This window comes from Theropithecus gelada, chromosome 11 (assembly GCF_003255815.1).
Source record: "Theropithecus gelada isolate Dixy chromosome 11, Tgel_1.0, whole genome shotgun sequence".
NCBI classification, from domain to species: Eukaryota; Metazoa; Chordata; class Mammalia; order Primates; family Cercopithecidae; genus Theropithecus; species Theropithecus gelada.
In genome coordinates, this window is record NC_037679.1 from 27,172,069 (window position 1) to 27,244,157 (window position 72,089).

The 72,089-nt window shown below is 39.1% G+C and overlaps 1 protein-coding gene across 1 annotated transcript; it reads right to left on the reverse strand.

Annotated features, from left to right (window-relative positions):
• Positions 1 to 27,075: 27,075 nt before the first annotated feature.
• IL26 (interleukin 26) lies at positions 27,076 to 54,635 on the reverse strand. The gene is made up of 5 exons (XM_025403468.1): positions 54,430 to 54,635; positions 54,288 to 54,344; positions 53,998 to 54,132; positions 27,745 to 27,810; positions 27,076 to 27,658 (listed from the first exon to the last, which is right to left on the reverse strand). Exons 1-5 carry the CDS (start codon positions 54,598 to 54,600, stop codon positions 27,572 to 27,574), a joined length of 516 nt encoding a protein of 171 aa, XP_025259253.1. The 5' UTR covers positions 54,601 to 54,635; the 3' UTR covers positions 27,076 to 27,571.
• Positions 54,636 to 72,089: the final 17,454 nt, after the last annotated feature.

The following is a 72,089-nucleotide window of genomic DNA, read 5'->3' on the forward strand; positions in this document are numbered from 1 at the left end:
TAATTTGGGTTTTTGGTTTTGTTTTGTTTTGGTTGCATTCTGATGTTGTTCTTTTTTTCTTTTTTCTTTTTGTTTTAATTTATGTGCTTGCCTGATTATTTTAGCTATAATTTTAGCTATCATTTCCCTAATTCCACAAAGAATTTGTGGTAACTGGCATTTAAAGGTTTTTTTTCTAATCTTTTAACTTAGAAAGGCAATGGGTATCATAAAGCTAAGTAAGAAAGCTAAAGTTCTTATCTCTTTTCTTCTTCAAAGAGGGAAGCTTCTTTTAGATTGCAACACAGAATTTTTTTTTTTTTTTTTTTTTTTTACTTCAGGCAACTCTAAACATGTGTCGGTTTCTTTAATTAAGATTTGGCATCCCCAACCATTTCATCTGACAAGAACAAGCAAGGGGGAACATATTCCCTATTTAATAAATGCTGCTGGAAGAACAGGCTAGACATATGCAGAAAATTGAAACTGGACCCCTTCCTTCCACCTTATACAAAAATTAACTCAAGATGGATAAAAGACTTAAATGTGAAACCCAAAACTATAAAAACCCTAGAATAAAATCTAGGCAATGCCATTCAGAAGATAGGCATGGACAAAGATTTTATGACAAAAACACCAAAAGCAATTGCAACATAAGCAAAAATTGACAAATGGGATCTAATTAAAGTAAAGAGCTTCTGCACAGCAAAAGAAACTATCATCAGAGTGAACAGACATCCTATAGAATGGGAGAAAATGTTTGCAATCTAGCCACCTGATAAAGGTCTGATATTCAGAGTCTACAAAGAAGTTAAACAAATTTACAAAAAAAAAAAAAAATCTCAATCCCCTTAAAAACTGGGCAAAGGATATGAACAGACACTTCTCAAAAGAGGACATGCATGCAGTCAACAAACATGAAAAAAATCTCAACATTACTGGTCATTAGAGAAATGCAAATCAAAACAACAATGAGATACCATCTCACACCGGTCAGAATGGTGATTATTAAAAAGTCAAGAAATAATGACGCTGGCGAGGTTGCAGAGAAAAAGGAATGCTTTTAGATGGTTAAGGGGAATATAAATTAGTTCAACTATTGTGTAAGACCATGTGGCAATTCCTCAAAGATCTAGAAACAGAAATACCATTTGAACCAACAATTCCATTATTAAGTGTATACCCAAAGGAATATAAATCATTCTGTTACAAAAATACATGCACACATATGTTCATTATAGCACTATTCAAAATAGCAAAGACATGGAATCAATCCACATGCCCGTAAATGATTGACTGGATAAAGAAAATGTAGTACAAATATATACCATGGAATACTATGCAGCCATAAAAAAGAATGAGATCACGTCCTTTGCAGGAGCATGGATGAAGCTGTAAGCTATTATCCTCAGCAAACTAACACAGGAACAGAAAACCAAACACCACATGTTCTCACTCACAAGTGGAAGCTGAACGATGAGATCACATGGACACATGGGGGGAACAACACACACTGAGGCCTGTTGGAGAAGTAGGGTGAGGGAGAGCATCAGGAAGAATAGCTAATGGATGCTGGGCTTAATATCTAGGTGATGGGTTGATCTGTGCAGCAAATCACCATAGCACACATTTACCTATGTAACAAACCTGTACATCCTGCGCATGCACCCCAGAACTTAAAATAAAAATTGATGGAATAAAAAAGATTTGTCATCCCAAAACTTAATGATATATAACTTGTACTATTTGAAAATTAGAAACATCATTTGCTAATTAGAATCATAGATCATGACTTATATGCTGGTCATATTTATGGTTGCATTAGGAATCCTATTAACCACAAAAAAGTATGCCCTGCACTCTTTCTTTCCTAAAAAGAAAAAATAAAGCCAATCACAAGGGGGAAAATCTAAATGACATATCACCAAGTGTTCAATCTATGCTTCCATTAGGAAAGTGAAAGAACCCAAGAGTGGGAAATATTTCTTGTCACCCCAGGTGAATTTGAAGAAGTATTTTTCTGGTTGGCTTTTTCAGCAAAACTAACAACATTCTGTTCTATTGGCCTGTGGTCAGGGGTTTCCCCCAAGGTGCCTTCCATCTCTCGGCAAAGAACAGCAACTTGGTGGGTTATGTTTTCTCCTTAGTCACCTGATAGGATTTCCCAGGACAAAGGTGTCAAGCCAATTCTGACCTAACTTCCCATGTCCTTCCTGTGGGTCACCCTGAGAAAAAAGGAAATCGCTCTTCTCCCCCACCTGGCGCTGATGTCATTCTTCTCTTCAGCCCAGCGTCTCAATGCACTCAGGGACACGTCTGCCTCTGCAAAGAGCAAAGGCTTCAAATGACAGCTTTGCATGGTAGCATTTCTCTATACAGAGTCAGGAAGCTCTTAGACTTCCTTTTATTTGAAGAACTGCAAGGAAACCACCTGCAGAGTTCCCAGGGCCTAAAGAGTTTGTTTTGCACCTTCGCTCTTCTGAAGTAATCACACCTGCTGCCACAGCTTCAATAGCTGAAGCCAAGGAGTAAAAATCGCACCAACATCTGTAAATCCATATGAATCTGAGTGCTGTGAATAACCTTACCAGATGTTTTTCTCATAGAAGAAAAAAAGTCCAAGTTATCCTCATATGCTTGTCTTCCTCACTAGGTTTTAAGGTCCTAGAGAGAATATACTGCATCTTAGTTTTCTTCATCTATCTCAAAGTGCCTGGCTAAGTGCTTTGCATGAAATATCCAATAATTCTTGACTATTCAGGCCTGGGGGGTGGAACAAGCAGGGCTTCTTAGCCAGGGCTGCAAGCCCAAAGAGATCTCTATTCTTTACCTGCAAGTTAGTGCCCAAGCCACACAGGGAACAGGATGATACCTCATTACACACGCTGGTGATAGCTTTAAACTATGTCTGCCCTCTGTTTTCCTAAGAGCTGTGTTGCTGCCAATCGCAAAAGCTGTTGTTCATAGTCATTCACTGTTGGACATTAATGACAAATCACTCTCAAGAACTGACATCCATTTAAAGGGATTTTTAAAAAATGTGTTTATCTCATAACTGCTCCTGTTTATATAAGGATCCTCTCGTCCTTGAGATTATAATGACATCAAATGTTATTCGTTTTCTGCACTATTCGTATAAACAATGTAACTGTGCATAATACTTTCATGATATCATGCCATTACTAATAAATCACCTTTTTAAAACATCTCTATGATAGTATCATGGTTAACAAACAGCACAGACAAAGGAGCCAGACTGAGTTTGAGTCTGGGCTCCATCTTTTACCAGCTGTGTAAACTGTGTGAATCTAGGCAAGCTCCTTAAAGTCTCTGGACTCTACTTCACAGGGTTCTGTGGGATTCAAATGAGCTATATGTGCAGCTCTTGGAATAATACTTGGCATATAGCAAACATAATGTGTGCTCATCATTTTTATTTCCATTTCATGGGTTTTTTTTCCCTTGTAACTTGATTTACAAGAAGTTGTATTTGTACATTTCTTCATTTTTAATGTATTTGTTCAGGTTAAATTGAAATATTTTACATATAGAAACTGAGGTTGGGTTACCTCAGAAACAGAGCTTGAGACAAGGAATTTTTTTTTTTTTTTTTTTTTTTTTTTTTTTTTTTGGTGGTGATTCTAGGAAGCACCAGCAGGAAAGAGTCAAAGAGATTCAGGGAAGGGAAGGAAGTCGGTTCAGGGTGGTTCCCAAAGGGAGCTACTGTAGTCAACTGGGACTCAGCCCACTATAGACCTCTGGGTGATGGTGTAGCCTATACCTCAAAGTTATCCTGCCCAGGGGATGAAGAAGTTGGAATATCTATCTTGCAACTATCTTTAGCACTGCCTGAGCGCTGCTCCCAGGGCATTAAACCCCTAGCACTTCCAGTCTTCCTCATGTGCAAACAGAAAGAAGCCTTTAGGCCAAGAATAGTGAGCTGTTACAGTCACAGGCAGAGGGTAAGAAGAGAGAGGGAGGCTGCTGAGAGGATATTGGCAAGGCAGGTAATTTCTGCTATGAGAAGTTATTAATTATTCCCTCATTTTTTTTCAGTTTTTATTACATCCTTTATTTTTCAGTGTTAGTGTCACTATACCAACAAGTTGCATTTGCCAGGACTTTTGTGGTAACAAGTGATGAAAATTCCAGTCACTCTATTTTGATTAAAGAAAGGATCTCAGAGACAGGTACTCAAGTGTTGACAGGGTTTGTCTCCCTACCTGTCACTTCTGCTTCTCTTGGTTAGACAATGTCAATACTGCCTCCCACAGAGCAGCATTCACCAGCTGGAAGGTAAGTTAGCCATTAATATATTTAATTTGAAACACTGCACTAATTCATCAAATACTTGCTGAGCTACATATTTATATCGTCAGGGAAATGCAAATCAATACAACAAGATACCCCTACACATTATGAAATGGCAAAAATCTGGAACACTGACAACACCAAATGCTGGCTGAGATGTGGAGAAACAGGAACTCTGATTGAAGGTACAGCCACTTTGGAAGACAGTTTTGCGGTTTCTTATAAAACGAACCTTACTCTCACTATAGCAGCCACCAATCACAACGCTCCTTTGTATTTACCCAAACGAATTGAAGTCTTATGTCCACACAGAAATCTGCACACAAATGTTTATAGTAGTTTTATTCATAGTTACCAAAACTTTGAAGTAACCATGATGTCCTTCAGCAGATGAATGGATTCATAACTGTGGTGTATCCATACAATGGAATGTTTTTCAGCACTAAAAAGAAATGAGCTGTCAAGCAATAAAAAGACATGGAGGAACCTTCAACATATATCACTAAGTGAAAGAAACGAGTTTAAAGAAACTACACACTGCATGACTCAACCATATGACATTCTGAAAAAGAAAGATCAGTGGTTGCCAGAGGTTGGCAAGAGGAATGAAAAGGTGGCACACAGAGCATTCTTAGGATAATGTAAGCACTTTGTGTGGGACTCAGAATGAGAGATATGCGTTCTGCCTTTGTTGAAACCCATAAAAGTTTCAACACTGAGACATGGACTTTGGGTGATGATGATGCTATTGTAGGTTCATCAGTTATAACAAATGTACCTCTCTCGTGGGAGATGTTGATTATGGGGAGAGGCTGTATATGTGTATATGGGGCATATGGAAAATCTCTGCACCTGCCTTTTAATTTTGCTGTAAACCTAAAAGTGCTCAAAAAATAAAGCCTATTAAAAAAATACTTGTAGATGTGCAAGACATTCTTCTAGGCACTGAAGATACAGCGAGAATTAACAAAAAAGGGACAAAACTGCTGTCCCCGAGGCCCTTACATTCTAGCAAAAAGATTAACACAAACGAACACATAATTGTGTAATAGAATGTCAGGTTGTGATTATGATTTGAAAAAGGAAAGCAGGAGAATGGAATAGTGCTATTTTAGATGGGGGCTTGGGGAAGGCTTTTCTGAGGAAAGAACATTTGAGCTGACTGAAGGTGGGGAGGGAGTCATGGACACAACTGGGAACCAAGTCCCAGGCAGAGAAGAGCCAAATGGAAAAAGCCAAGACAGGCGCCCCTTCAGTGAGGCCTGAGTCATAGCAGGGGTCATGTGTCTGGACCTGAGGAGCAGGCAGTGGGGTCGGAAAGATAACCAGGGCCAGATCATGCCCCTGGAAAGCACTTTGGGTTTTATTCTAGAGGAAATGGGATACTCTCTACTGGGTTTTGAACAAGACAGTGACATGATCTGAGATATGTTTTAATGGGATCACTGTGGCCAGCAAATGGAAATTTGGCTCCAATGGGGCAAGGGTAGAAACTGAGAGGCCAATTAGGAAGCTTCTGTACTCATCCAGGAAAATCCAACTGAGGGGCTCTGACAGCTCATACGAATTCCCACCCAAAAGAGTCAGAAAAAATATGGCAACATGCCTCCTCACAAATCATGTGTACCGTATAAGCCAGCTTCTATAGGGGAAGGAAAGGTACTGGATGGACAAATAACAGGGCCCATCACATAGTTGTAATTTACAAATTACCTTACGAGAGTGGTTATTTAAAATTTAGACATACTCTGTAAGGATCATATTTCATCATTCATGTATAAATGAAACATGTCATTAGAGTTTTGAAATTTCTATTTTTAAAGATAGGAATGTAACTTTGTCCTAAAATAAAAATAAAATGAAAATATTTCTTTGATGAAAGCTTTATTATCATTTAAATGCACATGCTAAAATTTCATATAACCCAGTATATAAAAATGTATAGCAATTCTCAGGATCAAACAAACAAAAACTGAACTTACCATTTTTATTAGTCATACTGAAAAAGAAGCTCAAAATTAGAGTTTTTTCATTGATTACCAACTAGCATGCCAAAACTCAGAGTTGTAAAGCACTCCTGCAGGTAAATATACCTTACTATAGCCTTTATCAAATAAGATGTAATTGTCTGCATATTTGTCCATCTTATTCATCCTTCCAACTTCATTTTACACTCCAATTCTATTTGTTTGTAGAACACTAATTGTCTTTTTTTGTTGTTACCAGCCCTAACATATTGTAAAGATCAATTTGTAACTAATATCCACATTATCATGCATCTTTCAGTAAAATAAAAATTGTCCAAGTTTCTCGATTCTCACAGTTTTACTACTTCTGTATGCCGATGGCCTCTCCATCTCTACCTCTAGGACAGACCTCTCTCCAGAGCCTCTGACCCACGCAGCCCATTGCAGTGTAGACAGCTTAGAGCAGACGTTATCTTGCTTAAGACTCCTTTGTTTAGAAGAATTACAAGCCAACTTAAGCTATCTTAAGAAAAAAAAAGTATTTAAGAACACAGGTTTTGCTCAGATAATCCAGAGCAGGAAGTTCAGCCATGGTTCAAGACCTTTCCCTGACTGTCTCCGGTTGTGTGCTACATAGTTGATCATCTCCACTTTCTGTGCACATTTGCCTCATTCTTTCTCTTCCTGCATCTTCCTCTCACAGCTCTGGAGTTTTTACTTGTCCTGTGGTTTCAACTGTCTGAATCATAAATTAGAATTTCCAATAGGAGCTGATTGATTTATCTCGGTTGCCTGTTGTTAGCCTTAAAGAACTCACAAGCCATTTTAAGATCTTCCCTATGATGTGTGAAGCCAGAAACTACATTTCCCACAATCTTCTTCCTTGTATATTTCCTGGTTAGAGTTGGGCAATTAAGGCAATTGCAAGAGATTTGGAAGGTGAGGTCATTATTCTCTAGAGGCAGGAGCATGAACAGGTGTGAGGTTCAAAGCAGCTTCCTGGCAAACTTTTGAGAATTTCCCACCTCAGTGCTACAGACTGAGAGGGTGCATAGGAGCCTTGCACACAGCTCAGTGCTGTAGGCTGACACTGTTGGTGGTGGCTTGCCTGACCATAGCTCCCTACAATGGTTGAATCAAGCTCTAAATCCCTGCATTAAAACCTCACACAACCTTGCAAGTTAAATAAAATACCTAAAGCAGCTTCTGTTTTCCTGGTCAAACCTTGACTGTTACACCTGAAAAAAAAAAAAATAAACAAGGCTGCCAGGTGTGTGGTGGCTCTCAAAGCAGCTGTCTTACAGTCACCCTAAACATAATCCAGCCACCCTAAGCCTCCTCCTCTTGTGTTTTCTCTCCATGGTGGTGACATCAACTCTATCCAGTCCCCTGAGATGAAACCTCTCCCACATTAGCTCAGTCTCCTCAGTTCTGCCAATTTTATCTCCTAATCTGTCTATTATTTTTAGCTTTCTGTCCATACTTGGAAACAGCCTTATTATCTTTCCTGAACCCTCATAGCTGCCTAACCAACTCCTCATCTCTGCTTGTAGCTCCCTGAGCATCATTTTTCCAGGGATTCTTTCCAAAAAGAAAACCTGATTAGGGCATGCCTTCCCTCAAATAGGAGTCACTCATCCCTGCAAGTTATTTAACTTGTTGCAGAAGACCATCCCTGAGCTTCTGCCCACCCACCCATCCTCATCTCAGCATTCTCTGACTCCCATTTTAAACTCCAGCATTGCCAGCTGGATTTCAGCACCACGCTCATGCTGAACCCGCTGTCACCTGATGGACCTGATGATTTCTACTTTTTAAGACTCAGGTTGGACATCACTTGTTCCAGGAGGCTTTTTTTTTTTTTTTTAAGATGGAGTCTCTGTTGCCCAGGCTGGAGTGCAGTAGTGTGCAATGGCACAATCTTGGCTCACTGCAACCTCCACCTCTCAGGTTCAAGCAATTCTCCTGCCTCAGCCTCCTGAGTAGCTGGGATTACAGTCACACGCCACCACATAGGGCTAATTTTTCTATTTTAGTAGAGATGGGGTTTCACCATATTGGCCAGGCTGTTCTTGAACTCCTGACCTCACGTGATCCACCCGCCTCGGCCTCCCAACATGCTGGGATTCCAGGCGTGAGCCACCACGCCCGGCCTCGAGACGTTTTGATGATTTACTCAGGTTGAATGCAGTTCTCATCCCCTGTGCTCCCTTAATATATTATATATAGCCCTGTCACTGTACTGATCATGTTTTCTTATAATTTTATTTGTATGTTTGTTTTCTCCACTAAGCTAGGATGTTTTCCAGGACAAGGAATTTTGTTTTACTCATCTTTGTAATTCCAACATTTAGCACAGAGCCTAGCACATAACAGATGCAATTTATTATAAATGATTAATGAATAAAAATATGAGATTTTTAAGAGGATGAAAAGACAAGCCACAAACTGAAAGAAAATATCTGCAAAACATATATTTGATGAACAACTGGCATCCAAAATATACAAAAAACACATAAAGTTCAACAATAAGAAAATAAACAACTTGATTTAAAAACAGACAAAAGATCTGAGCACACACATCACCAAAGAAGATACACAGATCACAAATAAGCATATAAAAAGATGCTCAGAATCATATATCATCAGGGAATCACAAATTAAAACAACAATGAGATAACCACTAGACACCTATTAGAACGCCAAAAATCCAGAGCATTGACAACATCAAATGCTGGCCAGGATGTAGAGCAACAGAAATTCTCTTTCATTGCTAATGGGAATGCAAAATGGTACAGTCACTTTGGAAGACAGTTTGGTAGTCTCTTACAAAACTAAACATAGGTAGATAACAATGCAGCTATCACACTCATTAGTGTCTAAACAAATATGTTGAAAACATGACCACACAAAAACCTGCACAGGAATGTTTTATTTATAGCAGTTTTATTCATCATTGCCAAAACTTGAAAGCAACAAAGAAGTCCTTTAATAGGTGAGGGAATAAGTAAATTCTGGTATATCCAGACAATGGAATGTTATGTTGTGATAAAAAAGAAAAGAGCCATCAAGCCACAAAAAGACATAGAAGAAAATTAAATGCATATTACTAAGTGAAACAAGCCAATCTGGAAGGCTACTCAGGATGGCCTGAGCCCAGGAGGTGGAGACTGCAGTTAGCCATGATCGCACCCCTGAACTCCAGTCTTGGCAACATAATGAGATGTTGTCTCTACAATTAATTTATTATATCAGTAGTTGCCATGGAGCCCAAGGGAAGGGAGAGAGGGATGAATGGGTGGACCACAGGTGATTTTTAGGACATAAATTCTACTCTGTGTGATACTGTAATAGTGGATACATTTATCAAAATCCATAGAATGTATAACACAAAGAATGAACCCTGATGTAAATGATGAACTTTAGTTAATAACGTATCAAAATTGTCTCATCAAGTGTAACAAATGTTACACTGATGGAAGATGCTAATAACAGGGGAAAATAGGTAGGGGGGTATGAGAACACTACTCGGCTCAAATTTTCTATAAACCTAAAAGTGCTCAAAAAATAAAAAATAAAGCGCATCTAATATGATTTTACTAATGCTTCCATAAACCTCTGGCCCTTCCCATTTCTAGTCCCTGCCCTCTCAGGATCCCGCCCACTGGTAAATCTCTAGCCCATTTACTCTTGGCTGTTGCTTCTCCTTACACTTTTCGCCCACCTTTGAAGCACCCCATTTCCTCGTGTTTCTTTTGGCTGAGTTAGTCCACTTGTGGTACATTCCATGCCCTGGATGTTTCCCCATCTGGTATCTTTCCTTCTCCCAAGGGACACTGTTTTGGTGTGATCAGTAAAAGGATCAAAGCACATGGAACCCAAGCAGCTTATTCATTTTGGGGTGTGGACTTATCACAGATGACAAACCTACATGGTCCAGTCTAGATGAATGAGAATAATACATCTTTATTTTTTACCATCTCGCTTGCTTATTCCATAAGTAATTTCCTGAAGGTCTTAATTTTCTGGAAGCCATGCTGGAGGCAGGGGTCATTTAGAAATATGATTTTTATTATATTTGGCTTAAAGCAGAAGGATTTAAAAACATGACCTTTATGTTATTTTTCCAAACTGATAGTGGATGTGGTATTAGGGTAATACATCTATAGGTGAGATTCCAGGGCTGATTTAGTAAATATTAATTTCTAATGCATTGTCATTCCCACTGCATTATTCTCCTATAGCTGTCACAACAAATCAACACAAACCAGGTAGCTTAAAACGACAGAAATTTGTTCTCTCTCAGTTCTGGAAGCTAGAAGCCTGAAACCAAGGTGTCGGCAGCACCATACTCCCATGCTTCCTTCTAGGGAAGAATATTTCCTTACCGATTCTGGCTTCTGCCTATTCTTGGCACTCCTTGGCTTGTGGCAGCACAACCCCACTCTCTGCCTCCATCTTCACATGCCCGACTTCCTTCCATCTATGTGTATCTGTGCCAAATTTCCCCCTTCTTATAAGGACATCAGTCACTGGATTAGGGTTTACCCTAATGAATTTGGGGAGGACCCTATTCAATCCACTACAACCACCCTTCATGTACACAGAGCTTGTTCCTCTGTCAATTATATATTACAGAGTGAGGATGTTGCCTCTCCTCTAACAAGATATTATAATAACAATTATTGTCAAATTATTTAATGAACGCTTACTATATGACAGTTACATGCATTAACTCATTTAACCCTCTGACAATTCTATGAAATACGTGCTATTTTTATTTCTATTTTGCAGTTGAGCAGCCAGAGAGAGTTTACATAGGACAAATATCACCATTACCAAGAAAGAACAAAATAAGAGGAATAAGCAGTCCCCTTGTATTTTGGTTACTTAAAAGGGATGGATCTCAAGACAAAGGAAAATGGTTGGGTGCATGAGGGGACAGATGCTGGAACCAGTTCTGAAGAAGTATTCCTGGGACCAAGAGGATCTGAGAGGTGGCCAGGTGTGAAGACTGAATAAGCTGAGTGTTAAGAACAGCAAAGTTGGCCAGGCATGGTGGTGCACACCTGTAGTCTCAGCTACCTGGGAGGCTGAGGTGGGAGGAATATGAAGGCCCAGGAGTTCAAATCCAGCCTGGGCAACACAATGAGCCCCTGTCTAAAAAAATAAAAATCAGCCAGCTGGAAAATAAACTCGGGGCACATTGGGCACTTCGTCATGAGGAAACCAAAATCTCCTGCCTTCGCAAGCTTCAGGAGCCTGTATAAGGACTGAGCCAGCCTTACCCATCACACTGTGTAGGGCCACTCTTCAGCAACAACATCATGTGGCAGTAGAAAACATGGCCATAGAGGATTCCTTCATTGTGCAATTACCTATAAGAAGAAGAAAAGGAGGAAAAGAGGAAGAAGAAGAAGGAGAAGGAGGAGGAGGAGGAGAAGGAGGAGGAAGAGAAGGAGGAGGAAGAGAAGGAGGTCTAAAAAGGAAATGCTTAATTTCTTGCTGAAAGATGAGTGAATTTTGGAGTTCAATGTAACAACCAATAAATAATATCTCTCTTCTCGGTTCTGTGCCCACTGAAAAATAGGACAAAGAGTGAAACAAATGGAAAAGCAAAGTATTATCCTCTTTCTGACAAAGCAAATAACAGTGAATGTAGCTCGAATGTGTGGGCAAATGGGGGTTTTAAAACTGAACCTCAGAATTTAATTCTTACCCAACTTGTGGTGCTGGACAGCATGGACACCCTCTCCAAGACCCTGGGGGAGCGGGACAGAGCCAGTGCTCCCCACAGTTGGTCACTCCCAGGAGGAAAAGCAGAGAGAAATGGAAGGGGCTGGGTACGTGTGCCCTGTTTGTCCTCCCAAACACAGAAGGCAGAAGAGTCACTCCACCCGGGGCAGAGTGAACGAGAGGGTGGAGGGCGATCAGGAATGCTGTGCTCATAGATCTCTCCTGACAAGAATGGGGAGAGAAGTTCCACACCAACAAGGAGGTCAAAGCCAGAGAAATAGGGAAGACATCTCAGGATCTGCACAGTGAGTTTGTAGAGCATAAACTCCACATCAGTTTATGTGGCTACACATAAAGATAACTCCAAGAAGCCACCTTCAGGGAGCCTGCTTGAAGTACTTGGTGTGCTGGCTCCTTATATGGTTGCACTTAAAATAATATTGTTACATAAATACATCTACCTATCTTTTTTTTTTTTTTTTTTTTTGAGTGAATCCTAAGTTAGGAGGCAGTAGAAGGTAGCAATTAAAAGCCCAGACAAAAAACTCTGGTTCAAATCCTAGCTCCACCTTCACTGGGCAAGTTACTTAACTTTTTAAGATCTTACTTTTCTCAATTAAAAGTAGGGAAGATAATGGCACCCATTCCATAGAGTTGCTGTAAAGAATAAGTGTTGTTGGGTGGCTCATGCCTGTAATCCTAGCACTTTGGGAGACCAAGGCAGGTGGATCACTTGAGCTCAGGAGTTTGCGATGAGCCTAAGCAACGAGGCAAAACCCTGTCTCTACAAAAAATACAAAAATTAGCCAGATGTGGTGCCTCGCACCTGTAGTCCCAGCTACTTGTGGGGCTGAGGTGGGAGGATTGCTTGAGCCCAGGAGGTCGAGGCTGCAGTGAGCTGAGATCGCAAGGCTGCACTCCAGTCTGGGTAGCAAAGTGAGACCCTGTCTCAAAAAACAAACAAACAAACAAATAAATAAATAAATAAATAAATAAATAAATAAATAAAGTATTGTTGACGTTTATGAAACACTTAAAGCTCCACCAGGCATACAGTGAACTAGGATATTGCTGATGATGATAATCATCATTATTGGCACATGCCAGGACTTGATAACTCTAGTTTGTAACGTGAATCCTATTTAAAAGTGTTTCCACTACAACTTAAGAAACTGTCAGTGGCTGCAAAGCTCAGGGTAGACAGCAGAGAGTTGGATTTAGCCATGACTGGAGTTTTTCCAGGAGAATACGATGAAGGAAGACAAGAATAAATGACAGACCAGGAAACTGAGGTGCGATAATGAGGGAAGTTAAGACATAAAATGGAGAGTTATAGTGAAAAGATGCTAAGAATAATGGTTTTTTTCAATTCCATTGGAATTTAATGATAGCTAGAGTGGGTTATAGAAAGAGTAAGCTGAAAAGTCATAGAGTAGGAGTCATGTCATTGAGATAATGTGGGGAATGGGGGCTGTTGCTATTACCATGCAAGTTCTAGGATCTCAATGGGAAGAACTGGCTAAAGTAAGATAAAGGGCAATATCTGAGTGGAAGGGAGGTCAGGAACGGAGGGACCAGCATGTTTGAAGTACCATATGTACACATATTGAAGTGTATGATACCAGGTGGTGTTGGAGAGTGTGACAGTGAGCAATAGGTAAAATCTTTCTAGAATGAGGAGAAGCACCTGAGGGATCAGTACATGATGACTATGGGGATTAGTGGATAATGTAGTCTGATGATAGGATATTTAAAGCAGGAAGACACGAAAAAGTTTTAAGAAGAAGAGAGGGAGAATGGGGTGTGCTTTGATGAAACACAAGAATGGTACTTAAACTACCTCCGCCTACATGCCCAAGGTGCACACCTTTGATGAAACACAAGAATGGTACTTAAACTACCTCCGCCTACATGCCCAAGGTGCAACAGAAAAGGGAAAGAAAACAGCTGCATCTAGAGAAATCTTCAAAGGAACCAGGTCTCCAGGGGACAGTCAGGTCAGTTACAGTAAGAAAGCAAAGTTCAGAGAAAGTGTTAAAGATACAAGGGATCTTGCTGGTGACTGACAGTGAGTTCAGGGGACACAATGAAAAGATTTCAGAAGCTGGAGATAGGTGGAAGATGAGGTGAGGGAAAAGGAAGTGCAGTGCCATCATGGAAATGAAAGCCTTGGGATGGAGGGGTCACCTGGATGTCCTGGGCTTCTTGGGCCCTCCATCCTAAACAAGCATAAAGAGCATCATAGGATTATCGTTGGTAGTCTCAAAGCTGAGAGTGATGGGGAGACTGTGAACATTGAAGGTCCCACCAGGGACACAAAGTTACGGGTTCCTTCTTCAATCCTGCCAGTGGTCACCAGGAGACTGAGGAAGCAACGCTCTTTTTTCCCAGAGGAATAGGAGCTCTGGACTCCTTCAGGAACCCCTGGGGAAGAGGATGTCCAAGTCTGCATGAATACCAACAGATAAGACCATCGGAAGAAGGGCTCCTAAGAAAGAGAAACCACATACAGAAAGGAAGAAGTGAATATGACCCATGCTCACCCACCAACATGGCTACAACCAGTAGGAGATATGAGAGCTAGGAGGGAACTTAGGAGTCTCTGAATTGAAAGTATTCATTTCAGTGAGGAGGAAACTGTAGTTCAGAGACGTAGAGTAAACTTATTGTAAGAGAAACCTATGTAATATATCTCAGAAAGCTCTCCTTCAAAATCATTATCCAAAAAGAAAAGAATGGGCCACTTAAAGGAGTATTGGTTTATTAATCAGGAAATTTTTTTATGGAAAATAGGCAAAACTTGCTTTGAAATGCTTATCACAATCCACCTAAAATTTCTGTTGGCAGCATCATTATCTGTAGTTGCTTCAGCGGTGACACTAATAAATCCACACCACAGAATAGTAGCAAAGGATTTATTTTTCTTTTACATTTGATATTATGGTCACCAATTGTGAGCTCTGAAGTAAAATGTCCTATTACATGACAAATTTAAAACACTACATTTTAGAATTCACCTTGACAACACTCTCAGAGAAGATTGTTTTAAAAACTATTGAGAAATTAAAAATCTAAGTGAATCATACGCCTGAAAGCTTTCTTTTAAGTGATACTTGGGGGAAAAAATAGGTCATTCCAACATTTGTAGACGTTGAACTTTACAAGTGTAGAAATGGTCACAGAAAGCCTATATTATTCTGAAATATATTTTGTTTCAGCGATGTTTGTGAAAATTGACCAACTATTTGATAAATCTAGATTTTCTTAAAGGCACTCAACTAAATGCTATTATCTCCTAGGACTTGTCTTGGCCATTTTTATTATCATAACTCTCCAATGTAGGCTTTAGGATTTCCAAATTGATACTTTGAAGCCCAAAATTATTCCCACCATAATTTAGAGTAGCCTTTGAAATAGCTTATAGAAAGCATTAATTGATTCCATATCTAGGGGCCTTTTGAGTTGTTTATAACTTATATATATCTACATATATATTTATAAAATTATATTTTAATATAATTTATAACCAGATTTCTCTTACAAAAAAGATTCAAACTATTTTAAAGTATGATAATCAATTATATCATATAATTTGTGCCACAATTCGTACTGATCTATTGATTCAGAAACCACATTCAAGATAATCCTCTCTACCAAGAATTGGCCCCAGTGTAGCAGCAAAGCACCATTAACTATCATTTCCACCGACAGCTGAGGTTGTGGTTTTGCATTCAGCATTTTTTTCCTTGTGTGGAGTATAGAACAAAAGATGTTACTAATGTAATAATGTGAGTCATCATCCGGATCTGTGGTTACTACTACCATGAAAAGTTTTCTTTCTCAGTAGCAAAGTGTCATTGGTCATTCCCAAGATGTTACACATGAACAGAAAAAAAGTGAATATTGTTGGTGCTTCCATTTTATCTAGGAAATAAAACTGAGTTCCTCGTTTGTGGGTAAAGGCAAGTCACTGTGGTGACACGGAGCATTTTTTCAGTAGATGAGGTGAGCGGGAAGCAGCAATCTAAGATGTCTCTTCAGTGCATTTCACACTTAGGACATTCACTTTGTTTCAATAAGTACAAATAGCAAACATAAAAATTATTGTCTATATACTTATTAAAATCTTTTCTAATCTCCTGCAAACATACATATCAGCATGTTGCTTCCTTAAATGTTTTTCTTATTCTTTGAAGAGAAATCCAGTAGTTGTTGTTTTTCTTCTTCTTCATTAATGATACACTTTTCTAGCTCTGCTTCATCTCAAGATTGCCATTTGTATGAATTGGTGTTTTCCAAACTGTTTTCTAGGTAACAAAGACACTCGATTTGACTAAGTGCCTACAAGGCCAATGTATTCTTGGAACAAACAATCTTCTCGAAACTCATGTTAAAGAGTTGTTTTAATGAGGAACTTCTCCAACCTGTAACATTCTAATGGGCATTATAATTCCCCATACAGAAAATATAGTTAGCACCATTTTCTTAAATTTGTTTAATAAGAAAATACTTTTGTAACTTTAAAACAGGAAAACTAATAATATATGGAGGAAATACTATATATTCCGTGCAACAGTGTGAGAAAAGTTGATTTCAGTCACACGTTTGTATCTTTCTTAAGGGCAAGTACACCATTACTTTGTGGTTAGTGTTTGCTGTTATGTCCAAGGCATCTATATTTATGATGACCATATATTCATGGTTTGGTGCCATCTTCAATTATGTGGTCGCATTGTCCCTCTGAGCACTTCAGAACTTTTCAGAGTTTGTTGCCCAATTTTTCATTCAGAAAATATATTCACTACATATATGGATAAATAATTTGATAAATCAAAAGAACATAATCTTCCATAGTTAAGAAGTTGTTTCTGCCATTTGTTAAAAGTAACCAGATAACTAAGAAACCTACCTGAGAGAAAATAAGGCACAACAGGTGACTCAGAGAAGTGTAAAATCTTCTAGATTATGGCTTTGTTTCATGATAATTATGTGAGGTTACTAAAAATATTTAACATCCCCAAGCCTGTCTCTACATCCACATAAATGACAAAACCAAAATCAATAATCTTTTTACTTTCTACTCCTTTGTCATTGTAAGGATCCTTCAGGTCTGTGCAAAAATGTGACCTCATCGGTGAGCTTTTTCTGATCAGCCTTTTTTTTTTTTTTTTGGAAACGGAGTCTTGCTCTGTCATCCAGGCTGTAGTGCAGTGGCATGATCTCCGCTCACTGCAAGCTCTGCCTCCCAGGTTCAAGTGATTCTCCTGCCTCAGCCTCCCGAATAGCTGGGGCTACAGGCGCCCACCACCACGCCCGGCTAATTTTTTTGTATTTTTAGTAGAGATGGGGTTTCACAGTGTTAGCCAGGATGGTCTCGATCTCCTGACCTCATGATCCACCCACCTCGGCCTCCCAAAGTACTGGGATTACAGGCATGAGACACCACGCCCAGCCCTGACCAGCCTTTTTTTAAGAGCAAACCAGCCCCTGCCCTGAACGCCACCCCAACTCCTGCTTGTTTGTTCTTGTTGTTCTGACATCCTTTATGTTTACTTCTTTATTTGTTTATTTCTGCATCCCTCTATCGAGAATGGTATGTTCACCTGTTTAACGTTTAGGACAGAGCCTGACACTTAATAAGTAAAACAAATAAATCTTTGTTGGCTAAATGAGTAAAATATGCAGTGTAGTAAAATTTGAAGAAACACTTGGAAAGCTATATCAGAATAAAACAGCAGAACCGTAAATCGTTTCCACAAACTCAGGTACATAGAGAAAGTTCAGTATGCATTTATAGGCAATCTTTGATCACATTGGGAAATTAACCAAAAGGGAATATTCATTGTGGGCTACAGTGGCCATGCAAGACTTAGTAGAGCAGAGGAGATCATGAAGAAAATATATAATTTATCCTGAAATAAAAGAGTAGAGAAGACATAGCAGATGGACAATCTGGCACACAGAAGGACATGAAAGCAGAAATAAGCTTGTCTTGTGTTGGGGGCTTTTTAAAAAACAGACTGATCTTGAAGGAGGCATACGTGTCAAAGGGTAATGAGAGATGGATTTTTAAACTTATTCAGTCATTTATTTGACAAACTCTTGTTGAACACCTACTATATGCTGAATTTTGGGTTAGGACTGATGAAAGTAAAAGGCCAGATAAGGACTCCCTGAATGTCAGGCAAACAAGTTAGAAAATGCTCATGCTGCCTCATGGGATTATTTTAAGGATTAAGAAAACAGTGCACCCAAAGTGCCCCATGTGCCATTTTGCTCCATGATAATATAATCTGTATCATTACCCAGCTGGTGATTGGTCTGGTGAAAACAACATGTTAGGCCATGCATTTAACCAAATGGCCACAGTCAATATATTTCTGAGGATCATGTAACATGTCAGAATTTAGAAAGCACAGTTGTGGGGAAAGCAGAAGAGCAATAAAATAGATTAAGCACCATCAAGAAACAGAGCTATTTTATGTTTTAAGAACAGAAATTTCTAAAAATAAGTTATAAACTCAACCTTTCCAAGAATGGAGCCAGCCTCTTTAAAAAAAATCTGTTCTGAAACTAATAAAACATACTTCTACTACCTCCTTTAGAAGTTGTTGAGTGGAAAATTACAAGTGGTTAAAAGAAATAAATAGCTGTCTATAAGAGTTAACATCTGTTCAGAAATACAGAGAAAAAGCAAACATATGCCATATTCCTCAAAGCAGTCTTCTGCCACAGATTAATAGCAAGAATCGTCCTCAAAACATCTCTTAATATGAGAATTACTACCTTTATCCTCAAATAACTAATTATGCCTCTTTTCATTCTGACAAACTTGACAAAACTTTTGCTGCATGTAATAAATCATGCTTAATTAATTCATCCACTAGACTCTTTTGAGCCCTATTGTGTTCTAAGCTGGGCTTTAAATGTTGGCATTACAAAGATCAACAAGGTATAAAACCCTGCTCTCAAGGAGCCTTTGATTTGGTGGAAGTGTCAGACAAGGGAGTCAAAGGTTTCAATACAGTGTGATAAGTACTAACAGGTATCATGGCAGCAAGAAGAATCCAGAGAAGGAATCTCATTTGACTAGAGATGGGAGTGAGAATATGAGAGGTGGCAAAAATGAATAGATGGGTAGGGTCACAGACAATATGCATGAGGCCTCTCTTCTCATGAAGCTTACATTTTAGTAGAGTCAAAGAAAGGAAGATAATAAACAAGGAAATCAACAAACGACAATTTCATAGCATGAGGATAATATGAAGGAAATAACCAAGGTGATTTGGAGTTACTAGGAGTAGATGGAGATCCTTCCTCAGCTGGGTGGGGAACATCATGTCAAAGGAAGAGACACTTGAGCTGACACCTAAATGAAAGGAACTGACTGTGGGAAGGCCTGGGGGAGGGTATTCCACGGGGAGGAGCTAGCAAGTAAAAATGCCCAGGACAGAGCTGAACTTGCACCTTTCAGAAGCAGAAAGGTCAGCTAAGAGACAACGCAGGCCAGGAGACAAGACCAGAGAGAAAGGCTGGGCAATTAATGTAGGTCTTTCTTGCCAGATAATAACGTTTACTCTCAGTGCAAGAGAAGCCATTAAAAGGCATCAAACAGGAAGGGATATGCTTTGATTTACACTTCTTAAGTTCTTTCTAGAAGCTCAATGAAGCTGGATTCAGGGGCAAGGTATGAGTGGAAACAACAAGACCAGTTAGAAGGAGGACTTTTGCAGTGTCCAGGTGAGACATGGCAGTGACCTGGGCCAGGGTACACCAATGGGGATAGGAGAAGCAGAAGGATTTGAGATACATTGGGGAGGTAGAAGCGCAGGAATCTGCTGATGAATTTGGTTCAGGATATGAGGGAAAACAAGAAATCAAAGATGCTTGTAATTGCAAAAATGGCCCTAGCAATTGAGTAGGTGACAACTTATCATCTAATAATAACAACTTATGTGTATAAAGTGTTTATTATATACCAGTCATGGCTCTAACCACTTTACATATATGACCTCATTTAAACCTCACAACAACCCTACAAGATAGGTACTATTCTCATCATCCCTATTGTACAGATAAAGGAAGAGAGGGACGGACAGATTAACCCCATTGGTTGTTAAGTTACAGTCTCGAAGTGAACCCCAGCTTTATTGGCTTCAGAGTCTGTATGCTTAACCATGATATCTTTATGTTTTATATTACCAAGCTGTGGAATACTAGAGAATGAACTGATTTTGGAAGGAGAAACAAATTTTCTGGTTTTGACATACTGTTTTTGAGATGTCTTACATGGAAATACCAAGTACATAATCGGATGTGTGAGCATGGAATTCAGGGACTAGGCCAACCCTGGAGACGTTAGCATACTGACAGTATTTAAAGCCATGGGGTTGAATTAGCTGTATTGAGAGCAGCAGAGTACATGGAGGTTAGAAGAAGCCACGACCTAGTCCTGAGTCCTCCAATCTGTAGTGTTCTGATAGAGAAGAAACTCACTTGCAAGATCAAGAAGCAGCATCTAAGTGAGGTAGAAAGAATCCCAGAGAAGAGTGGATTTTCACAACTGAGTGATTAACATGTTGGCTTGATTCTCAGCCAGTCTCTGCGCTCATGGTGGCAAGATGGCTGCAGTAATTCCAACCAATACTCTTCCAAGCTTATAGTTCATAGAAAAGAGAAAGACTCTTTTTCCGGAACTCATTTACAAATCCTGGAATCCACTCTAATTGGGCCGTGTTGGGTCATAGGCCCATTCCTGAATCTGCACCAATCATTGTGACTAGAGGACCCTAGAGTAGGCTCCCAACCACAACATATGGATGAAAAGCTGGGACTCGACCATCCTCTATGCTGCCTTGCAGGAAATTATCACCAAATTTTGAAAATGACTAAAAAGTACCAGAAGGACCTAATTTCTTTGAAGAGAATGCTTTCTCACCAGTTCCAAAGAAAAAGTCTCAAAAGGTCATCTTATTATGCAAAAGTTAATGACACTCGTGGCTGTCCATGTCTAACCCCCAAATACACCTTCTCAGTCTAAGCCACTCTAAGCCTAATCTAAAAGGACTAAATCATAAATGATATGGGTAAATGGAAAATAGAAAACATTAGAGCCTCATTTGAACCAATCTCTTTGAAAATAGTTCTGTTTAAAGAATATATGACCACATGGTTGGGAGCCATTTTACCTACCACTTACAAGAGTTTCTATCCTGTCATAGAGGGTGAGATTAGGAATCAGCCACGGTTGGAATTTTTAACATCCTTGGCAATGGCGTTCTCTTGGTTCTTTCCCCTTATCTTTGAACACAGATTCCACTCATTTACTCATTCAAGAGAAGTGTATTGAGCACATACTTGTATAAGACACTGTTTAGATACTAGACATACAACAGTGAACAAAACATACGAAAATCCCTCCCCTCATGAAATTTAAACTCTAGTAGAAGAAGCCAGGCAATACTAAATGGAAATAATATGTAAGTAGTTTATATAGTATGTTACAACGTGATACATGTTATGGAGAGGGAAAAATGAGATGTGAAATGTCATGGTAAAAGGTTTGCAATTTTAACGAGGATAGCCACATCTCTTAGATACTTTTCTCTATCTTTAGGAAGAATTTATTTATACCAACTACCTTTACTTACGAAGCATTTTTTCCTAAGAAGTTAAAAACATAAAACCAGTGCTACACCAAGGTATTTAATGGAGGGGGAAGAGTGGGCTCCAGCAGACACCGGGGCAACATTCCTGGTCCTTAAAGGCCGCTGGGAGTTAATGGATTGAAGTTAATTCATGGGAAAGTAGCGCAAGTATTTCTCATCCCAAATCAGTAGGATGATCTGCCCTCTTGTTTTGCAGGAATGGGAAGCAGAGGGAGTTTGGAGAAGCTTTGAGCAGGTCCTGAATAGGTAAGTGAGGGGCTTGCCTTAACCCTACAGGATTCTCAGTCTCCACGTCTACCTCCCACAACAGGTGCAAATATTTACATTCATGATGGGTTTCTCCCTCTCCCTTGGATTCCCAAAGCAGCAAGAGCTGATGTGGAGCACTCCCCAGTCTAGGCTGGGGGCTGCAAGGAGAAGCCATCCTCACAGCAATCTCTTCCTGAGAGATGCTAAGGCGGTGGAGAGACTGCACAATGTGCCTTTCCAGGGGGTGTTTCTCTCTATTGATTATTTGAAATGTTAAACTTGATTACATTTTACTTTAATTGTACCATTTGAAATTAGATTCAGGTAAGATTTCAAACTCATTAAATAAATGGCCCATAGGACATTTGGAGGAATATCTCAAAAAAGAAAATGTAAATAGAATCTACGTATAAAAGAATGATCAATTTAACAAGCTTTAAGGGAAATGCAAACTAAAACAATGTGATATAATTTGCAGCCACCAGACTAGCAAAAAATATTCAAATATTGATAATATCCAGTTTTAGCAAGAAAGAATGTGGGGAAAAATTAGCAATGAAATAGTTATGAAAGTACTTTGGCAGTATTTGGCATATGTTCTAATCCCACAATCCTACTCCTAGAAAGCATTTCTGTAAAAATAAGAGCACGGATTAGGACACACATTTACAGCCTGTGCTATATGAACAAAACTGAAATTAGCTGGGACTATTGAGTAAATAAAATACATTATATATGCAAAATATAGAATTTGTAGATAATATATCATTTTTATTTTTATATAAAAATATATGTTTATATCTGCCCATATGCATATACATGCATGCATACCCAGACCTGTGTATACACACATTTACATACCTGGAAGAATGTTGCTGATGTGTTAAGTGGAAAGAGCTGGTTGAAGGGTAGAATACATGATATGATAACATTTTTGTTTCTAAAAAAGGGGAAGATACTCCATATGAACATATATTTATACTGTTGTTGGAAAAAGTTTAAAAATTATGGAAACATCCCCACAAACTGCCATCATTGGTTCACTTGGGAAAGTAGAGGTGGAAAGGCAGTGAGGTATGATTAGTTTATATACCTTGGTGTTATTTCAGTTTTACAACAAACATATTACTTTTTGTAATATAGGAAACTATAGGTTTGTAACTAGGAAAATGTATATAAATTTCAAGAGGACAGATTTCAGATTAATATGAATAATTTTCTGATAGGCAGGATTATTTGGAGTTAGCGAGGGCTCTTCAACAGGTCACTAGTCTTTCTTAATTGTAAGTGGTCAAGCATAAGTTAGATGGGGACAGTGTTAGGAAGGAGATTCTAGTATAAGATGCAAAGTTGGACAATGTAGCCTCATTGGTCTTTTTAAATTATGACATGCCAGGCTTCTATAGAGTCCACATTTCAAAGCATTTCTGTGTTTGGCCAAATGAGATGGTAGACTCTCATTTCAATGCATTTTTGCATCTTTATTTACTTCAAATTAGTAGGAAATGTTGAAATCTAGAGTCATACTAAACTATTTCTTTAGCTCTGATCCCCCCTCAAGCAGCAAATAAAATTATAATACAATGTGATAAGTGCTATTCTGAAAATGTGCTTTGCAAGGTGCATCTAAGCTATCCTAGGAGTGGAGGGATCAAGGAAGGGTTGCTGGAAGAAGTGACACCTGAGCTGAGTCTTAAAGGATGTTATCTCAAGGCTCACCTCCTCTGCAAAGTGCGAACCTCCACCTCACTGCACTTTGTACATATCTCCATGATCGCTTGCATTGCACTAATTGTCTTCATATGTATCTTCCTTCCTAGTTTCTAATTGCAAGGGAGAAACTATGAGTTTTATTTATCATTACACCTCAGCCATGACTGCGTGACTAGCAGAACATCCAATAAAATATTTATAGAATTGATTGGTTTTCATTTTAGTTCATAACTCACAGCCATAGTGAAGGACATCCATTCTTATGAATTCTCATGATGAATAGTAATTCACAGCACAGTTCTGCATCAGCTTTTGAGTTAGTTGTTGTTGTTGTCACCCAGGTTTGAGTGCCGTGGTGCAATCTCTGCTCACTGCAACCTCCACCTCCCGGGTTCAAGTGATTCTCCTGTCTCAGTCCCAAGTAGCTGGGATTACGGACACGCGCCACCAAGCTTAGCTGAGTTTTGTATTTTTAGTAGAGTCAGGGTTTCACTATGTTGGTCAGGCTGGTCTCAAACTCCTGACCTCAGGTGATCGGCCTGCCTCGGCCTCCCAAAGTGCTGGGATTAGAGGCATGAACCAATACACTCGTCCTATTTTTGAGATTTTCTGCTGCTACTCCAGCTCAACCTGACTGAGCTTTCACTTTTTGTTCCTACCGCTGTGTGTGCATCTGAACAATCCACAAGCCTCACACACTCCTGTAGCTTCCCTGCCTCCCTCGGAGCTGTATCCACCATGACCTCTTGACCGTGGCTGAGGGAGAAGGACAAGGGTCATGCCACTATCCTAGCACCCTCTATCAAGAGCCACAGTCATCAGAACCATGGAGTGACTGACGGGGTGAGTGTGCTTTCGTCCCTCCATCTCCGGAAAAAATGACGGGAGCTCTGAAACCATTTTGAAACCTGAACGTCGTGGCTTGACTTTTTCTAAACTGGTAGCTGTGGGCAGGTTAAAATGATCTGGTTCTAATTTCATACATTTCTAAGTTTGAGGCAGAATGAGGCAGTGGAAATTCATTATAATGCAGTGTTTCCCAATGTGTGAGACACGTTCTGCCCAGGGTTTGCAAAGTGATTCTGTGTGTACACATATAAACGTGTTTTGGTTAGGAATGTATTTGTGTAAGTTATCTATTTTTAGAGTCATATATTTATGCTTTATTTGGGCCAAATAAAATAATGTGTTAATTTAAATTCATTGTTACACAAATAAGAGTATAAGTGCATTTGGAGAATTAAAGTCAGGAAACACTGATACATTCCATTCCTCATAGTCCAGGGCCCGCTCTAGGTGCTGAGGACCCTAGAGAGAATAAAACAGATAAAATCCCAGCCCTCCAGAGCCAATATTCTGATACAGTGGAGACCATCAATGAACAAACACAGCATGCCAGCAGCAGAGGAGTGGTTTCGAGAAAAGCGAGGAGGGGTTGGTGGGGGGCTGGGGTGTCACTGTTTTGTGCAGGTGACCCACTGATGATGCCACAGAGACCTGAAGGAAATGGGGGCCGGCCTGGTCTCTCAACCCTGCCAAAGGGTTCTTTGCAACACTCCATGCTACCCGCTGGTACTCAAGCTCCTTCTGCTCTACCCTGAGCTAGACCTGATATAACGGCTGACAGACAAAAGTATCTTTTAAAAAATTTTTTTGTTTTTGTCTTTTCTCTGTGTCCTCACATGGCAAAGAGAAGAAACAAGAGACAGCCAGACAAAACATCTTAATGAGATATTTAGTCTCTTTGTTTCATCCAAGAGGGATCTACCAAAAGGGATCACCTCCTACAAATGTTAAACAGGTTTAGGGTTTATACAGCAGCTCATGTGGGTTCAGGGATGTGCAGTCATTTCCCAACGTGTCATCATCCCTGGTTCTGTTAAAATCTAGAGTGGGACCTGTAAATCAGAGGGCTTCACCCCTGAGCCCACAGCAACACCACCAAGGCACAGGCCCCACTGTGCACAAGAATACAGCTTCTCTCTTTTGCTGCCCTTTCAATATACCGCTCCTTACTAAAGCACGCGAAAACTGTGCTTTTGCCCCAGCATTTGAGAAGTTTGTGAATAGGCACCAGCACTTGGATATTGACTTTTCACACAGTGGTGACTTTTAAATTCCTCTATTGCTCCTGACTGAGTTTAGCAACCTCTTGACTGTTCTGGAAAACCAAAGAACTTGGGAAACAATCAAACAAACAAGTATTAAATTCAATCACCCAGAAACACTGGGGAGGCAAATGCAATTTTACTCCTAAGAATCTAAAACCCCCATAATAAATACTTCTTTGCTGACTGGCAAATGAATGTTTCTCAGCCCTTCTCATGCCTAGAGACACCAAGAAATGGGACAGCTTAAGAATGGTTTGTGACCAAGACTAGGGGCTACTCTGGCCTCAGTGGAAGTCCAGCACACTTCAACTCAGCTGCCAGTGGTGCTGAATCCTGGAAAATGCTAAGAACCCTAAAAGTGGATTAAGGAAAGGCTGTCAGTGCATCATCTCCCCCTATCCTTGGCAAAGCCAGGTAGCAGGTTCCTGATCCCCCAGATTCCAGCTCTTCCAAATGTTTCTCAGGAAAGAAGACTGCCCTGTTGCTGATGGCCCAGGAACCTGCCCAGGAAGCTCAGGGGAAATAGCAAGATGAAGACAGTCCTCCAGTCTCCCCTCACCAATGCCCTGCAGCTCACCACCCTTTCCTGTCCTGTATACTTGTCTAGGAATGAGATCCCCAGAAGAGATCAGACATGGGACCACAGTGTGTTGATGGGGAAAGGCAGAAAGGGATCACTTTGGAATATGAAATCAATCAAGAGAGGGTAGTTCCTAGTGAACAGCCTAATGATTCCATGACTGAAATGAAGAACTAGGTGCTGGGAAAGCAATGAAGAGAAAAGCTGCCAGAGACACAATCCATGAAGACCTTGGTGAAGTCCCACCTATTAACACAAAAGGTGCCAAGTCCCAGAATTGTCAGTGTGCAGGAGGGACACAGTGAAAGCCTTGTGGAATGAACTTGCTGGTGGCCCAGGATGTGCCATCAGAAACTACTCCTGTTTTCCATGCTGTATACCAGTAGCACTGAGCAGAGTCCCTTTAATGCAGAACAATGGTTAGGCCATATTACTCATTTAACTGAAGGGCTAGGTATGTAGATGGGGTTTTTAGACACTATGAAAAGTTGAGTGTGGTGGAATTTGAGCTGCATTTAGACTTATTTGGCTTTTATGAACTTTCCTAACTGTACGGCACCCTGAAGGTGTGTTAGCAAGATTCAGCATCATTTGATCTTGGTTCCTTGTGGTGTTAGTGGCTTGAGTTTCCTGTCGAAGGCATTCCTGGTAAATCATTCCAAGCAGTTAGTTACTTTGTATATCTTATTTGCTGTTATCTTGTAGTTACCCCTTGCACCCCATTAAATTCTAGCATGCTGTCATGAAAAGGACACCCAGGAGAAACACAATTTATTTAATTAAAATCAAAATTTGTTAAGCACTAAGTTCACACTGGGCATAATTAATAATTTTCAAACCCTTAAATAGACATTCATATACATAACATCTATTTAAATCTCAATAACATTATATTGCATTCCAGAAATCTGTCACTCCCCTTCACCTCCCACATCACCCACCCCCCGACACACATAAATATTACATGAGTTAATTCAGGGTATATACTTTAAATTAAGTTGACACAATGTACTTGTGAATAACAAAACATGTTCAGAATGGAAACATTATTTGAAAACACAGAAAATGTGCAAATTAGTGACAACTTATCTCCAAAACTTTATTACACTAAATCCTTCTTGTCTATTCTGAACCACCTAACATGCTGTCAGTAATATGTTAAAAAGTTTTTAAAAGAAACAGACTGTTATAAACATATTTCTAGCAGTTCTCATTGTATTTCAAAATAACTATAAAATCAATGCACTTGGCTGTGGTTTACTGACTGCTTTCCAAGAATTTTTTAATCCAGGAAAGAAGAATATCCAGTTCACTGATGGCTTTGTAGATTCCTTTGTTTCCAATCTGCAGATAAAGTACAGATACAAGAGAAGAAATTTTTCATATTTTGAAAAACAAAGTGTTTTAATATAAGGATTTAGAATTCTTACCCTATAAAATATTCTTTTCATCCTGGTAATGGATTTCATTTCTCTAGCTGATGAAGCACAGGAAATCTAAGAAATCAACAGTAAGTACAGATAATATTGTTGAAGAGGCATTAATGATACTGTTTCATTCATTCAAAAAATATTCATAGAGCAGGTATTATGTGCTGAGCAATAGATATGCACTGGCAAAATAAATAATGCATGATCTTTTCCCTCACAGAGCTTAAAGTTTCATAGGAAAGCAGATGATAAATAAAACAAAAAATAAAAATTTACAAATTACAATTAAAGCTATGTTAGCAACTCTCAAAGCTCTATGATAGGGATTTATAGGAACCACCTACCTTCGATTGGGTGGTCAAGGAGGGCTCCTTGGAAAAATAACATTTGTATTAGCCCATTTTCACACTGCTGTAAGTAACTACCTGAGACTGGGTAGTTTATAAAGAAAAGAAGTTTAATTGACTCACAGTTCTGCATGGCTAGGGAGGCCTCAGGAAACTTACAATCACGGCAGAAGGTGAAGGGAAACCAAAGTACATCTTACATGGCGGCAGGAGAGCAGCAAAGGGGGAAGTGCCACACTTTTAAACCATCAGATCTCGTGAGAATTCATTTACTGTCATGAGAACAGCACAAGGGAAACTTGCCCCATGATCCAATCGCCTCCCATCAGGTCCCTCCCTCCACATGTGAGGATCACAATTTGAGATGAGATTTGGGTGGGGACACAGAGCCAAACCATACCAACGTTTAAGTTGAGATATCAGAAATGGGAAGGCACAGGCTATATGAGAAACTGAGGAAAGGAGAGAGGAAGTTGGGGAGGAGACACAAGAGAGTAACTCAGGCAGAGGAAAATATACTCCTCTGAGGCAAGAGAGCTCAGTGCCTTCCAGAAACTGAAAGAAAGCAAGCAAGCATGGCTGGAGCAATTAAGCAAGAGAAATGTGGGAAGCATGAAAGACGTGAGAATGACAAGAAAAAAAATGTACCTTTTAAAAAATCACTCTGCCTGTCATGTACAAAGCACAGAACAATGTTCAGTGTAGACTACAAGGGGAAGGCACCCAGGACATTAATATTAGTTTCTAAATTAGGAGAAGCAGCAGGCTAGTATCTTGAGCAGCTGGCTTGTAGCCTGGCTGGCCAGGGGAAACTACCAGTCCGCTTTGTACAAGTGAATTCTCAAACCGTCTGAGCACAGGAATCACCTGGGCGTCAAACAGAAGAAAGTTAATATCCTACTCTATTCTCTCACAAATTTCTATAGGACTATTAAAAGAAAAGAAAGGAAACGTGAAAATGCCTAATTTATCTACTTAGTTTTTACTCGTAAAACTTTTAGTACTGGAATAGACCAACGAGATTGAATAGGCCGATTGTTTGCACTTTGCAGGAAGGGAGGTCAAGGCCCAGGTAGTTAAGTCACTCACCTAACATCCTACAGGAAGTCCTATGCTAGTGACAAAATAGTGTCACTATCTAACAGTTAAAGATAAGAGTTAAAACTCATGAAATGGAAGTGGCTAAATGATAACATTTAGTCTCTAAATGTCCTCCTGACAAAAGAATGTCATATCAATAAAGACAACACTTTGTTCAAATGCTTGAAATGAAAATGGCTAAATGATAACATCTGTTAAAATGAATAAAACATTGAATATTCATAAAATGAATAAGACCTGGTCAACGAACAGGTCTCTTCAGAGGTGTTAATGTTGGCAATGGTTTTATGGCTCTGCCCAAATGGGGATGCTACCTTCAGGTCAGACCCTGGTAGGAGGGAAGAGACTCTTCCTGTGAACGAGGCTTTCATGATTAGGAACAGCAGAATGCTGTGATCGAGGGGCTGCAGACACAGACACAGACTGCTCAGCTTAAGGCACAGTTTGCAGGATTCACGAACACAGGGTTAGACCTCACTGTGATAGGAGCCCTGACTTCAGAATGCTCTCTAGGTGTATTTCATGTTACATTTGCACTGAACTGTACAACATGGGGTTCTTTCTCTGGGGTGAGTGGAATGTTCTAATCTGTCATTAGGGTGTCTGTGAATGCTCAGTAAAACTTCATCCTAATATTTAACGCATAGATTCCTTTTTAAAAGTAGTTCCTCGTGTTTCTAAAATCCTCATGTTTCTAAAATCATGTGTTAGGATTTAAAGATTTAACACTGAAGGTGAGAGACCAAAGAACCAACCACATTCTGGACACTACAGAAGTTAAATAAAACTAAGGCATTCCTGTCAACTGTGTGTTCTGCCCAGGGAACTTGGATGTGCAACACATCCCACAGCAGATGGGAACTGCCAGAGAAATTTTGTCCCTCACTCACACCAAAGGCACATGCTACTCTAGGAAGAGTAATGAGAGTCAAAAAGGAGGAAAACACGTTCAACTAAAAAAGAAAAAAACTAACAGTGCCAGGGTTGCCACTATAACTACACTCTGGTTGAAGGGATACTTCCTGGTGCCTTGAGCACTGTTTACTATGAGTGACCCCTAGTAACGATCTGACCTACGGAGTTCCCATTTTCTTTATACTGTTGTAAATGTGTCCACAGGTCCAGTAGGATAGCAGATTTTACTGCAGTAATTCAGATTGCTTTGCTTGGAAAGAGGAATTTATTAAAAGAATGATTTCCTTTTCTTTATATTTTTGAGTCTAGTTGCAGTGACTGAAATTAGAATGTGTGATAAAAGGGTTAGCAGTTTTATCATAAGAATGGCTGAACTATTTGACAAACTCAACAGAAGCTGACATGATCTAGACCAGAGGCAATTTATTGGTAGGGCTAGAATAACTAGAAATCAGCTCAAAGAAAAATGTGAGATAATCATGTCATAGGAAATATTCATTCTTTATTATTAAGTCAACATATTTATCACATACTTACTATAGGCTAAGCATACAGCAATGCCTCTGCCATATAGCACTGATTTACAGTTGACAATGAATGCTTTACCGTTGAACAATGCAGGGTAACGTTAGGTGCACTGACCTCCCCCCCCCCCGTGAAGTTAAAAACCTGCATATAACATTAGACTCCCCTCAAATTAAACTACTAATAGCCTACAGTTGACCGGAAGCCTTATTGATAACATTAATCAATTAACACATATTGTGAGAAAGATCATAGATAGATAGATAGATACTGTATTTTTATCATGAAATAAGCTGGAGAAAAGACAATGTAACTAAGAAAATCACAAGGAAGAGGAAATATATTTACTATTCACTAAGTGGAAGTGGACCATCGTAAATGTCTTCATCCTTGCCATCTTCATGTTGAGCAAACTAAGGAGGAGGAGGAAGGGGAGGGGTTGGTCTTTCTATGGCAGGGATGGCAGAAGTAAAAGAGGTGGAGGAAGTGGAAGGGGGGGCAGGAGAGGCAGGCACACTTGGTGTAACTTTAAAGAAATACATAGTAATTTCTGTCTGACTTTTTTCATTTCTCTAAAAATCTTTCTATACAGTACTAACCCTTCTTCCACCATTTGCTTTAGTTTCAGTCCTTGTGTCATAGAAAGTTCATGCCATAAAAGAGGTTAAAACCACTCTCAAATAATTGGAACCATTCTGCCGATTGTCTATGCCAGTTTGTTTTCTGTCATTGTTTCTTCTATGTCTTCTTCCTCATCATCTGGCACTGGTTCAGAAACACTCATCTCCATCAAGTCATCTTCTGCTAATTCCTATGGTGCAGTGTCTACTAGCTCTTGAATTTCTCCAAGATCCTTCCTTATCTTGATATCTTCAACCCGCCCCCACCCCACCATCTTTTTGCCATATCCACAATCTATTTTGTGATTTCTTTGATTAGCTCTGTTGTAAATTCTATGAAGTTATGTACAACAGCTGAACACACTTTTCTCCAGCAGGAATTAATTGTTTCAGGCTTGATGAATTTCATGGTTTTTTCTATACCAGTGATAGCATCTTCAGTAGTGTAATCTAAACTTTGATGATGTTCCCTCCATTGGTGTTCTCTTCCATAATGTTGACAATCCTTTTTGTAGAATACCACATGTAATGAGCCTAAAAGGTCCTTATGACCCCTTGATCTAGAGGCTGAATTACAGACGTTGTATATGGGGGCAAGTAGATTACTTCAGTGCCTTCTGTGTTGAATTCATGGGGTTCTGGGTGGTCAGGAGCATTGCCCAATATAAAAAAAAACTTTAAAAGGCAGTTGCTTACTGGCAAGGTACTTCCTGACCTCAGGGACAAAGCACCAATGGAACCAATCCATAAAAAAATGTTCTCATTGTCTGGGCCTTTGTGCTGTACAATGGAAAGACTGGCAGCTGGTGTTTATCTCTTCCCTTCAAGGCTCAGAGGTTAGCAGCTTTATAAATAAGGGCAGTCCTGATCATAAACCTGACTGCATTTGCACAAAACAGTAAAGTTAGCCTATTCCTTCCTGCCTCAAAATCCTGGTGCTCACTTCTTTACTGATAAATGACTGTAGCATTGTTTTCCAGAATAGGACACTTGCATCTAACATTAAAAACCTGTTCAGGCAGATATCCTTCCTTCCCAGTGATTGTTTTAATGGCATCTGGGAACTTGTCTGCTGCCTCTTGGTTGGTAGAAACTGCTTTTCTTGTTATCTTAACAGTTTTTTAAGCCAAATGTCTTTCTAAATTTTCAAACCATCCTTTGCGGGCATTAAATTCTACAGCTGTAGATCCTTCATCTTTCTGTTGCTTTAAATTGTCATATAATGACTTCACTTTTTCTTGAATCGTGTCAGAGTCTATAGTCACGCCTTTCTTTTAGCAGTCCTACACCCACGTGAAAGCCGCATTTTCAATAGGAGAATTTTTAAAAGGTGTTTCTGGAAAAGTGCAAGGTTTTCACACCTGCTGGTGTAGCTGTAGTGGCGGATTCAGAAATTTCCTTTTCTTTCTTCACAATAGTCCTTATCCTGGATTTGTCAGGCAACCTCAGCTGCAGACCTCACTCTGTGGTACATATCAAGCAATTCAACTTTTTCTTGTAATATCATGACTTTTCTCTACTTCTTGGGAGCACTTCCAGCATCACCAGTGGTACTTTGTGTGGAATCCTTGGAATTATTCAAGATTTATGATATTGCACAAAACACAGTGAAAAATACACAAGAGACCACTTTTTACTGCAATGGGCAATTTATTGTAGCGACAAACTGCTCAAATGAAGATAATTAACATCACACAACATTTTAAGTGGATATTCACAACACTTGAGCTCACTACAATAGCAACAGGAGGTGGCTACAGAATTATAGTAGTACAGGGTTACCACAAGTAATTTTGTGCAGCTAACTATCTTCATGTGAGCAGTTTGTCTCTACAGTGCAAATTTACATGTAATTTGCACACATTGGTTAGTAGAAGCAGTTTCTACCAACCAAAAGGCAGCAGACAAGTTCCCAGTTGCCAGATGCTTTAATATTGTATCTTTACCTTTGTTTACAAACCAAATGCCTCCATGTATGATCTGTAAGTGTTTGTGTGTATAGCTTTTGATACATTTTAACTATAATAGATTTGTGGATACTTCATGGTAGCAAATGATAAAATAGACTAGTAACTACATATATTTTATGCATTCATGACATATGTTTTTCTTAATTTTTTCCATATTCTAGGCTAGACGGTTCATCTGCAAGTTTGTCAAATTGTTATAAATCTCCAAAGAACTGTCTAATGTATTTATTGAAAAAAATAACCACATGTAAGTTGACCTATGCAGTTCAAACCTATGTATTGGAAAAAAACAAAAAAACAACAAAAAAAACACATATAAGTTGACCTATGCAGTTCAAACCTATATTTAATGTATAAAATTACCCTGCATGAAAATCGCCCCAGGGTACACTTGATGCCTCACAATCTACCAAGAGACAGGGTGATGCACAATGACAATTCTATGCAACAAATAGATGTGATTAAAACAAAAACATGACTTCTCCAGGAGACAGAGGAGAGGCAACCCCTGAAGTCTTCTAGAAGAAAAAAAGTGACTTATGTCTTGAAAGATAAGTGGAAAAAGCAGGAAGAAGAGATGAGTAGGCAGGGAAGCAAGGTGTTCAAAGGCTGGAGAGTGCAGAGACAATTTAAACACCCTTCAGGTCTCAGCTGAAAACCCCACACGAAATCCAAGTTATGGCCCCCAACCTCCACCTCTGCTGCAGCACATCCTCCTATGTGCTCTCTTTGCAGGACCAAGCACAACTTGAGACTAGCCAAGATGGGCAGAAAGCATTTTCTTTCTTTTTTCTTTCTTTCTTTCTTTCTTTTTTCTTGAGACGTAGTTTCGCTCTTGTTGCCCATGCTAGAAGTGCTATGGCACAATCTCGGCTCACTGCAACCTTGGATTCAAGCAATACTCCTGCCTCAGCCTCCCAAGTAGCTGGGATTACAGGCACCTACCACCACGCCTGGCTAATTTTGTATTTTAGTAAAGATGGAGTTTCACCATGTTGGCCAGGCTGGTCTTGAACTCCTGACATCAAGTGATCCACCCGCTTCTGCCTCCCAAAGTGCTGGGATTACAGGTGTGAGCCACCACACTCAGCCAGCATTTTCAATGAGCTCTATGAGGACAGAAATATTGTCTGTCAATTTCTGTTGAGTCCCCTGTATCTGGAATAATGCTCAGCAAATACTAAATAATAAACCTTTGCTGAATAAATCAATCAACAAATAAAATGCAAGCATCAACTTACTGCCTCAGGGTCCACAAGCCCACTTGTTTCTTAAAAATTTGAAGCGTGGCCTAGACATTAGTGAGCCTTATAACTTTGTCTAAAACAATCAGATAAACAAGCAATACAATCCTTAGTTTGTTTTTCCAATTTCCTTATATGTTCAAAAAAATCATACAAATTTGTATTGCACATGATGGCTAAAGCAAAAATGGAAAACCTCCACCGATTGTTGGGGTAATCAGACCCAACTCCAGGTCGTGGGGGCAACGAAGTCCGGCAGAGTCAAAGGAATGAGAAAAGATAGTTTCAGAGAGAAAGTAGGTCCAGGTGACCAACAAGAGTATGGAGGCTGTGAAGGCCCTGAGCTCTGGAATCCCAGACTATTTATTGGTGATCAAACAAAGAAACAGGTGGTGAGAATGTGGGGTTGAAAGGGAGCGTTGCATTAAACATATTATTTACAGCTGTGACAGTTTAGCATATGCTCTGCTACTTGAGATAATGGAGAGCAGGTTCTTTCAACTCAAGATACAATCGATCCTGGGAGAGCAAGGAGCAAGGAGCCAGCAAGTCTAGACACATTCCAGTGGCCACGAGGGGTTTTAATGCCCTGAGCCCTGGATTCTAGCCAAGCCACAACGGGTTTTATACCATGGGCTTAGATTATGGTGCCACAGGGTAGCCTTCCACTCTTTTGCACAGAGCTTGGTGTTCCAAAGGCCATGAGGGGTTTTAGACTGTGGACCCCGGACAAGTTCCAAGACTCTTTCACATTATGTCAGACATGCAAGCCCCTGCCTCAGCTTCTCCCAACACTCAGCTTTTCCCCCAACACCAATAATTTGAGGAAAGGAGATGGTGGGTTATGAGTGGACAGCCACATGTGTCACAGTTCCTCAGAGAATTAACTGCCCAGTCTGCATTCTCATAGACAATGGCCTCAAATCCTCTCTCGACAAAAAGGATTTTATTATATTATGCTCTATCATATTATAAATATACAGTCAGAGGGTAAGTGAAAAACCATACGTAAGACCTTCATTTTTATAGACCTCACTATACAACTTCAGACTGGATCATAACCACCCTTCTTGTTGCTTTTTGTTTGTTTTTTAGTTGACCTTAATGGCTAAGATGGTTTCTACTCTGACCACAGCCTTGGTTTCTTGAAAGTTTTTCTTCTCCAAAATACAAATGATAGATAAGAGTGATAGATAAGAGATTAGACTAAAGACTAAACTTAATTTTATTGTTTTACTGCAGACTCTCAAGCAAATCTTATTTGCTGACTTTTTGCACAGTTGTTCACATGGGGTCCTACAAATATTATCTGAAGTGCTTTTAAAGCCATGCTTGAGAAAATTATGCCGGTGTAGTGTTTTAAAAATAGACTAAATAAACAAACATCAGTTTGGAAAAAAAAAAAAAAAAAAAGGCACAAGCACTAGGACACCAACACAAAACTACTGACACCAGAAAGGTTTATAGGAAACTTTGAAAGAAAATAACAAAATTAGCATAATTTGAAGAAAGCATGATTATATTTACAAGCAAGTTTTCATGAAAGGAGAAAAGAGTGACTGAACTATTAGCCAAGCGTCTCTCTGTGAAACCAAATGCATAATCAGACATTTAATTTTAATAAAAAGACAAACATCCAACAACTCAGTAGATATTGAACAGAAAAGTTTACAAAACATCATTATCCAATTTCTATATTCTCTGTAACTACAAAGATCATCTGATGTAGATAAGCTAGCTTACCTAGAATAATCTTAAACCCGTGTAAGACATTTCTTCATGTTGCAACCATAGAAAATAATTAGAAAGAGTTTTTTAATACTTTAAATACAAATAGATACCATAGTAGAAAAACATTAGTGCAGGCTTTTACATTTTTCAGTGTTATTATCATTCATCAGAATTAGTTCACACAATTTAGCATGTGCATTAAATTCCTAACTCAGCAATAGAGCTGCACCCCATAGTTTTTTATTGAGACATAATAGATATAAATATTTTCAGGGTACATGTGACATTCTGATGCATTCATATAATGCATTATGATTAAATCAGGGTAACTTCCTCCCACTGTATTTTTGAGCCCATTAATCAACCTTTCTTCATCTTGCCACACCCCTACCTCTCCCAGGCTCTGCTTACACTCAATCCATTCACTCTCTTCATGAGATCCACTTTATTAGCTCCCACAAATGGGTGAGAACAGGAAATAGTTGTCTTTCTATGCCTGGCTTACTTCACTTAACATAAATACCTCTGTTCCATCCATGTTGCTGCAAATGACGGAATCTCATTTCTTTCATTATACCACATTTTCTTTATCCATTCATCCACTGATGAGCACTTAGATTGATTCCATATGTTGGCTACTGTGGAGAGTGCTGAATAAACACTTGAGTGCAGGTTATCTCTTCAAGAAATTGCTTTCCTCTCTTCAGGATATATATCCAGTAGTGGGATTGCTGGATCACATGGTAGTTATACCTTCAGTTTTTTGAGGAGCTTCCATTTTGTTTTCCGTAGTGGCTGTACTAGTTTACATTCCCACCAACAGTGTGCCAGGGTTCCCCTTTCTCTACCTTCTTCCCAGCATCACTACTGCCTTTTAAGTTAAAGGCATTCTAACTGGGGTGAGATGGTATCTCATTGTGGTTTTGATTTGCATTTCTCTGATTAGTGATATTGAGTATTTTGATATGCCTGTTGGCCATTTGTATGTCTATTCAGATCTTTTTCCCATTTTTAAATCAGATTATTTCCCTTTTGCTATTGAGTTCTCTGAGTTCCTCATATATTCTGATTAGCCCCTTGTCAGATGGATAGTTGCAAATATTTTTTCCCATTCTGTAGGTTGCCTTCTCACTTTGTCAATTGTTTCCTTTGCTGTGCAGAAGATTTTTAGCTTCACATAATCCCATTTGTCTATTTTTTTCTTTGGTTGTCTGTGCTTTTGAGGACTTAACTCAAAAAAAATCTCTGCCCGGACCAACATGAAGTGTTTCCCCAAGTTTTCTTCCAATAGTTTCATAGTGTTAGGTCTTATATTGGGTTCCAATCCATTTTGATTTGATTTTTCTATATTGTGAGAGACAGGAGTCTAGTTTGATTTTTCTGCATATGGTTATCCAGTTTTCCCAGCATCATTTATTGAAGAGACTGTTCTTTCCCCCAATGTATATTCTTGGCATCTTTGTCAAAATATGAGTTGGCTATAAATGTATGGATTTATTTCTGGGTTCACTATTCTTTTCTATTGGTCTGTTTTTTGTTTTTAATGTCAGTACCATGCTCTTCTGCTTACTATAGCTTTACAGTATGTTTTGAAGTCAGGTAGTGTGATGCTTCCAGCTTTGTTCTTTTTGCTCAGTATTTCTTTGGCTTTGGGGGGGGAGTCTTTTGTGGTTTTGTGGTTCCGTGTAAATTTTAACATGTTTTTCTATTTCTGTGAAGAATGCTAGGAGTATCTTGATAGAAATTGCATTTAATCTGTAGATAGTTTTGGGTAGTATTGATATTTTAACAGTATTTTTCTTTCAATGAAGGAGCATGGAATATCCATGTTTTGTGTGTGTCTCCTCTTCAACTTCATTGTTTTATACACAATTTCATCAGTGTTTTATAGTTTTTCTTATAGAGATCCTTCACTTCCTTGGTTAAATTTATTCCTAGGTATCTTATATTTTTGTAGCTAATGTAAATGGGATTGCTTTTTTATTTTTTTATATTGTTCACTGTTTGCATGCATAAATGCTATTGATTTTTGTAACTTGATTTTGTATCCTGCAACTTTACTGAATTTTTTTTATCAGTTCTAACAGTTTTGGTGGAGTCTTTAGGATATTTTGAATATAAGATCACGTCATCTATGAAAAAGGATAATTTAACTTCTTCCTTTTCAAATTGAATGCCTTTTATTTCCTTCTCCTGACTATTTGTTGTGGATAGGACTTCCAGTGTTATGTTGAATAAAAGTGGTGAAAGTGGTCAAACTTGCCCTGTTCCAGATTATAGAGGAAAGGCTTTCAATTTTTCTCCATTCAGTATGATGTTAGCTCATCACATATGGCCTTTATTGTTTTGAGGTATGTGCCTTCTATATCTAGTCTGTTAAGGGTTTTTATCATAAAGGGATGTAAATGTAATTGAATGCTTTTTCAATATCTATTGAAATGATCATATGGTTTTGTTCTTGGTTCTGTCCATGTATCACATTTATTGATTTGCACATGTTGAGCCATCCTTGCATCCCTGGGATGCATCCCACCTGACCTGGTTAATGATCTTTTAAATGTGTTGTTGAATTTGGTTTCCTAATATTTTTGTGAGGATTTTTGTGTTTGTTTTCATTAGAAACATTGGCCTGTAGTTTTCTCTTTTTTGTTGTGTCCTTATCTGATTTTTATCAAGGTACAACTGGCCTCACAGAATGAGTTTGGAAATATGCTCTTCTCTTAAATATTTTAAGGGTTTGAGTAGAATTGGAATTAAATGTTTGGTAGAACTCAACACTGAATCCATTCGACCCTGGGCTTTTCTTTAATAGAAGACTTTTGTTACAGCTTCCATCTTGTTACTCATTATTGGTTTGTTCAGGTTTTCTTTCTTCATGGTTTAATCTTGACAGGTTGCATGTGTCTGGTAATTTATCCATTTCTTCTAGGTTTTCCAATTTGTTAACATATAATTGCTCTAATATTCCGTAATAGTTATTTGTATTTCTGTGGCATCAGTTGTCATGTCTCTTTTTTCATCTCTGATATTTTGTTTTGTGTTTTCTCTTCTTTTCTTAGCTAAGTGTCTGCTGTTTATCTTTTCAAAAAACCAACTTTTTATTTTATTGCACTTTCCTATTGTTTTTGTAGGCTCAATTTCATTTGTTTCAGCTCTGACATTTATTAGTTATTTCCTTCTACTAAATTTGGTTTGTTCTTACTTTCCCAGTTCCTTGAGATACATTATTAGGTTGTTTATTCGAAGTCTTTCTACTTTTTTGAGGTAGGCATTTACTGCTATAAACTTCCCTCTTAGGACTGCTTTTGCTATATCCCATAGATTTTGGTATATTGTGTTTCCACTTTTATTTATTTTAAGACATTTTTAAATTTCCATCTTAATTTATTTACTAACCCATTGATTGTTCAGGAGCATATTGTTTAATTTCCATGTGTTTTTGTAGTTTCCAAGATTCCTCCTGTTGTTTATTTCTAGTTTTATTCCACTGTGGTCAGAAAATATGCTTGATATAATTATGACTTTTTGAATGTGCTGACACTTGTTTGACAGCCTAAAATATGGTCTTTCTAGATAATGTTCCATGTGCTGATGAAAAGCATGTGTATTCTGTAGCAGTTGGGTGAATTATTCTGTGAATGTCACATAGGCCCATTTGGTCTAATGTGTAGTTTAACTTCAATGTTTCTTAATTCATTTTCTGCCTAAATGATCTGTCCATTACTAAGCGTGGAGTGTTGAAGTCCTCTGCTATTATTGTATTGCAGTCTAGCTCTCCTTTTAGATCTATTAATGCTTGCTTTATATACTGGGGTGCTCTTAGGTTGCATGCATAGATATTTATAATTGTTATATCCTCTAGCTGAATTGACCTCTTTATCACTCTATAGTGACTTTCTTTGCCTCTTTTTAGAGACTTTGGCTTGTAGTCTATCTGCTAAAAGGATAGCTAGTCCTGCTCTTTTTTGGTTTCTATTTGCTTGGAATATCTTTTATGCGCTTCTTAATTTTCAGTCTATGTGAGCCTTTATAGGTGAAGCAAGTTTCCTGTAGGCGGTATATTGTTTGGTCTTGTTTCTTTATCCATTCAGCCACTCTGTCATTTAATTAGAAAATTTAGTCCACTTACATTCAATGTTATCATTGATAGGTAAAAACTTACTACTGACATTTTGTTACTTGTTTTCTGGTTGTTGTTGTTTTGTTTTGTTTTGTTTTTAACTCCTCTCTTCTGTCTTCTTCTGTGGTTATTTTCTTTGGCAGTATGTTTTATTTTGTTGCTTTTAATGTTTAGTGCATTTATTATAGTTTTTGCTTTGTGGTTACCAGGAGGCTTACAAAAACCCTCTTATAAATATAACAAGTTATTTCAAACAGATGACAACTTATCTTTGATCAAAATAAAAAGGGACTAGAAACAAACAAAGGAAAAACTTTTAAAAGCTACACTTTAACTACATCCCCAGCACACACACATTTTGGCTTTGTGTTGAGGCAGGTGTGGGTATTCTACCAAGGAACTCAAGATGTTGGGGAAGCTGACTGTCCACCTCAATCCCAGGTTTTCCAATGTAGTAATAGTGAGTTAGTAGAAAATTTTCCCTATGCTTGGTGCCCGGCAAATGGGGGGAAGGGCATGGTGGATGTAAAATTCCAATTCTGTTACTATCTGCCCAAAATGTTTTCACTTCTCTGAGGTCTCAGGAACTGTCTTATCCTCATATATTACCGTTCTGGGATATTGCTGATGATAATCACAGTGCTGTGTATTTGGTTTTGGTTTTCAGGAGGTAGAAGAAGGGACAGTGAAGCCAGCTTGCTTTTTCTCTGTCATTTTTCATGCCTCACAATTTTGACCGAGAAATTATATATCATTAACCAAGAAATGAATTTGTCAGCAAAACAATTCAATAACATAATTAGAAAACACCTTTACCAAAATTAAAACCAATTACTCATAATTTATCTTTTTTTTTTTTTTTTGAGACAGAATCTCTCTCTGTTGCTGAGGCTGGAGAGCAGTGGTGCAATCTTGACGCACTGCAATCTCAGCCTCCTGGGTTCAAGCAATTCTTATGCCTCAGTCTCCTGAGTAGCTGGGATTATAGGCATATACCACCACATCTAGGTAATTTTTTTATTTTTATTTTTATTTTTAGTAGAGACAGGGTTTCACTATGTTGGCCAAGCTGGTCTCAAACTTCTGGCCTCAAGTGATCTGCCCACCTCGGCCTCCCAAAGCGCTGGGATTACAGGCATAAGCCACCATGCCCAGACTATTTATCTTTAAATTAAACTACTACTGACCAGGTGTGGTGGCTCATGCCTGTAATCCCAGCACTTTGCGAAGCCAAGGTGGACAGATCACAAGGTCAGAAGATCAAGACCATCCTGGCCAACATGGTGAAACTCCATCTCTACTAAAACACAAAAAATTAGCCAGGCATGGCGACCTACACCTGCAGTCCCAACTACGCAGGAGGCTGAGGCAGAATCACTTGAACCCAGGAGGTGGAGGTTGCAGTAAGCAGAGATCGCGCCACTGCTCTCCAGACCTGATAACAGAGCAAGACTCCGTCTCAGAAAATAAATAAATAAGCTACTACTCTGAATTATACAAATTATACAATATAATACTAATATTAAGCACTAAAATGTATTTGATTACTTAAGAGAACCACTCCTTTGTAAATTGTTGAGAAAATGTAATTGGACAAAAATTAATGTTCTGTGCATGAAAAGCAGTAAGGGAAGCACTAACAATTTTGCAGAACTACTACATGCTAGGTACTTAATTCTCCCAACAACCTTAAGATGAGGCTACTGTTATTGAAGACATAGGTTTCAGACTTTGCAGTTGATGAAAGAATAAGACAGGATTGGTCTCACTCTTGTTTTATCAGTTCAACTAACTGCAATTTTTACAATTTTAAATTGTAAAATTTAAAATTGAATGAATGATGAACAATTGGTAATATTTTATATGTTGATAAGCTTGTTGCAATTGATGATACAAGTTACTTATTAAACAGCCTACAAAAAATGAAAACACAATATTCTGTTTGCCAATTCTTGCCAGACTTTAAAATTAATTACATGCAACCAACATGAAGAAATGTGTCTCTCTAAATACCAATTACTGTTCAGGCTCTCAACATGTGAATTAAAGTAGATGATGAAATCTTAAAAACTAACAGAAATTATTTTCATTTCCATTTTGATCACTAGCAATTAGGTAAATTATTTTATGAATCCAACGAGGTGACTGCTAAATTCTCTTTCAAGTCTGAGAGTATTTGAGTTCTATAAGACTCTCTAAAATGTCTTCTTACATATACAATTTTCCAAATATTATGACTAGAAAAGAGTATAAACATAAAGAAGTTTACATTACACATAACTTATTTTTTAAACAATTATACCATCTGAATTACCCAAATCAAACTAATTGGAAAATATATTTTATTAGGTGCTGCAAAATGCTTAGAATGTTATCAGAAACAATAAAAGGATGTCCAAATACAGTGGTACTGGGAATTCCACTCCTTGGAGTCTATCATGATAATTTGCCATGGTGTTTTACCTTAAGAGTGGCTCAAGAAAACAGACTTGCAAGGAAGCCCAAAAGGCAGGCACCTTAGAGAAATCAGATTAAGTTTCAGTTCATGAGTTAATAATGAAACAGAGAAAATGACAACAAAATTAATAATTCATTGGTCATTATGGGAGAAAATCAGAAAACCAACCGCTTAGATTGAAAGCTAGTAAATAAAGAAAGATAATTAAGCATTTACCCTGGCTTTCTTATGTGGCAAGTTCCTCCGAACATCCAAATAGGAGTAGATTCTATTTATTGAATTATCCCAGCTTAAGAGTAAAGAAGATAAAATAGAATTTAAAATTACTATTTTGTAGTGTCTTATTAATTGACGGATCTGGACAATAATTTTTGGTGGCTGTTATCATCATAAAAATAAAGATAATATATCATGTGCCCCAATGAAAGTAGACAATGCTACCTATAAAGTGTTCTAGCTAAAACATCAAGCTAAATCTGGTCAAGTCTCTCCGTATAATTGTTAATTTATGGTAAGTAAAGAGGATAATATATTAAATGACACTATGAAAATGCAGTCAGAAAATACAGACTATGAGAAACTCTGTAAGACAAACAGCTGAATGTCCTGAACAAATAAATTTCAACAAGGAGGAAGAAGAGAAGGAAAAGAAAAAAAAGAAAGCAAAATCATAGGAAATACGGTAGAGTTTACAGAAATGTGTTGCTTCAATGAGGGGCAAAATTAGCACTAGACTAAACAGTACTTTGGTCCTGCCTAACAAAGTTTAAAAAACAAGATCTGAAAAGATAAAACTGTTTGCAAGTAATTTAGCTGTGTCTCAGAAGAAAACTCAAGAATATGTACAGGAATATAAAAATGTCTAGGATCCAACAGGGTAAAATTCATAATATTTGACATTTTATCAAAATTACCAGCCATGCGAAGATGCTGTAAAATATGACCCATAATGGAGGACAAATCAGTCAATTGAAACCAACCCAGAGTGGACACAAATGTTACAATTAATCGATTAGGATATTTTAAAAGTTGCTATAACTCTATTCCATATGTTCTAGAAGTTAAAGACTGATCATGTTAAATAGAGCAATGGAAAATACTAAAAAGACTCAATTCAAACTTCTAGAGATAAAAACTACAAAGTATGAGGTGAAAAATATTCTGAATGAGACTAACAGATAGGCACTACAAAAGAAATGATTAGTGATCTTGAAGATGTAGCAATAGAAACTATTCACAATGAAACACAGAAAAACACAGGGAAAAAACAACCCACAGAATCAGTGAGTTGTGGCACAACTACAAATGGGCTAATATATGTGTAATTAGCATTCCAAGAGGAGAACAGACAGAAGGAGATACAGAAAAAAAATTTTGAATAAATAATAGCTGAACAATTTCAAATTTGATGAAAACAATATACTCACAAACACAAGATTTCCAATCAACTCCAAGCACAAGAAACATGAAGAAAACTGCACCAATTCACATCATAATCAAATTGCTTAAAACAAGTAATAATGAGAAAAATAAAAAGCACAAATATGTTATGAGTAAAAGGATGGAAAAAGACATAGCACACTAACATTAATCAAAAGAAAACTGGAGTGATTCTATCAGCATCAAAAAAGAAGTGGGTTTCGGGACAAAGAATATTATTGGGGACAATAAGGGTAATTTTATAATGATAAATGTGTCATTTCATCAAGAGAATATAACAATCATAAACATTTGTGTACCTAATAACAGAACTTCAAAGTACAAGAAGTAAAATCTGATAGAACTTCAAGAAGAAACAGAAGTTCACAATTAATGCCGGAGATACCAATAATTGATAAAATAAGTAGAAAAAAGTTAATAAAGAGAGAGAAAAAGTAAAAAGCTGTCACAACTAAATCTAATTGAAATGTATAAAATACTCAGCCCAACAACGGCAGAGTACATATTCTTTTCAAATATACATAGAATATTTACCAAAATAGACCAAATTCTGGGTTATGAAACGTGGATCAGCAAATATAAAGGGATTCAAGTCATACAAAGTATGGTCTCTGGCCAAAATAATATAAAATTAGAAATCAAAATTAGAAAAGTATCTAGAAAAATTCCCACATATAGAAACTAAGTAACACTCTTCGAAGTAACCCATATATAAAAGAAAAAATCAAAAGGGAAATTAGCAAGTAATTTAAAGCAAATAAACATGAAAGCACAACATAGCAAGGATTGTGAAATGTAACTAAAGAAGTACTTAGAGGGAAATTTATAGGTCTGAACTCCTATAATAAAAAGTTAGAAAATCACAAATTAATAATCTCAGCTTCCACCTAAAGAAAAAAAAATTTCAAGTTAATGACCCAAATTTCTATCTTAAGAAACTAGAAAGAGCAGACTAAATATAAATTTAATAGAAGAAAATGAATAATAATGTTCAGAATAAAAATCACGGAAATAAAAAACAGAAAAGTAATAAAGAAAAATCAATGAAACTAAAAACTGGTTCTTTAAGAAATCAATAAAATTGATAAATTTTTAGCCAGACCCATGAGAAAGAAAAAATAAAGACAAAAATTACCAATATCAGGAATAAGGGAAGTGACATCATCCTATACTATGCAGATATTAAAAGCATATTAAGGAAATATCATGAAAAATTATCTGGCTATAAATTTTGCAAATTTGATGAGATGAACAAAATCATTGAAAGACAGAAACTACCCAGGTTCATTCAGGAAGAAATAGATAATCTGAATAAATAACCTTGCATCTACTAAAAAATAGAATATGTAGTTTAAAATCTTCCCACAAAGAAAACTCTAAGCAAAAATGGCTTCACTGCTAAATCTTGCCAAACATTTAAGAAAAAAAAAAAATGTCTATACTGACACTTTCCGAAAATTGAAAAGGTGAACACTTTTCCACTTTATGAGGCCAGGATTATGCTAGTATCAAAGTGACATAGATATTACAAGAAAACTGTAGACTAACATCTCACATACATAGATGCAAAATTTTTAAACAAAGTTTTAGCAAATTAAATCTAGTGATATATGAAAGAAATAATACATTATTGTCAAGTAGAGTGCATCCCAGAAAGGCAAGGTTGGTTTAACTTTGAAAATCAATGTAATTCATAGTTTCAATTATCCAAAAAACACAATCCTGTCAATAGATGTGTTAAAAAGGCAGTGACCTAAATGTGATATTTAAAATTAGGAAACTTCCGAATAAAAACAAGTAAAATTTCTTCATGACCTTTTTGTTAAACAAAGATTTCTTCAATATGGCACCAAAACATGGTCCATTAAAGAAAAAACTATTATACGGTACTTCATAAAATGTAAAATCTCTTCAAAAGACACTAAGATAATGAGAAGGTGTCACAGATATCTGATAAAATATTTACCTATTATATCTCTGATAAAGGACTTGTATCAAGAATATATTGTAAAACACACTCACATACTCAAAACTCTATAATAAGAAATGAATCAATCCAATTTTAAAAAGGAGGGCACACTATTTGAACAGGCATTTTATCAAAGAAGCTATTGTGTAGTAAATAATCAAAAGATGCTCAACATCATTAATTATTGTGGAAATGCAGATTGAAAACACAGTGCCATAACACTGCTCTTCAATTAGACTGGCTAACATTTTAAACACTGATCTTATCAAGTGAGAGCAAAAAAAAAAAAAATGGGCACTTTGAACTCTCATACGTTACTGCTAGAAACGTAGAATGATAAAAACCACTGTGGGAAACAGTTGGCAGTTTCTTACAAAGTTAAACATATACCTAATCTATAATCAGAACTTTCCACTCCTATGTATTTATCCAAGAGAAATGAAAATATTTCTCCAGAGACTTATGCATGAATATTCATAGCAGCTGGGAGAGGAGGAAGCAAATGCCCATCAATAGGTGAATAAAGAAATTGTGGCGTATCGTTACAATGGGAGGCTACTTGACAACTAAACAGAAACACATGATGGATACTTGCAAAAATACCAATGAATCTCAAAATAATTATGGGTGACTAGCTAGGTGAAAGAAGCCAGATCAAAGAAAAAAAAAAGAGTATAGCACATATAATAATACAATTTACATTAAAGTGATAGGATATGTTTATTATCTTAGTTGTGGTGTTGGTTTCACAAGTGTGTACATATGTTAAAGCCTTCAAATTTTACACTTTAAATATGCTCAGTTAATTGTACATCAATTAGAATACTGGACATAGTGGCTCACACCTGTAATCCCAGCACTTTGAGAGACCAAGGCAGATGTATCACTTGAGGTCGGGAGTTCAAGACCAACCTCGCCAACATAGTAAAACCCCATCTCTACTAAAAATACAAAAATTAACCAGGTGTGGTGGTACCCGCCTATAGTCCCAGCTACTTGGAAGGCTGAGGCACAAGAACTGTTTGAACCCGGGAGGTGGAGGTCACAGTGAGCCAAGGTGGTGCCACTGCACTCCAGCCTGGGTGACAGAGTGAGACTCTGTCTCAAAAACAAAAACAAACAAACAAACAAACAAAAAAAATATATATATATATGTGTCAATTATACCTCAATATATCTATAGATACATCAATACACTTTAAACATACACAAAATATATACAAAGAGCTACATGCTACTGTTGTAATTACACTTTTGCATGGGACTCCTCAAACTTTTAGCAGGTCTATTAACCCTCCTGCAAGCTTTCCAGTGAATGGCACCAGCACGCACACAGCCAGCCCCCAGGTAGAAATCTTGGACTCATCTTGGGCTCTCCTCTCTCCCTCAGGCTCTCCTCACTCTTGCCTATGACATTGGTGTGCCACCACTTCAGCACATTATTGCAAGTCTCATCTCACTGTTTCCTCTGTCTTGAGCGTCACCTCTACCTACATCCCTATACAATCACCAGAGTTCTTTCTAAAACATTGTGTATTTGATCATGCCATGCCTTTCAAGGGCTTTCCATTATCCTCAGGATAAAATCCAAACTCCTTAGCCAGTCTCACCAGACTCTCCTTTACCTGACCCTACTAATATCCCCTGGCTAAAATCTGACCAACCTACCTTCTCTTAATGGTCCGCAAGCCCCTTTACATCCATACTGAATTACTTACAGCTTCCTGAATATGGCATGTTGTTTTATACCACCAAACCTTTAATCAGGCTTCTTCCTATGCCATTCCCCTGGAAATTAAGCTCCTTTAATAACACTCTTTCGAGTTTCACCCCACATGCACCCCTATCCCTGCAGCAGATAGAATTAAGTACTTCTTCCTTTCGGCTTCCACAGTGACTTCTTCCGACAGAAAACTGTAAGCACTCATACATTTTGCATTTTATGATTCATTGAATTTTTTCTTTACTTCTCCCGTCCAAAAAGAGTTTGGAGAGCCTGGACCAAATCACACTTGCCTTTTTTACCCCAGCACCTAGCACAGTGGCCATCAAATATAGAATTAGGCCAAACTGCTGTAAAACAGTTTGCCAAAAGTCAATTCACTACCTGTGATGGTTAATATTGAGTGTCAACTTGATTGGATTGAATCGATGCAAAGTATTGTTTCTGGGTGTGTCTGTGAGGGTGTTGCCAAAGGAGATTAACATTTGAGTCAGTGGACTGGGAAAGGCAGACTCACTCTTAATCTGGGTGGGCACCCTCTAATCAGCTGCCAGAGCGGCCAGAATAAAAGCAGGCAGAAGGATGTGAAAAGACTAGACTGGGTTAGCCTTCCAGCCTGCATCTTTCTCCCATGCTGGATGCTTTCTGCCCTCGAACATCAGACTCCAAGTTCTTCAGCTTTGGTACTTGAACTGGCTTCCTTGCTCCTCAGCTTGCAGACGTCCAATTGTGAGACCCCACCTTGTGATCGTGAGTCAATTCTCCTTAATAAACTCCCTTTATATATATATCTACCCCATTAGTTCTGTCCTTCTAGAGAACCCTGACTAATACGCTACCCAACCAGTTTACAAAATGTACTTGTTTCTTTTAACCCATTAGTTTTAGTTATTTCCATTTTTATTTTGTCTTTATAATACCATTATAGGGTAAGTTCAGTTTTCCTCTGTCTGAATTCTCTTCTTATTCATGAGAAGAATATATTTATAAGAAGAAATCATTCGTTGACAAGTTATAAGCAGGGTCATCCTGTACCATTGCGCAAGGCATGCCTTGCACATGAATACCCTGCTTAAGAGTGCTGTATTCACTGTACTTTGCTCCTGCAAGGCTATATCCCTTTTTCTCCTTTTGCAAAGGTACTCTATAAGCTAAGAGTGGCCCTGGTCATAAATAATATATTATTAAAGAATTCTTAAATATTTATGGCAGGACTGCTAGCTGTAGGCCAAAATTTATTTCCTCTTCTCCCAAACAATAAGCTAAACTACATTTCCCATGATTCCTTGCAGTTACTTGTGGCTATGTGATGAGTTCTTGCAATGGAATGTGAGCAGAGTGAATGTGTGATTTGGGGAACAAGACCTCTAAGAAGCTGACAAGTCTTCTTACTAGTCTCATCCCTCTTCCACTGACCGAATGCAGAAGGCTTAGGAGATGACACAGGCTGCAATGTGTAACGAGTCTGGACCTTGATTCATAATGTGGAGAAATGTGTCACCATCTAAAAAACCCAGACTTTTAAGTAGGTGAGAAATAAAGTTTTAAAATATAAATCCAACAAAATTGGGGGAGTACTTCTTACAGTTAGCAGTTAGCCTCCCTCTAACACCAAAATTGGTACATATATTCAAATGTGTTCTGGACTATGGAGAATTTTGTTTGTTTGTTTGTTTTTTAAGACAGAGTCTTGCTCTGTCATCCAGGTTGGAGTGCAGTGGTACAATCTTGGCTCAGTGCAACCTCCACCTCCTGGGTTCAAGAGACTCTCCCGTCTCAGCCTCCCGAGTAGCTGGGACTGCAGGCATGCGCAACTGCGCCCGGCTAATTTTTGTATTTTTTGTTGAGATGGGGTTTTGCCATGTTGGTCAGGTTGGTCTCGAACTCCTGACCTCAGGTGATCCACCCATCTCGGCCTTCCAAAGTGCTGGGATTATAGGCGTAAGCTACCATACTCGGCCAAATTCTTATATATTCTCCCCTGTATTACAAATATATTAATGTTAAATGTAGTCATAAGAATTCTGCATGCTCAAAAACATTCCGATCTTACGATTCTTATGTCCTCAAGTCTCCCCTCTCCCTGCTACTTGATCTTTATTTCCAAAAGTAGGAATTAGGGACAAAGATAAACACAACAGTCCTTAACACGAAAGCTTCTTTCTCATGAAGACAAAACAAAGCCAGTCAACTAAAACTAAATAAATAAAAGAAAATACTAATTCAACAACTTGGTCATTGACAAATTCATCATTTGGCAATTGTTCTGGAGCAGGCACATGGACTGTTTTTTTAAGTATATTAAAGGAAAGGAGGAATGAGGTGGGAGGAAAAAGAAAGGAATGAAGGAAGGAAAAGGAAGGAAAGCACGTTGTCTCAGCCATTTGATGAATATCCATCAAGTGCAAACCCATACCCTCAGAATGTGGCAATTATTTATTTCATTACCTTTATCAAATGGTAATGAGTGACACAATGTTGCCTATGAACAGGAATAAAAAAGAATAAATGGAAAGGAGGTGGATAGGACCAGTTGCTCACCATGAGCATTTCATTTTTATATCTGAATTTTGAATTATCTAAAACCTAGAAATGTTTCAATAGTGGGCTGGTGATATGAATGTCAAAAGAGTTGTACTGTTATCCGTAGCGAGTAATCATAAAGTTCCATGTCAATGAACTGCAAGTGAAATAGACATTGATCATCTCTAGCTGACGTGTGATCCAGTGTCTAGTTCCGGGTTATACCAGAGTTCATCTTTAAGTTTTTCTTTCTGGTGATACAAAACAACACCCGCCAAGGATAACTCAAATATAATCCAGGTTATATTCCAAGGTAATGAGATTTGGTAATATAGTACATAAGTATTCCATCATCGGAATTGCAATATTTCCCCAACCCAAATACTCCTATTAACCCTACCAGGGAAGGCTACTGTAATTTTTAAAGGAATAATTTAGTACTTTGCTCTTGATATGTGAAAATTTTCACCTAATTCAGCATGTAATCAACAAATCCAACAAGAGTCATATCCTATTTGGTAAAATATCATTATCTGAAAAAAGTTATCATCACAAATTAAAATGTCCTTGCAACTTTAGCAGAGTGTGCACCTTTTAATAACTCTGGTATCCATTAAAAATTGTCAACAGAAATAAAACATGTACGCAGATAAGAGCATTTAAAAATCGCATGCACAAGCTAACAATGTATAAAGAGCTGTAGTAATCCTTACTATTACCTTTAATGTATTAAGATACAAAATACATAATTATTGGATTCTTCAAATGATTTAAAGCAATTGATATCATATGTTTTGCTTTTTTAATATTATTTCCAAGGTTTGGTGGGTAGGGGGAACTTTCAGAAGAACACAAACCAATGTTTTATCGTTGGCATAATTTCAAATATTAAGTGCACACATTAAGCAAGTAGGCTGTGTGCTAAAATTCTGTGTAAATCAGCTGTTCAGAACACAGACAGCATTTAACTCTGGAGCAGCACTACCAACGCATCTTTCACTGCTCAATCAACCCCTCAAAATCCTATTGAGCCTGTAGCATCATACGAACCTAAGCATTATCCCAGAGTACCACGTCCAGGAAACAGAATGGGCCATTTCCTCTTGTCTCCTGATCGTGGAGGAAGCCTTGGATCAGTTTTAAAACATGTCAAGGTTCTGCAGAAAGCTCTCTAAAGCTCGGAGCCTGCAGAACCGAAGGCCCCCTCTCACAGGCCCCCCTTTCAAGAAGGGACTTGACCACTTGTGACTTCACCACTACTGCTCTGAATCCCCTGAGCTTTGTTTTACTTATTTTCCCCACAACAACCTCAATAGTACGGACGGCAGGGGAAATACAGCAAGTATAATTAGTTTCAATAGGTTGACCATTTATACACTGATTACATTTAGTGTCCATTTTTATTAAGAAAATATCATAAATTAATGTTGTTTACTTCATGTTTTATAACTTCTGTCTGCTAAACCCTCTCCCAACCACTAATTCAGAACTTCATCCAGTCGATGCTCAGTTAATTTGTGTTAAACAGACAGATACCAGCTTCTGTTGCCAGAAATATAAAATTATGTTTGGCTGAAAGATGAGACTCCAGGCCAGTTACCTTTTTCCCTAAATCAGTGTCTGCAGAGTCTTTCTAATGCTCAGGCCAATCCTGCCGCTTTATGTTTCACAGAGGAGCTTGCTTTACCCCAGGGCATAAACTTCACAGCTTGTAAGACGAATTAACTGATGCTGACACTGATGGGCTTGAGGTGGGAGGAGGGAAGAAAGCAAGCGCGGAGTTACGTGTAGCCTGGCGAGATTGATGAGATGATGTGTTCGTATTTGGCCACAGGAGGGAGCCAGACCCTTTGGTAAGCAGCAACACCCAACCAGAGCGACGCCACACTGTCCCAACCCCTTTAGGAAAAATTTCCCCGGAAACAAACCAAGAAAAACCAGAGCTCGTGGACATATCTAGGTTTCCTAAGCTTTTCATCTGCAGTATTGTTCGTTTTAGGTTATAACTGTCGCTATGTGTTCTCTAGCTATGTGGGCCAACAAAACCAGCTAAGTAGTGAAAACCTGAGGTGGATTTAGGGGTTCTGGGGAACCAGACACTCTGTACTGTATCAGGCAAGGATTTGACAATGCAATTTAAATTTAAGAGACTATGTAGAGTTACATATGTACTTTCTTCATAAGGTAATCTTACAGGTTAAGCACAGAACAAAATTTCAGGCAAGGGAACTGGCCCAGAGAATTCTTCCTGTTTTGCAAAGAGGTATCAGTTTGTAATGTTTTTGTCATTGTTGTAATTTTAATAAAATATGAGAGTTTATGAAAAACCATGCAATCCAAACCTGAGTAAGGATATAACAAACACAAACTAGCCAAAGAAATAGAGAACTTAAATTTGTTGCTTTTCGTTCGTTTGCTTGTTTTTTAACCTAGCTGATCAACTCACGCTCATAAAATGCCTCATGTACTCTGGGCTGAAATTTGGGTTACTGAGCACTTTAGTTGACCACAAGAAAAAGACATCTTAACTCTTAAAAAATAAACACCCCCCTCTAATGGCCCAGTGTTTAAGTCTCAGTGACCACGATGCCCAGGACAGAGAGCTCCTTTCCAACTGGCTTCCCAAGGATTGCAATAAGGCTCCCCACCCCACGTTTGTACCATCTGCAAGCTACAACTGCAGGAGGCTGGAGAAACCATACTTGGACCCCAACTAAGGGCACAGAAAAGCTTCAATATTCCCCACAGAGGCAACTCAACTAACATTACACAGATTCTGGCTCAGAGTTTTTGTTTTGTTTTGTTTTCTGCACTGGTCTTTATTGCTGTGGAAGTTTTCATAGAAATGTGATCACGTTTACCTTCTTATTTAATTCTCCACTGCTTGCTATGACAGTGACCATACTGAGGCATCGAATAATTTAGGTACCAAAGAAGGCGTGTCTATCCCTTTTTAAGTTTTTACTGAGATTATACGTTAAAGGGGGCACAACTATTTTTTAAAGAAGATAATAAAAAGGGCATCAGAAAGTTCTCTTTATTATGGGAAAGAAGGAAGGAGAGAGAGAGAAAGAAAAGGAAGGAAAGAAGGAAACAGAGAGGGAGGGAGGGGGGAGGAAGACAAAGGGGAGGGGAAGGGAGGGAGAGAGGAAGGAAGAAAGGAAGGAAGGAGGGAAGGAAGGAAGGGAGGGAGGAAAAGAGAGACTTAGAATAGTGTTTGGCACAAAGTTGGTACCCAAGAAATATTAAATGGATGAATGAATTACTTGGGAATCACATAATGAGAGAATGATTTTAAAGTATTTATTTGAAAACCATTTCATGTTACTTTAGCTCTCTTCAGTGTGTTTTATCAGCCATTCTTTAAGAACTAATAAATAGCAGCATACTGAGTAATGTACAGTTATTTGATGCTATTTCCCTGGTGATGACCTCTCCATTTGGACTACAAGCCAACAATTACAAAGCTCGTTCTACTCACCCTTTGGTGTGTAGACAGATTCTTACATGCTGACTTCTAAATAGGTTTCTAGGATCAAATGCACAGTATTTGTTGTGTATACTTACACAGTGGCTCAGCTTCTGCCTAAGGCTATGAAAGTCCTCCACAAAGCGTATTTTCTTGCAACCTTGGAATTGCAATTGACCAAAAACATCTTCCACGAAGAAGGACAGAAGCTGTTCTTGAAATCGGCAGTTTTTCTAAAAACAAGATACGAGAAATTGCGTATGGTAAATTACGAATCTTTTTTTAATGTCCCCCTGATCATTACTTAATTACTCCCCGAAAAAAATTTAAATGCAGGGGGAAATAAACATCAAATAAGTGGAAATGTAAAAAAGACTTTCTGACTTACCATAAATTGCTTTTTTGTTTTCTTTTTTAATAGTCGTATATTTTTTATGCGGTCTTCCTACAATAAAACGAAGAGAAATAAGTTGTATCCAAGATTGCAAATGTCCTTGAGATCATCATTTTAAGCAGAGCCTAATACTTACTGGAATCGTTGCTTTGAGCCATGCTGCTTTGATATAGAGAGCATCAACAGCTTGGGACAGTGTTCCCCTTGGGTAACAAGTTTTGGTGAAGGAAGATTGCCTGTGCTTGGCAATAGCAAGAGACAGAGTGACTGACAGCAACCCACACCTCAAAATGCAATTCGCCAGCATTTCCCTTCACCCCACTCGGCGTGTGTCACTCACAGCAGCCCAAGAGATACTAGTGCTGGTTAGATGAGAGGATAACCTACTTAATGTAGCCCTCAAAGCCACCAGTCCAATGAGGTGCTGTGAAAGATAATTTACAGTTTATATAGAGGAAGATCGCTTTGGTTGTTCTAATTTTTTTTAAGAGGTTGCTTCATAATCAAAAAATGCTGATCACACCATCAACTGACATTATTTAAAAGCTCAGCCTTACTGGTAAGGCTGGGTTCTTATTTCCAAAAATCTTGAGAACTTCAGTTGCCTATCACAGCAGCTTGCATTATTTTAAAAGGCATGCCAATAAAAAAATTTAAAAAATAAAAAAAAAAAAGATTCTTTCCAGGGGGCTGTGTCATAATTTTTTAAACCCCATGTGAAAAATCTCCTTTTCTAACCAGAATCCCAGAAAAATTTAACAAGGGGGTGGAAATGGGCAGCCCCAGGAAATCTGCTTATGATTCAAATGGGTTTTATGTTTATCCCTTGCCACATCCTTCACCCAGCTTCCTCCAGAGGCCATTATTCCACAGCTAGCAGCAAAAACGTTTCCAATGCAGAAACGGTAACTCTCCTTAACAAATTCAAGATTGTTTGGAACTGGACCTGGGACTAAGGTCCACAATGTAGTAAGTTCTCTGTCATCTCTGTCCAAATTTACCACTCAGACTTTCCTTATAACTCTCAACTTCCAGGAGAGTGCAAATTCCTTGAAGAGACCATATATTTTCACCTTTGAATCCAGCATCTACCATGGCATCTCATCTAAAGAAGAAGTGCATCCATTATTAATTGAGTAAATACTTTTGTCACATCATGAGATGCTGCCATACTGCTTTATTTTTTAAATTTCTTCCATTCATACATTTTTATTAAAGAGCTAGCTATACAAAAACCAGTGTTAGGTACAAGGGAGCCACCAAGGTGGATTCTCCATAAACTCCTATCCTCAGTTCTGTCCCAGTTCTTCCTAGGCGGTAAGTATGGCTAGTTCTAGGTAGCAGCCCCAACATCAGAAGTGGGCAGCGCAGAGTCATATTCCGAGAAGCAGAGATAGGTTACCAAAGCCTAGAATGAATAGAGTTCATGTGGTACCAGGAATAAGTCAACACTAGAAATCTGGTTGTGAGTTAAGAGACTCATCAAAACTAGTCAGTCAATAACAAGCATCAGAACCTAAGAGTAAGTTCCAAATGAAAGCAAGCAGGGCTGTCAAAAAAACAAAAGCAAGAAGAAAAAGGGAAAATAAGAAAAATGCTTGGACTGATTTCTGCTGTTTCAAAACGTGAGTGGATCTCTTGGAAGAATCCAAGCCTCATTTCCCCAGAAGCAAGATCACTGGTAAAGACATACGCTATCAACTGAGATGAGAACTATTCACAAAAAACTACAGCAGAAGTCGGCTGACTGGGAGTGCCAAGTGAAGTTCACTGAAATTTTATGAAATTCAGAAAAAGAAGTCTTTTCAGTTGGAAGTGGCTGAAACGGTGTTTGAATTAGGACATGAAATATACAAAGGGATTTATTTATTTATTTACTTGAGCAGAGAAAGGTCTAGTATTCTAAGTTCCTTTGTAAAGAAACAGTGTGAACATGGAGGGATCAAAAGCTCAAATGCCCTTACAGGGCGAGGATTAATACAAACACACTGGGTGGGTAGATACCGGACAATTGTGGCTAATATGCTTCTATTGTCACCAGTCTTAAAGTCTGCCTAATCACATAACCTGCTAACACACTGTGTGGGTGCAATACAAGAGTGACACAAAATACCTCCCAGAGCCAGGTACTGCCTTGAGCAGCCAATTTCAGATCCCTGGTGTGTACCAACAAAACCTGTGGCTAATATCAATAACTCAAGTGGCTAATACTGATACATTAAGTTGATGTGGGTTCTGGCTATTTTTTAACTTCTGGTAGTTGAATTTCCATAAATACCTTACATCTCTCAAATCATCATCACATGAGGAAAAATCCACATGTATTTCTAGAATGCCTCTGCTTTGGTTTACAGCCAGTTCAAGAAAACTGTGGCCATTTCTTTATGAATCACTGTATCACCCACTGGATCACAGTCATCCTCCATCTTAGTCAGCAAACCTGCCTCATTAGGGTCCTTTGATTAGCAGGAAAATCTGACCTTAAAGGGTAAATTGTGCCCGCTAAAAAGGATGTTCAAAACATGGATCCTGAACACAGTTCCAAAGAAGAGTCCCTAAAGTGTCCGAAATAACAGAAGAGCTGTTAGAATAAACGCATAATATTCTAGGAGCACCAGTTGAAAAGATAATTCTCTGCTTCACTGAATGTATATTTATTATATCTCTTTCATGAGTATCTTTTTTTTTTTTTTGAGATGGAGTCTCACTCTGTCACCAGGCTGGGTGCAGTGGCACCATCTCGGCTCACTGCAATCTCTGCCTCCCAGGTTCAAGTGATTCCCCTGCCTCAGCCTCCAGAGTAGCTGGGACTACAGGTATGCGCTCCTATACCCGGCTAATTGTTTGCATTTTAATAGAGACGGGGTTTCACTATGTTAGCCAGGATAGTCTTGATCACCTGACCTCGTGATCCACCTGCCTTGGCCTCCCAAAGTGCTGGGATTACAGGCGTGAGCCACTGGGCCCAGCCACTTTCATAAGTATCTTACACAGGAAGTATAAAAGTTGCTATTACTTACAAAGAGATTGGGTTTTGAAGCTGATTCACTCTGATTCTGTATGGCCTTGGGGAAGTTATTAGTCCTCTCTAGGCTTCTGTTTTCATCATGATTAAAATGCAGCAATAATCTTACCTAACTACAGAGGGTTACCGTGAGCAAAAATACAGTAATCTAAAGAGAATGTCTAGCACAATGACAGCTGTAGAGGCACTCTGGAAGTGGTGGCTACTGATTTATTATTTATGAAATAATAAATAATAAATGAATGTGTAATACTCTGAATAATGTTAAAGTTTATCATGAGCCTTCAGGAGCTTTCAGAAATGGTTAAAGAAAGTGAGAAAAGTGAAGGAAATGCAACAATTTTATAATATGTCCAAAAAACACATAGGCATGAGGAATTTAATTAATCCCACACACATCCAGATGGTGAACTTGGACCATTAAGTGGATATTTTAGGGAGGCCACTCTTGTGTAATGTACCAGAGAATATTCAAACAATTGATCTGCCCATAATTGACTGCCCCAATTTCCAAATGTCAGCATGGCGGCCATTTTCCTTAAAGTTTAAGTCCTCTCCCACCCTAAAGACTGCTAGCTGCCCTCTCTGATGGCCCAGCATAGCCCACGAGCAAACTCAGCTCATCAACTCCTTTGCAGAATCTTAGCTCACTTCAAGTCTTCAGTGACACCACTTTTTATCTGCTTTCCTCCTATGGGGAAAAAACAACAACTAATTGTTGTTAGTAACCTATTTGGTTGACACTGAAACACACATTTTTTTTTTTTACATTTTAATGTCTCTTAAATGATAGTGTGCATTGTAATCCACAGTTATCCCTGCCTGTGCAGTCCTGAACTTGGTCACAACCACTAATGATGACATCACCTCCCTTGAACTGTGTGCATGGTTGTTACTACAGGTGTTTAGTTGCTACTTAAAAGGTCTTCAGAAAGATTATGATTCTGCATTAAAACAAATGTTAATATGTTCATAGAGAGACACAGAACAGCAAGGGGGCACAACTTTGATATCAGAAAAGTAAATATTTATTTTTGGAGAAAGGACCAAAATTACTTATTTACTTGAAAAGCAAAAATCAAGTGCCAAATCTTAAGAAAGAATTCCGTCATAGTTTAATCAGTAGCACTTTTTCCTTTATTAGCGGTAAACAAAGTAGTGGTGCAATTTCCAGCGTACAACATCTTACATTGGTTGAAATATGTTATTTAATGATCTCCGTGATTGGCATAATTTCTTAGGATCCTAAATCCTAAAATCAATGCAGCTGTGCATAAGAAGTACGTGGATCTATTTTTATATAATCATACTATAAAAACTGAAATTCAATATATTTTTTCCAGAATAGAGCCAGAGGATGTAGATAAGAAACAGTGATAGACAGATTAATATGTTTGATGCAATGATGCTGTGGTTTTTGTCTCTCCAAAAAAGATAGGCCCTACTACATTGGAAAATGGTAAGCCTCGTAACCAATGGGATGGTAAACCTGTCTACCATCATGATGAAAAGAGGTTAGAGAAGGAATGAGGAGTGTTGTAAATGGACTGGAGAGGAAGGAAAGGAGACGTGGAAGCTGGATAAGCGGAAGGGTATGCAGGGGAGAAGCACATGAACATTCCCTGAGAGCCTCTGCCTGTGTGTCCTGGCCCTCAGTTAGCTGACTTGTACTCCACAGGTTTGCACATGTCATCATTAACATAGCCATTCATCAAATACTTATCCGAGTATTCATTATGAGTATATGAGTATTTGTTACCTTCCAGGCTGTACTAGGGCCACAGATGCACTAATAAACAAAATGCACAAAATTCTTAATTTCATAAAATGTTCTAGTAGAGTGGGGGAACAGGCAGACAATAAATAAACATAGTGGATATAAGTGATATGCCTTAAGTACATTATAGACAGTTGGAAAATAATAGATGTTTTGAAAAAATAGACTAGAGTAAGAGAGGTGGAGGTGCTGAGATAGGAGATGATTGTAAATAGATGGTCATACAAGGCCTCAATGCAAAGGGAACATTTAAGTAACATCATGAATGGAGTAAGGAAGCAAGCAATGGAGTTACCTGCTTCAGCCAAAAGCAATTGTCACTGCAATAGGCTAAGGCAAACAGCATGCTTAGCAGGTTCGCTGCAGCTAGAAAGGTTGTGTGGGTTGTTCTAGAGCAAGGGAAGAGGATGAGGAGGATATCAGGCCAGGAAAGAAACGGATGGAGATCATGCAGAGCCTTTTAGGCTATTGGTAGGACTTTAGCTTCTACTCGTGTTATATGGGAATTTTGAGTAGAGGAGTTCTATTATTTGACTCATATTCTTTAAAAAAGAAAATAGGACTCAAACATCCATTAATGAATGAATGGACAAACCAGTTGTGGTGTGTATATATATATATGAAGATTCATATATATATATGAAGATTTTTCAACCATTTTTTAAATGAAGTACTGATACAGGCTATAACATGGATAAATACTGAAAACAGTATACTAAGTGAAGAACACTAGCCTCAATAGGTCACATATGTGATTCCACTTGTATGAAATATCCAGAATAAATGAGTACACAGAGACAGATAACAGGAAGATAGTTGCCCAGGGCTGGGAGGAGTGCAGAATGGGGAGTAACTGCTTAATGGTATGGGATTTTCTTTGAGGGTAGTGAAAATATTTTGGAACTAGATAAAGGTGATGGTTGCACAACATCATGAATGCACTAAATACCAATGAATTGTTCACTTTCAAATGGTTAATTTTATGTTATGTGAATTTCACCTCAACTGTTAAAAAAGGAAGAGGAGAGGAGGAAGGGAAGGAGGGAGGGAAGAAGGAAGGAAAGAGAGAGCAAGCAAGCAAGCAAGCAAGCAAACAAAAGAAAAGAAGATCCCCGCCACAGATGCAGCAGTAGAGAAAGAAGCCACATCTGAGTCAGATCTCTACCAAGTCTTGTCTGGTACTTCCCTTCTTCTATGATCCAGAAGAATACTTTTTCAACTATGTTGTCAATGTAAGCTTTTTAGTAGCTCTAGAAAAACATGCTTAAGAAGCAGAGACTCATACCTCATCCAGCTTTTAAAACATATTTAGATCCATTTAAATGCTTTTTGAAAAGGTGAAATCATGACCTAGTCACTTGTTTGTTGAACCAGAAATTAGTGGAATTAAGAGCCACCTTGAATGTCGTGAGTGACAACTTAATATTCCACAGGCAGTTGCGGGGGAGACAATTTTTGTTTACTAAAATACAGGCATAACCAAAGATTTCCTATTACATTTGAGAATGTTGTTAGTTCTTAAAGCAGCTGGCGTTGCTCCATTTTAGAGGAAAAATCTGAGCTGCAGGGAAGTCTCATCACATGCCCAGTGGCACACAGCTCAAAAGTGGCAGAGGATTCCAATCCATGTTCATGGAACTCCAAAGCCCATGTGTTTCCCACTGTCTGTGCAGCCTCCCACCACACTAGAGCAGTTCCCAAGGAATGTCTGAGGCTGTGGTAGACACTACAGAAAATAAGAAGTGGGACAGTAACCTAAGAAAAAAGGAAGAAATTGAAATAGGAAATACCTAAAGAATAGTAAAACGCAAATGTTTATGATATTTTAAAGCTCTTGCATATACATCGTAACAATATCTAATTTTATATAGTACTTCCCAAAGCCACCTCTTTACTTGGTCTTCCCAATACTGCTATAAGAAGTAGAGAGGATCTTGTTTTCTCCAGTTTATAGGTGGGAAACCTGATACTGACATAGGTTATGTGACCTGCCTGAAGGCACAAAGCCAGGAAGTAGCAAACCTGGGCCTTGACCCTTGTCTTTGAACAACAAACCCAGTGGTATTCCTATAGTACCATCTTGCCTCTGGATTAATAAATAAACATTACATATGTATCATTCCGAAATATCCTTATAGGCAGTGTGAGAATAAACCTACCTTTGAGGAACATTCTGTATGCTCTAATAGCTGTTACTGCAATATATCAATACTCTTCATAGCTCTATAAGTTTGGGGTTATTTTAGCATTTTCAGATTTGACAAACTGGCATTATACATACTGGCTACTCATTCTCTGACAATGAAAAGTACATCATCTACATAATCTGCAAAGAGCATGGTACCCTAACTACATTTCAAAAATAAGTCAGAAGCAGATTGCCCATCATCGCCCCCACCAAAGGTGATGGAAAATAGATTCTCTGCTGTTTTCATCTTCACTCTTAGCCCAGCAAAAGCAAAAGGAGAAAAGAATGCACAGTGCACAAATTCTCTCAAGTTTTATCAAAGCACAGGCGACATCAAAATAACCTTTCTGTTTCATTTTCTAAGTACATCAACAAGAAAGTTCACAGTAATGACATCAATAATTGAGGCGATGTTTAGAAGTCACAATTGTGAGAGCTCTAGAAATAGATGTATCTTTTCTGCCAAAACATATTAATTATTGCTTCAGCTCTTTGACCTGTGTCCCTGAGACAGTCAACATGAGCATGTGATAGGCTCTGCTTGAGCTGAGCAATGAATTTGAGCCTGGACTTTGAGGACACCAGGAATGCTATTTCTCCCTTAAGCATCCCCCTCCAACCCAGAGTGAAAGCCAATGTCCCTTCTGCAGCCTGAGGACCTATCCTATCTTGCCTATGCTCCTTACCCCTAACCCTCCCCGCTCCCCAACCTCTATTCCTGTTCCTCCCCCTGGCTCACCTAGTCCGACATAATAGGCTCCTCACTGTTTCTCAAACCCATGGAGCAGGCCTGTGTCTCAGAGCCTTTGCACCTGCTGTTCCCGCTGTGTGAAATGCTTTTCTGTATAGATAGCTGGCTCTTTCAACTCTTTCAAGTCCTTGCTGAAATATCACCTTCCCAGCAAGGTTTTTTCTGGGTGCCTGTTATAGGCCAAAGGAGGCATGGGGGGCATGTGTTGTCCTCCATGCCCTCAAATTCTTATGTTGAGGTCCTAACCCTCAGCATCTCAGAATGTGACTGTGACTAGATTTGAAGATAGGATCTTTAGAGAGGTGATAAAGTTAAAAATAAGGTCACTAGGGTGTGCCCTAATGCAGTATGATGGGAGTCCTTATAAGAAGAGGAGATGAGGGCACAGGTAGAGAGGGAAGACCAACTGAAGACACAAGGAGGGGCCATCTACAAGCCAAGTAGAGAGGACTCAGAAGGAACCAACCCTGCCGACACTGTGATGTCAGACTTCTAGCCTCCGGAACTGTGAGAGGAAAACTTCTGTTATTTTAACCACCCAGTGCATGGGGCTTTGTGGCGGCAGCCCTAGCAAACTAATACAATGCCCTAATTAGGATTCACCCCACTCCCACTCCCTCTATCTCTTTTTTCTGTTTTATTTTTTCCAAAGCCCTTATCATTATCTAACATATGATATATTTCATTTGTGCATTTTGTTTGCTATTTAACTCCCTTTGCTAAAATCTAAGCTCTATCAGAGCAAGGATTTTTGTCTGCTTGTTCATTGCTGTTACCTCAGTTCCATACAGTGACTGGTCCATGGTATGTGCCCAATAAATACCGTCGGGCTACTGGAGACACCTCCCTTCCATCACCACAGAATGCCCTGTGGGACGAAACAGACTATAGGGCTGTTGGGGCTCTAAGGAGGAGGAAGAAGAAATATGGGAACATTTGGCATAAAATGATAAGCTCTGCTTTGGAAGGGCTTCTCTGGAAGCTTCTTCTTGATCCACTTCTGAGATTGGGCAGCCACAAGCAGCTCTTTATCTCCTAATTTTGCCTTAGACATCTACAGAGCCCACAATGGGCATCCCCTCCCTTGCCGTCATCATTGTTTCCTGTCTGTCCTCTGCATTTCAAACCAAAGCAGAGGGTAGGAGGGCAGATGAGCTGAGCGTCTGGGCTAGATAGGAGCCTCTAGTGCAGCCCTGCGTTGGCTGACTTTTTTTTTCTCTCTCTCTTTCTCTGTATCTTTTCTCTCATAACTTCCTACACACCATCTGTTCTCTTAACTGCAGTTAAATATGTCTGTGTTTCTTTGTGTTACAGACCTAGGTGCTCTCTGATGGTGGGAATCTACTAATAAGAGGTGTCCAGTTCTTCTAGCAAACTTCTAGCTCGTGTCTTCCATGGGTTGTGGCCTGAATCAATGCATTTATTAATTCTTTCAAAATGCAAAATAAAAATTATATGTTGAGCCTCTACTAGGTGCCAAAAGATATCTTGTCTATGCCCCTTACCCCCATCCCTCGCCACCCCACCCCCGACAAATTCTTACCCTCATGGAGCTTAGATCCATGTAGGAAATTGGCTCAGCCCAGGTTCTCCAGAAAATAGAGCGTAAGGATAACTTTGTGTGCTGAAGCTCTATTAGGGAAGAGTGAGAGTGAACGAAAAGAGAAATAAGGTCAACCAGGATGGGGAGCAAGTTCATGGCAATGCATGAGTTAGCTAGCCAGTGCTTTATGAAGAGAGACAGCCAGCCTCTTGGCCATGTAGGATGTCTCCACAAAGGCTATGCAGAAGCTTGCTTTGGGTCAGACCAGGGGAAGGAGAGAGAGGAATGAAAGTTAGATGTCAGCTTCCTCGCCTGCTCCAGGAGGAGTTAACTTCTTCAACCTCTGGATGGTACCTGGTCTCTTTAGCAGCCAAGGGGAAGGTAAATTCCACAACCTGTTCCATGGCACTTTATCTGACTCCAGAGTGGAAGAAAGAGCCAGAGTTGATCACTGCAGTGGCAACAGTGGAGCAAGGGAGACCAAGAGAATCCGAGAGGGTTCCCATGATGATACAGAGATTTATTGTCTATTGTAATAAAGAAAAACTTACTGTTATCAAAAACGGCTAACAGCAATGTGGATTCATCAATATAACAAACATATCACTCTGGTGGGAGATGTTGATCATGGGGGAGTCTATGCATCCATGGGGCAGAGGGTATATATGGGAAATCTCTGTGCCTTCTGTTCAGTTTTGCTGTAAACCTAACACTGCCCTATTTTTAAAATGGCTAACAAGATAAAATGCTACGATAGTCACGATTTTATTAGATTGTTCTGCAATAACAACTGTGGTTGATATGGAAATTTAATGCAATTTTTGTTAACTCAGGGTCACACCCAATGCTGAATACATCTGCCATCTGCCACTCATAACAGATCTTAATAGTTGCCCACAAAACCAATGTCTTTTAATCTTGGTCACGGAATTTTGTTTGGGTGTCAGTGTGTCTAGTGCCAGGAGATGAACTGTGGGTGATCTAAGCCTGAAGTCAGCAAGTGATGACCCAAATCTGGCCCGAAGCTGGTTTTTGTAAGGCTCATGAACTAAGAAGGGTATTTACACTTTTAAGGGGCTGAGAAGAAGGAGAAGGAGGAAGGAAGATAAGGCAGGAGGAGAAGGAGTAGGAAGAGAAGATGGGGTAGGGGAAAGGAAGAGGAGGAGAAGGAGGAAGAAGAGAAAGACAAGGAGGGGAAGAAGAAGAAATATACAACAGAGACCATATGTGGCCCACAAAGCCTAAAATATTTACTCTTTTTCTCTTTACAAAAAAGAATTTTGTCCATTCCTTATCTAAGTCAATGATTGTCATGAACATATGAGACATATCTGATCAAGCAGATTATGAGGGGATTTCTGCCTATAGGGCAGGTCCATTTGGAGGGAGGGCAAATCGGCATCTCCCTGGGCTCTCCACCTGGGGCAAGGGAGGGGAACTTGGTGGTGGTGCCCCTTATTTTTCACATCTGAACATCATTAAAATTCCATTTAAACAATTATCCTTCCAGCCAAGATGGAAGTGATTTAATTTCTCCATGAGGATTGGTGTACTTCTCATTTTAAGGACAAGGAATTTTCCATTCAAAGGTTCTGGGGTGGTGAAGAGCAGATCACATGCACTCTGTAGACAAGCCCCATTGGAACAACCTTCTGAATATGAGAGCCTGGAGAGTTTGGCAAAATCATGGGAAGAAAGCTCAAGATGATTCTACTATGGCTTTAAACCACAGGATTCCTAGCAGCTTTCACACGGCAGCAATTATCAACAAAAGCAATCCAAGTAGGTTGTGGTTGGGCCTCCTACAGTTTGAGTGTTCCCTTTGAGGGAACACCTCTTGTCTGGCTGTGTCAGAAACAACTTAATTGCTGTGTATTTAGTTTTTTGAATGGATTTCACTCCATACCATCAGTGGCACAAGCTTTCCCATCGTTCTTGTGAGCACCTGGTGGTGGGAAGTTTTCGGGAGTATCAGCTGCCTAAACTCACCAAAGAGAAAGTGGAAGTACACAGCGTTGATGCAATTGTTTTATCAGACTGTAGCAGGTTGCAGGTTAGGGGCTGAGGCCCAGTATGAGTCCAAATCCTGTTAGCCCACCGAGCTCCCTTTGCGTAAGTCCCATGAAGAATTGAGTTTCCAGGGACTAGAAATAGAAAACTGAAGAGAATTCATGTTACCAGCTGCTGGCCATTTCCCACTGCATTGCCCACACAAAAGCTGTGCTCCAGCCACATGGACCAGTGGCCCTCACCTGAGCACTCTGTCCACTTTCACATCCCCAACTCTTTGCTCATCTGGGTCCTGGGGTCCAGAAAGCCATTCAATCATTTGTGCATCCATCTCAGGCATTTACTGGGCACCTATAAAGCACCAGGCATTTTCAGGTTGTGGGCGTTTAAATGTAGGCAACAGTCTCTGTCCTTGAAAATTCTCAAGATAGACACATGACAAGGGATTAAACTACAGTGTGATAAATGCTAAGAGAGATGTAAATTATACCTTGGGAGCCCTGAAGATGGAGCAATTAGCTATGGCTGGATTGCAAAGGGGAAGAAAAAAGGGAAATTTCAGAGAGTTGTCATTTGAACCCATTTAAATCCTCTTGTCCTCCAAAAGATCAGCTTAAATGCAACCTTTGGTGCCTTCCTGGTGATGATTGTCATCTTGTTGGTGCCTTACCTGTAGCACATGTCAGCTCACTTGTGCCCTAGGCTGTTGCATGCTTGTCTTCCTCGCAAGACGACTGCACACTCCTTCAAGGCAGCATCCAAATAAATCTGACCTTGTGTTTTCAAAGCCCATCCTGCAGGATCTTGCATACCCTATGATCTAAAAAATCATTTAGGAACTAAACTGAATTGAAATTTCTAAGGATTTCATTGAGACAAGCAGCAATGTAAGAGTTCTAAAATTCCTGGGCAGTTACTATGCTTAAAAATAGCATCTGCAGCGACGGCAAGATGAAAATGTCACAGATGGAAGAACAGCTCACAAAAGCACCTCACAGCATGTGAATTTCCAAAAGAAACAGTGCCTACTGGTAAGGACTCAGCTGGTCAATTTCTAGGTGTTATAGAGATTAAGCTCCACACACATGGCTAACATAAGATTCAAGATCACAGAATGAACCCAGATGGTTAAGTCCCATCAAAACAATGAAGGGACTGTGACTAATAGAAACACATCAGGTCACCCTGAATATTTTTAGTAGCTGCAACAAGAAAAGAGGAGGAAGATGGGCCACACACAAGAGAATCAGCCAAAATGCAAGGTTAAGGGGAGTCAGAATTATTCCAGTGAAAGAATCTCTCGTCCTGTAGCTTGCATAGTAGCCCAAATTAAACAAAGGTTCCTGTGAATGCCCGTGGATGCTGCAGAGTGGGAAGAGCCAACACAGAAAGGAGCAAGGGCACTCCTGGGACTGAGGGGGAGAAGCGAATTCTAGGCTCCTGTAGGCGATAGTGCACATTGGCTTCAGCACCTCTACTTCTTTGTGGAGAAAACTGTTGGAGAAACAGGAAAACAAAATATTAAACAGTATTTAAATTTTAGAAATCAAAATATTATTGTTTCCAAGTTTGTTTTGTTACGGGATCAAAAATTTACACACGACTCAGACATACCCAAAATTGGTTTTATTTATTGCCCATAAATGATTTCACCTAAATTCCCAGACTCCATCCTGCTGCTGGGTGGGAGTTGGGGAGGGGCGGGAAATGGAAGGGGGAAGAAGAGTAAATAGGGCAGAGTCCCAGTAGAAAATGTATGCTACATTCAAACTGGGGAATGGATAAGGGTTTAATAATAGATTGATTTTTTTAAGGCATTGTGTTAGTGTGTTTGTGCTGCTATAACAAAATACCACAGACTAGATAATTTATAAAGAACAGACATTTAGTCCTCACAGTTCTGGAGGCTGGGAAGTCCAAGATCAGGGTGTCAGCAGATTTGGTGTCTGATGAGGGCTGGCTCTCTCTGCTTCCAAGATGGTGCCTTGTTGTTCATTCTCCAGAGGAGATGAATGCTGTGTCCTCACAGGGTGAAGGTGGAGTGGAAAAAAGAGGGCCTAACGCTGTGCGGAATTTCTTTTAAAAGGGCCTGAATTCCACTCATGAGGGAGAACCCCTCATGACTTAATCACCTCCTAAAGGCCCCCACATCTTAATACTATTGCGTTGGAGATAAAGTTTCAACATGAATCTTGGAGGGAACACAAACATTCAAACCATAACAGGTGTGGAAAGAGCTCAAGGAAACTAACAAGAAATAGTGCAATTCCCTGAGATGAACAATAGCTAGCTGGCCGTTGAGGTCAGCCTTGAGAGCGGTTTTCAGAACTAAGAAAGATATCTATATGGAAAAGGGCTGTCTACAAGAGCTGAGGCTTTTGGTAGAAGTACATAGCCAACCAGCATGGCAGCCTGGCAGGAGAGCTCCAGGGTCGTAGATACTCTGACCTTATCCCCCCACCCCACCTCCCAGCCCACCCTTCAATCTCCTGGTACTTCTTCCATTAGCCAAATGCAATCAAAAGCCCAAGAGCATGCATGTATATGAACCAATCCATATATGTCAGCCTCTTTGGGCACCGAGTAGAGTGGAAAAGTACAGAATAAGGATCTGGAGGGCCACATGGACACCTTGCATCTCTTGTGTCTTCAGCATCCACTCATATCTTTATCTGAGTGAAAAATGTGTATTGGCAGCATAGGAAACATATAGAATCTCATCAGCTACCATATCATTAAAGGATGATGTCATTGTGGTCATGTTCCCACCTGAAAACAAAAATATTAGCCACTGCAAGTACTCTTCAAATAAAAGGGAGGAAAGGAGAGGAGAAGACAAACAATGAACAGAAATCCTATCTGCTACAGTTCCTGCATTTATAGCAATTCACAAGACCCAAGTTAACAAGTGTGGATTCTTTCTGCCACCACCGCTTTATTTTTCCCTTATCCTCTGCCTGTACCTCAGTTGGAGTCCTTTGCCTAGTAAAGTGACTTAAACCCTCATTTCCATAGAAACGGAATGCTTAATGATTCTGTCTCTTCTGAGTTGATGTGATTTTCCAGTGAAAGTTCTCCTGAACAAGGGACTATTACAAGAAAATCCAGTGAATCTCCTTGGTTCAGGCAGAAGATAAATTCACTGAGGCTGTGTTTGCCTCCGAGACAAGAGGACTTCAGCCTCCAACCCTTGGTATTACTCATTCTCCTCATCTAAGGGTCTTCACTCAAATCTTAAAAACTTCCTTTCAGAACAAAATCATCTGTCTTTCCTTCAATTCCTACATGGAGCACTTTCTGCTAGTGACTAATATAGTATAAATGAAAAACCAGAAGAAACACTAAAGAATTACTTTTCCTGTTAGTGAATGTGATCCATACATACATAACTCCTATTTCCCAGGCAACCCATGCTGAGTGTCACAGTAAGAGTAACACGCCAGATTTCTCTGGCTCTGCTCCCTTCCACTCCAATGCAATCATTGCTTCTTTCCTAGACTCTCATCCTGGCCTTGCTTCCTTACTTCTCCTAGATTTACTCTGCATTATCAACCAGAGTGATCTTTACAAAACATGAGTCATACCAAGCCTTTCCCATGCTTGAAACCATCTGGTGGCTTTTCCTCAGCCTTAGAACAAAATCTAAAGTCCTGCTCTAGCTTGCAAAGATGCACATACCTGGTCTTAGTCAAATCTTGGGCTCATCTTCAGCTTTGCCCTTCACCCAGGCTTCTCCAGTCCCAACCTTCTTGCTACTTCTTGAATATGCCAAACTTGCCTCATCTCAAGGTGATATCCCCAGATATTGCACATGGCCTATGTCCTCACCTCATTTAGATATCTGCCCTCCAAGAGGCCTTCCCTGATTTCGTTATCTAAATTAATCCCTATTAAGTTCTACCCCCACGCCCTACTTTGCTTTTCTTCATAGCAGATATCCATGCTTGTTATTATACTATATGTCCTCTGTTACATTTACATTAGAATGCAAGTTCCATGAGGACAGGGGCTCTGTGTGTATGATGTTTATCACCACATCCCATGGCATCAAGTTAACACCCAATAAGTATGTACTGAAAATTAAATCAATGGCCAAAGTAAGTAAATAACTAATTTCATGTGTGCTAAGTACAACAGAGAAAAATGAAGTGGGGTAATGGGAGGGGAGGGGAGGGTGTGGAGGGTGGTGAAGAGGCTGTGTTTGATAGGGTGGCCAGTGTAGATCTTTCTGAGGCAGTAACATTTGAGGAGTACCTGAATGAAGGGAGGGAATGATCATGAAATATTACTGGGAAGATTGTTCTGGGCTTAGGAAAACAGCCAGTGCAAAGACTTCTAGTCGGGAGCTAGACTGGTGCGTGTGAGGACCAGCCAGTGGGCCTTGTGACTGCAGCAGATTGCTCAGGGGAAGGGTGATAGCAGATGAGATTGCAGAGGTGGGGTGATGATATGAACTTTCAGTTTCATTCTCACTGTGAAGGGAAGCCCTTAGGGGAAGCCAGGATGTGCCCAATCTACTGTTTTTAATTTGTAAGTTTACTTTGGCTCCTGAGTTAAAAACAGACAGTAGGAGGAACTTTAGAAACTGCAATACTACAGTAATTTAGAGGAGAGATGATCGTGGCATTGATGGGCTTTAGCCAGAATGAGAAGTGAACAGATTCAGCCATTATTTTGGAATTAGAGCAAATAGGACTTCTGACACATTCAATGTGCAGGGTTAGGGAAGGAAAAAACAAGGTCGACTCTAGCTACTTCTGAATTGTATCTGAATATAAAGTCAGTTTCTTACCTTCCAATTTTAGGGGTAAATATTCTTCCACTTATGGTTCAGTTTCCAGAAGACTGGCCAAAAACAAGTACGCTATCAACTTTTGCTCTAGTCATTACACAGAGACTCATTTGGAAAAGGAAAGACTCCTTAAGGTAATCACAGAAAAAAAAAAAAATTATAATTCTATCATCCCTGAAAGGGAACATCGGTGCCTCTCAGCATTTGGAACCTGCTGTGGGTGAGCAGCAACTATCCGAGGCCTGTGGTGCAGGTGGTAAAATAACTTACCAAGACAGTTGTAGGTAAAGAAAGGCAGATTTATTAGAGAAAGTATGATAATACGTTGCAAGAGTGCAATGGGCAAGTTAGTAAAAGAGGGGCTAACTGCCGGAAAACAAAGGCTTGCTGGGGATTTTGTAGACTGGTACGTGGGCTGAAAAGTGCTGCGTGCTGTGCTGATAACGCCAACGCTGCAGGGAGCTACCTCGCTGGTGTCTGGTGATAAACTGGGCACAGGAGGGCTGTATGTCCTGGACCACGAAGAAAAGCAGACTTTACAGCTTATCTACTTTCTCTTTTTGCTTTCTGTCAGTCCCACCAGCCTAACTCCTTTTCCCTAAGTAGGACTCCACATTCCCTCCCTAACAGAGCAAGAATGACAGCTCTTTGGCATGTGGGTGAAGGTCTCATCTTCCAACTGCTTCCAGAAGTGGACAGTTGGACTTACCTAGGATTGCTGGTCAGTTAGGAGGTTCTATGGGTCTAAATCCCTGAGTTGAAACTTAAATTGGGCAGGGTTGCTGTGAGACTATGGGGAAACTGCATTTGCAGCCTAAAATTTAGTTCTGTTGCATCCAAAGGAGAGTCATGGAATTCTTTTAGGAGCTGATATCCCTCTCTGCAACAACATTTTGGTTTGAGATTGTTGTATTCTAGAAGACACAACATGAGATATTGCATTAAAAATACGTGGTGCAAGTAAACAAACTAATATGAACATTATCATAGGGGGGAGAAGTTGGGCAACCCTTGGCCAAACCAGTTGAAGAAGTTTTTAAATAGTTGTGCCTATATATAGAGAGAGAGAGAGGAACTCTTTTTTGAAGGCCCTCTGATACTTTGATATTCTCTTTTATCTTTTTTAAACTTTCTTCTACTAGACCTGAAGTATTGATGTAAAAGCAACAGGTTTCATTTCACAGTGTGCAAGTGCCTCCTGGCTTGGTGGTAAGCACATCTAAAGCATGTTGATTCTGCAGGACAACCCCTGACAATGAAATTAGGACCTGTTGCTAGGCCTCAGTGGCTGTGACTTCAGATTTCCAAGATTGCTGGACTAAGATGATGAGTGTATTGGTCTGTTTTCCTGCTTCTGATAAAGACATACCTGAGACTGGGCAATTAACAAAAGAAAGAGGTTTATTGGACTCACAGCTCCATGTGGCTGGGGAGGCCTCATAATCATGTCAGAAGGTGAAAGCCATGCCTCACATGGCAGCAGACAAGAGAAGAGAGCTTTTGCAGGGAAACTCCTCTTTTTAAAACCATCAGATCTTGTGAGACTTATTCTACTATCATGAGAACAGCCCCCAAGATTCAATTACCTCCCACTGGGTCCCTCCCACAACATGTGGGAATTCAAGATGAGATTTTGGTGGGGACATAGCCAAACTATATCAGTGAGATTACAAATGCTGTGCACCAGCATGGGTATACCTGCAAACCAAG

Bases quoted from the DNA above. Each gene is read 5' to 3' on its own strand.
- IL26 (XM_025403468.1), bottom strand. From the start codon at position 54,600: ATGCTGGCGAATTGCATTTTGAGGTGTGGGTTGCTGTCAGTCACTCTG. The intron at 54,133-54,287 runs GTAAGTCAGAAA...TCTTGTTTTTAG, and splicing joins AAACAAAAAAGCAATTTATG to AAAAACTGCCGATTTCAAGA. The intron at 27,659-27,744 runs GTAAGAATTCTA...CTTTATCTGCAG, and splicing joins TGAAAAGAATATTTTATAGG to ATTGGAAACAAAGGAATCTA.